The following is a 72,089-nucleotide window of genomic DNA, read 5'->3' on the forward strand; positions in this document are numbered from 1 at the left end:
AAAACACGATCGGGACAGTGCAACGGTCAAGCAGATGGCGGCGACGATCAGCACGAGGCGAGCGAGTGAAGCCCAGGACCCAGTACCCGAGCAGTGGCGATGTTGCTTGCCAACGTTTCTGCCACGAAACAAAATCTTCCGTCAAAATCATGGTTGCCATTGGGTAGGCTTCACACATCAAGCCAAGATTATCCAAAGTAAGCAGGCCATCATAGCTTAGTGCCAATTTGCAGTCAAATATAACAAAAAATAACATTTTAAATAGCGTTAGGTTTCAAAAGTTGAAGCATGATCTTGTATTAGCGTGAACGCAGAATAATGAGTAAGATATTTGCCCACCTTAATGGCCTCCAAGTCAAAACTGTGAAATGAATTTATAAATAACAATAGTTTCGGTGCCACAGTTTGTCTAGAATTTAGTGCGGTACTAGTTTTACAATATAAGTTCTACAGTAATTTTTGACGAAGTTTTTTTGAACAATAAGCCTTTAATTTTTTTTCTCTTGAAGCCGCACAGAGAAATTAGCACGGAGTCACAGTAATATCCGAGTTGAAGGACTCTGGTAGTACTACTTTAGCTTGAAGTCATGAAATTTGATCGAAAATCAACAATTCACTGCTATTTTTTGGCATATTTCTTTCACGTGCAGCGCTTCAGTGGTATAATCTGGTTGCAACAGTGTGCTGTGGTCGCGCGTTTCTTTCCATGCCCGAGTGACTACGCTTATGCAGGTGCGCCACGCATTGGGTGCCCTGATGCACCCTAACCCGCTGGCTCGGGGAAGGTGTGTGCACGCATACGGCCAACATGACCGAAACGTGTGCAAACAATAGTGGTTCTCAAAATGATAAAAAAGGTTGGCTAGTAAATGCACCAAGGTAGCATTCAAGCCAGCCAGCCAGCCAGCCAGCCAGCCAGCCAGCCAGACAGACAGACAGACAGACAGACAGACAGACAGACAGACAGACAGACAGACAGACAGACAGACAGACAGACAGACAGACAGACAGACAGACAGACAGACAGACAGACAGACAGACAGATTTTTGCGTCCTGGAAAGATGTGACGGATACAGCTTCATTTAAAGAAAGTTGAGGGGTTTGGAGCTTGCCGCTTGTCAGCGGCGACATCTTAAGAAGGTTCTAAAAAACCCACCAAGGGCAGCACCCGCGATGGTGTCGGGTGCCAAAGGTTTCGGGTCGTTTCACAGAAGCTCGAATTTCTGTAGCCAGATAGGGTCGTAATAACCAGTCTGGCACGAAGTGGCCATTATCGACAACCCTGGCCAGAGCGCACATGCTCACAGAGCGAGGAACTTGTTGAGTCAAAGATCGCAAGTGCACCAGTATTGCCATACTACCAGGCCACTCACGTGTTCGTTTTTAGAACGGTGTTCAGTAAAAAACACCCTTTGACACAACATGTCCGTAGAAACAAGAACACTGACAACACTAAGATCCCCGAAACCTGCCCCTGAAAAACTGACACACGTTAGACAGATGCTGCGAATCACACAATTACACAATTATAGAAATGACTATATTGAAGCTCATGTTATCAGAGTCGTCGACAGCAAAGCCAAAAAGAGAATGGTGGCTAGCGTCTTCACAAGATGAATGGCAAGCAGTGACAGCTTTGGGCCTCTAAACCTAGGGGCCGGAAGCAACCCCTACTGATTCCCAAGTAGCTTAAATTAATTTTTAGAAAGAAATAATGTCAGGTAAACCGTACGAATTCTTACAGCAATGACAATGAAGCACCTTCTGCATATATACATTGCTTGGACTCTAGGGCAGGATCCCGAGCTAGGCAAACGGGAAAGCGATGCTTCCACCTGTACGTGGGATCTTCCCATAACCGTGGGTCGGGCTCAGGAGGAAGGATCACGTTCTCAAAAGGTACAGCGACATTTGTGACAGCCCAGACAGAACTTACCAGCTTCACCTCACTGTTATTGAGGAAAAAGCTGGACATTTAGAAGAGAAACATTACTCTTCCAAAGCGCTAGTCTGAAGTGGTTTACATCGCGACCGTTACGTGTAGTGTCATGGTTTGCGGCTACTTAGAATGAGGTGTGCCGTAAGGCTGGTGTGTTCCGACCCTTCGGCACATGCAGGATTTGCTCCGACCGAAAGTTTATTCTCCCTTTCTCGACCCTTCTTCGGACGTGTGCCCTGCCGGCTCAACTAGTACATTCATGCATACGTATTTACTAAAGCACGAACGCATAGTAAAGGCACCCGAGTTGAATTCTTTATTCGGCACCCTTCAAAACTTCGATAGTTTCCACCCTGATGTCCTTCCAGAGGTCCATGAAGGAAGACTGCTTTTCTGCCTCCAAAATGCGATTCTCCATCTTACGGAGCAGGTGGAGCGTGAAGTAATTCTTCCAAGTTCCAACTTTACCAACTCTCACATAACAGTACTTGTTCTCGTCGCCTTCGTAGCCTTCCCCGCAGGTAATCTTCTTTCGCAAGAGTACCTCGTTCCATTGGGGGTTGTTTATGTCAGTCGCATCAAAAACAGCCACGTTGCGCATGTATTCAGGCTGCGATCTTTCCAGTAGCCTTTGAAATAACGCTTCGTCCTTCTCTAAAGCATGCCCGTAGTGCTCGCCCAGAAAGAATGCTAGCCTCAACGCCACTTCACGGGTGTTTCTTTTAAGTTCCTCGTAGGTGACGAAGAACACGTTCGGCTCTTCCCTCAGTGCGTAACCCACTGCTACGTGTTCAAAGTAATCCCCATAGCCGAAATTCCCGCTGACAAATGTGTCGACAAAATCTTCGAACGTACCATTTCGGTATTCATAAATGCTCATGTTGGTCACCATATGGTGGAAAGACACGCAGACGTCCCACGGATTGCGGGCGATGTAGACATACTTGCCTTCTGGAGTCATGGTACGCTTGTCCAACGCCAAGTGCGTAGCGAATGTCCTCAGAGGTAGAGACGAGCTGAAGTCAATAGAGTCCATGTACTCAAGGAAGCGCCATTCTTTGCCGAACTCTTCGCAAGTTGTCATTAATTGTCCTCCTCTGAGAATGAATTGTGTGATGTACATCAGCCAATGTGTTCCACTCTTCGGAAACGTAACTTGAACGACGTCTCCTTTCTTCGCTCTGAACTTGAGTTTTTCTTTCAGTCTGTTTGGATTCACGAAGACACATCTAGGAACACCGTCGATTATTTGGAAAGCAGGCCTTTTTCTCTCCATGCCATCAAGTGTTGCTGAAAGTAGCAGAACAGCGTTCGATCAAACATTGCTTAATAAATTACTTTTAGTTTTTAATTGTTTTTTTAATATCTTGCACTAGAATTCTCGTCACATAGACTAAACCGACATTAGTATAAAAGGCTGAGTTGCCCTAGGTTGTAAAGATATTTAAGTAGGTGCTTTTAGTAATTTAGTAAGCTTTGATTATTCACTAAACGCACTAAACAAGGCGCAATGGACCCAGTACTCGTGGTACAGAAATTGCAGTAATGTCTTGTAGGCGTGGCCTACCGATGTCACCCCCTAAAAGGGAGTGAGTGTCGTCTTTGGATCAAGTAAAGTTCTTTGCCTGCCTTCCTGTACTCTTGGATCACATCATCATTTTTTCGGCAAATTCAGACGACCTGTATTACAAAAATAATTTGATTACCACCCATTCATGGCTAATACTGTCATAATGATTCCATTACTACGAAGCCGACTACCAACAGTGCAAGTATATCGCATTATCAAAGACAGTGATCTTAGCATCTTTCATAGCCACTGAGTCCTACGCCCATTTTCGTGCTGAACACCCGTTCACTTTCATCTTATCATCATGGCTTTGCTATCCCCTGACGAGGCTAAACATATGCTAGATGATAGTAATCGCTCCTTGGTTCATTTCAACGCGCGTCGCCTGCGCAAAAATTTGGATAATATTTATAACTTTATATATTCACTCGCGCATTCTTTCTCCATCATTTGCATCTCTGAAACATGGCTCTGCACTTATGACGTCAATCTGTTCAGCTCGTCATCGTACGAAGCTGAGTACTGTCGCCGTTGTTCAGACAGCTATAGCGGTTCAGCAATATTTATCGCCCCAGATCTGTCCTACACCCGCCGACAAGATCTTTCCTTAGGCATCTCGCATTGCGAATCCGTGTGGATTGAATTAGATAATTCTTTTTTAAACGATAATAACAACGTTATTCTGGGGTGTATTTACCGTTCCCCTTCTTCGAATATGAGGAATTTCATTTCTCGCCTGGATACCATTCTGCATCAGTTATCATCTGAAGGCAAGCACGTTGTCCTAGTTGGAGACATCAACATCAACTTGCTTAACACAGACAATTGTGCATGCACAGAATATAATGACTGCTTCAGTGGATACGGTTTTGAGTCTCTCATTTCATCTCCTACTAGATGTCCTATTTCTGGTGCTGCTTCATTGCTTGATCATGCCATCTGTAATTTCTCGCCCTCTCCCTCTGCAGGAGTAATTGATGTGAACATCACTGATCATTATCCCATATTTCTTGCTTTCAGCGTCATGACGCCATTTGATCCACCCACGCGTGTTACTTCCATACTTGACCAGGAATTGTTTTTCAATGCCATTATTAAAACTGATTGGTCCAGTGTTACGTCCTTATGCAATGTAGACCAGGCATTCAACAAGTTTTCTTCCCTTTTTCTTAAAGCCGTAGAAGAATGTACTAAAACAGTCAAATGTAAAAAGAGGTACAAATATCCTAAGAACCCATGGTTATCTGAGCGACTGCTAAAAAGTATGCGTAAAAAGATAACCTGTACAGAAAAGTAAAAAAACAACCATTTAACACTGCTTTAGCTTCACGCTATAAAAGATACTCGAATGTTCTTTCGTGTCTCTTAAAAAATGCCAAGAAAAAAATTATGATGACCAAATATGTAGTGAAAACAACTCTAAAAGACAATGTCAGCTCTTAAACAATTTTCTGAATTGATCAATACATAGTTCACCTTTGAAGAAAGTCATATATAAAGGCGTTACACATGATAACCCTGAAAGTGTTGCTGATGCTTTTAGTAATTATTTTTTCGAAATTTTTAGTGAAAAACATAGCAGTTATTGTAATCTACAACGTTCTAATCATTCTTTTTTTCTTTTCCCCGTGAGCTCTGATGATGTTTCTACAGCAATCAAAAGTCTCAAAGAAACGGGCCCTGGTACAGATAAAATCTCAGCACGACACTTAAAACTTGCAGTAGACATTATTTCTGAACCACTTTCTATAATTATAAACCTTGCGTTCAAGCATGGCAGTTTCCCTACTTCTCTAAAAATAGCTAAAGTCCTTCCGATCTTTAAAAAGGGTGACAAGCAATCTATTTCTAACTATCGCCCCATCTGTATTCTGTCTTCCCTGAGCAAAGTCATCAAAAAACTGTTAATAACTCGGCTAAACAAATACCTTAATAAATTTAATATACTAAAGCCCTGTCGATTTGGCTTTTGCGCTAGAAGTTCTACTAACCTTGCTATTCTTTCCCTATCAGACTTCATCAAACACTCCATAGACACGTGATTTGTAGTAGGGTCAGTTTTTTTAGACTATACAAAGGCATTCGATACCATTAATCATGTCATATTATCCAAGAAACTCGAATCATACGGTATTACAGGTCCATCCCTCAAATTTTTAAACAGTTACCTCCTTAACAGAAAGCATACTGTTTACATATCGGGCTCATTTTCTTCTACTAAAACAATAAACCAAGGGGTTCCTCAAGGGTGATTACTGGGTCCGTTACTTTTTTTACTTTACAATAATGACCTTCCTGAGATTATACACATGGCTCACTGCGTTTTATATGCTGATGATACTACCATTTCCATTGCTGATAGATGTATTGACAACGTCACTTATAAATTAAATCCTGTACTTTGTAGCGTGTCAAAATGGTGCCAGGAAAATTTCTTAATTATTAATCTAAATAAATCTAAGTTTATGGTTTTTAGATCAGGTCATCGCAAGTTAACTTCCTCACCACAGCTCACAGCTGACTCTCATGTGATTAATATTAGCGACAGTGTATCTTTTCTTGGCGTTCACCTTGACGCTAACCTTAACTTCGCTCTCCATATTGCTCACATTAGAAAAACGGCAGCATTCGGCATTCGCGCATTACTCAAAGCTCGCTCATATTTTTCTCATAAAGCACTCCTTTCACTTTACTTCGCATTCATTCATTCTCATATCACTTATGGCATCGCATCATGGGGGAATACTTACCAGTGTCATGTTTCATCCGTACAACATCTACAAATTCGAGCTATTCACGTTATTTTTAACTGTTCTCGCGACAGTAGCACCGCTCCCCTTCTTCAATGCAATGAAATCTTAACTGTTAGCTATCTATCAAGGTTTAATCTAATTATGTTTCTGCAAAAAAACAAATAAGAAATCAACTTCCTGCTGATTTCATTGATCCTAAGATGTTAGTTAATACTGGCACAACCAGGTTTGCGGCTAATAATAACGTTTTACTTCCTAAGGTTCGTACTAACTATGGTATATCATCTCTCTTCTGTACGATCACCATATGGAATAATTTGCCCACTTTGCTAAAATGCAAAGTTTCTTTATTCTCATTTAAAAACTCATTTAAAGAGTACCTGTTAAATAGTTGATCTATCTTCTTTGTGTTGTTTTATGCTGTATTATTTGTTTTTTGATTCCATGCCGTTTTGTTTTCATTCTGCTTTATGTATTTTTGTTTCCACGATTCTAACAGCTACTTGTTTTTCTATTATTTTATTATTTGTAATCATCACCGAGGGTCCCGTTGCAGTATTGTACTTTGGGACCCTCGTCTGTATATTTTACTCCCTGTAACATCCTTTTATGACATAATAATAAACTGATTGAAACCGAAACGAACGTTTATGGGAGCGCGACCCCTCCCCCCCAAATTAATTTAGGCAGCAGTTGATGTAACACCGTATATAATGATATGTGTGGGTCAATTATGAATCTGTATCATGGGGTCCTTGGCTAAAGTTTGCCGCCTCACATTCTAACGCGAGCGTTGAAAAGTTTGTTTCGCAAAAAATCTGAATGTGGCGTGGGAATCGGCATTTTTGCTTGGGAGCTAAAACTGTTCACGTTTTTCTTGGCCTAAAAAAGGAGGACCGATGAAGATGCAAAGAAAATAAACAGAAAAGTCTGAGTCCGAGTGAAGATTGAACCCAGGCCGTCTGCAGGGCAGGCAGGCGTTTAACCACACTTGGTAGTTTGGACGTTTCCTCTGCATCGTCTTTCTGCAAGCCGTGTAACAAAGCGATGCAGAAATTTGTAAATCAATGTTTTTTTAACTTTGCTTGTGACTGTCAATTCTTTTGACTGATAGAATTCTTTTTTTAAAGGCACAATGTAGTGATTAAATAAAAAGAGCTTTCATACATAGTAATTATTCGTTAAAGGAGCTTGGAAGGGTAAAATAAATTTTCTGTTTTAGAATTAGTAAATCTAGCACAAAACGACACAGATTGCACAAGGAGACAATGACGAGTGTTGTATACAAAGATGAGCGTGTTCTTGTCAATCCTGTGTTCTTTTGCTCTGCGGTGTTGTTGCGATAATGGATCAATTCACAGAACTCAGCCTTTTTCCAGTCTCCTTGAAATGGGTTTGCTATTTTAAAAGAAAAGAAACACCTGTGTGGCTATCAGTTCAGCTTCGAGCGTTATGCCCTGCTCTCATATCCAACATGGATAATTCACGTCGAAGTCTTTTCCTGATCTGAGGTCCGCGTGGAACTTAAGGCTTTGTCACGCTACCATTCCAGGGTGGACTAAGGCGCACATGGCAGAAGCCTAGGTTTGAATACAATCCATTCTAGTGACTGGAAAAGAATGGTCACTTCGCAGAATTTTGTGACCAAGTGTAGTGATGTGGTGGTGCTCGAGTGGGGTGTTGCGCCATGGTGTTCGAGATGCGTTCGGGGGCAATGGCTGCAAGTAGTAGCGATGTTTCATAACTTGGCGCGCGGAGAGAAGACGACATAGTCGGCGCGAAATGTCACGCGGGAAGTCCCGCCCCGCTAAAAAAGAAAAAGAAAATTGGCGGGAAAGTTTGCGTGGTCAAGGTCTGTAGGAAGACCACTAGGCAGAGAGCACGGTGGAAAAGTTAAGAAGAAAAACCATTCGGAGGTTAAGTTGCCCTAAGTTATTCTATCACGTATTATTTCCATTTAATTTCTTAATGTTTTGTCAACAATTTTCGAAAAAATTTTCACATTTTCAACTACAGCTTCTTGGCTAATCCCCAGAGTGGGCATGCGTCATAAGGCTGAAAGAATAAAATCTCACCATATCCACGGAGTTATCGATAATGAGTGGGGCTAAGCGTCCATCTGTCCGTTCGCCTGTGTGTCGATCAGTCCGTCCGTCCGTCCGTCTGTTCGTACATCCATCCGCTCCTATCACACTAGAGCACGCATTGGACCGGTGGACGGATGAACGCTTCGCCGCACTCATCATCTCTACTCCGTGGATATCCAGTGAATTTGTTTAGAATCCATAAAATCTTTTTAACCATAGAAACCATAGGATCTCTCTAATTGTCAACTATACGAAAAGCACTAACGTCTTCCAGTGATAATGTTTCTAAGGATTTAAACACACAACGCCATCTAGTGAGTAATTCTTAAAAATACCCAGAAGTGGCTACTACAACATATGACTAGGAAGGAACGACACACTTCTTAAGGATGCTCACCCCTAAAACAAAACAAGTAGGTGAACTCAAGGACAGAACTGTACGGGTTCAAACTGAAGCGAAAATCACTGGTGTCGCGTCACTGCGATGTCTGATTTCCAACCCAAATGCGAGAAGTCCGACAAAGCCAGGTCGCTTCGGCGGCCCACGGTGTACTCGTAGGTACATGGCCTCAAGGGTTTCCGGCCTTAAGGGGTTCTGCCCGCCATGGGTGCACGACCTCAAGGGTACACGGCCTCAAGGGGTTCTGACCGCAATTTTTCGAGGTCACGTGCTTGGTGTCCGACTTTCGACTCAGGTCGCTGGCCATACTTGGAAAGTGTAACCACCTGTGTGGCGTTATCAGATGGGAACGTGCTGGTACGTCAGGTCAAATGAAGTTTGAGAGCAGCCACCGTCGTCGCGTGGGAAGAAGCCTACCGTGTCTTTTAAGCTCTGTCACAGAGTTATGTAGAGTACTGTAAACCTGCACGACAACATCCTCGTTATTTGTGACATGATGGTTTTCTGTTATGAGAAATTCGTCGTGGTGGGTGCCACTACCCATCTTTTGCTCCTGCGTCTTTCCTTGCTTAGGAAACTTCAGTTCAAAGCAAGCAAGAGTAGCCTTATTTTGGGTTTGTAAAAACCAAACTGCCACTAAAGCTCGAAATTTTAATATCCCTTATGACGTTTTGACGGTGAGGTTTTGAGAAATTGAGAAGGCCCATTACCAGTAATCGTCAATGAGAAAAAATAAAAGCACTTGTACTCACAAAAAATCAGTACACGATGGAAATTTAAATATCAGACTTGACATTTTGGAACGTAATAAGAGTGCGAAAATAGGATTCATACAAAATGTTCTTGTTCACCCATTTCTTGTAGTGCGTACCTCCTGTTGCAGATTTGCATAAATTTGAGTGGTTTTATAAAATGATAGACAGCTTCAGAATAACGGAGGTTATATAATATAGAGATTACAGAACCTAAAAAATTGTGGTGCTTGATGTAAAAAAAAAGTATAATTGTGCCTGAAAGGATCATCGTCGTGCATTGCTTTGGGGTCTTCTTGCAGCTTCTGTTGTCTTCCCCGTCCTCTATTTGTGTGCAGTAGTGAAGTCTTCGGCTCGCCGCCATCGCTTCGCAGAAGTTTCTCGAGCTAACCATTGCCTAAATGTCTTGTTAATAATTACACTCTTGATCGAGAGAGGTAAAATTTGTCTTCAAATCATTCTCAGGACTTGTTTTACCGGCTGACTTCGTGTTTAGAAAATCGTCAGAAATTGGGGAACCCTTAAACATCGCCTTCAAGAGTCAAACGCGATATCGATATCTTGTCCCTATAGCGCGTACTTCAACCACTTACTGCATACGTTTCATTGTATGACGTTACTCGAGAAGTTTATTCTTGGATTACTACAATATAGTTGTTTAAGTGGAAAATGGCTTGTTTCAGTGAGGCTTTCGCATACGGCTACATTTTGTGTAATGGGTAGCATGCTTTAAACACAATCTATTGTGCAGTTCAAGTGATTTTAAACGTGCTATGCACCCACTTCGTGATCTTGAGACGATACGCATAGTAAAGACTATTAGTAAAATGTGGCTGGCTTTAACCCATGAAGTCTTCATGATAGTCACCTCTACTGACACCCGATGGCAATTACGGTTGTACCACGTAATAATACTGCAATAATAAGGTTTTCTTGTGAAGCTTATATATAGGACACGTGTTTTTTTAAAAGTATGACAGGTATTTTTATGAATTTTCTGAGCAGAAGAAGTTATTATATTTGTATTTGTAAGCAGACGCGTGGCTGTGTGGCGGAACACCTGCTTGTCAGGCGAACATCCTGGTTTCGATCCCTATTTTAGTTCATTTGCATTTTTGTAAATTTTTAGTCATGGACTAAATGACGATTTTCCGCTCACAACCAATGAAGCACACACTGACGCTGACGCCGGAATTTTTTTCGAAACGAGCTCTTTAACGCTTACTTGCTGAAACAACTTCGTCCCTATACTGCTAACACATAACTTATGACCGGAGGATGCACACACTTAAAGCTTATTTGACGGGGAAGTACAAAAGGGTAATTCCACAGAAAAGTAATCATGAGATCCCACTTAGGGGAAGGCAAAGATCGCGCCAAACGTACAAACCACTAGAAATGACAGTGACGCGAATATGCAGTGCCCAGTATTTGAAGAAAATTCCCGATCAGCGAATATTTGTTCAATTTGAGTGCATAACAACATTTTCAGTTTTATTAACAGCATACATGGTTCTGATATGACTTTTTTGAGAACTAAATCAACAGAACAACGGCGTTCAATTAAGCGTAGAGAATCACTTCTAAGTTGTCCTGTGTTGCGGATGAGTGGGTGCGTCGGTTTCGCATATTTTGAAAAGTAAGACGCGGTCACGATAACGAAGCACCAATGGGGAGAGAAGTAAAAGAGCAGAAATGACACCACGTAACGAGTTATAGCTTGTTCTTGCAATTAACAAAAATTGGCAGCCAATTCAGTGAATGCTGATGATGGAGTGAAGTTAGCGCTAAGGTCCACAATATCGATGTTGAAGTCACCCATGAACTGAGACATGGACGGATAGATGGACGGGCGGACGTATAGATGTACGGATGGATGGACAGACAGATACACGGGAGGACAGACGTACGGATGCACGGACAGATGCATGGGTGGAGAGAAAGAAAATCGTTCGAGCATAAGGAGATTCGCTCCTAGAATATACAGATAAAATGTACCCACTATTGGTAACTGCAGCAGTGTAATAGACGGTACAATGAAGTTACCTATCGTGGTTATAACCCCGCCCGGCCACTTGCACGTAACTAGGAGGCTGGAAAGGATAAAAGGGCTGACGTTGATGCAGACATGCCGCAATTACCAGTCACAGGTGAATGTACTCACAAAAAATTGTCACAGGACTGGGCTAGACTGAAGCGCATATGGCAGATATTAATAAATCACGAGAGTAAGTTTGAGATTGTCGTTGAGGGGACACTAAAGAGCAATATTTAGTAAATGTTGATTTCTGAATAGTGCTCCGGAAACCTCGTTGTGCTACTTTTGTGCCGAGGAAGTGCTTATTTTGAAATGCTTTAGTGATCCGCACCGTGTTAGCGCACTTTAAATTACCCGCCTCAAGTGGAAACTCACGTCACAATTGCCATTCACAGTAGCTTTACTGCGCGGCCACCGACACTGGTAGCAGCAGGGCGAAAGTAGCGGGATCCACAGCACCAACAACGGCCATTGAACAATTTCTCGCTATGGTCTTCAAGATGGCAGGCCTGCTTCTTTCAACCGTGCCCTGCTAGATGACAACACCTGTCTAGTTTAACAAGGCGAAAATTGAACCTTGAGCTACTCACGCCATTTCCCATAGTAATGCCCGGCGGTTCCTTTTTTCATAAATGAAACAAAAACGAATAAGTAGCAATTTATTGGGTCTCTCAATCTAAGGAAGGCTTTTTATTTATTGCAGTTAGTTCGGTTACTTGTGATTGATTGTAGACGGTAACTATGAGGTCATCGGGATCATTTGCGAATGTTCTACTCATGGTGCATGCGTTCTCGAGCATTTATATTATTTTCTCTTTAGTAGGGTACTGTTGTGAATAATGCTGCCGTTTTAGACGTTGTCATACATTGAGCTTTCCCTCTGACTTATATTGCTAGTTCGACTAGTTTCCCCGTAATGCGAACCATCACTGTATACTGCCAATTATAACACATTTGACTCAAACACGGAGCGTAAAAAGAGTTAAAAAAGTTGACTGGCAGCCTGCGTTGATGAAAAAAGATAATTGTGTTGTAACATGTCACAGTGGTCAAGCGGTTTTGATGCTCGAGTGCTGACCCGAAGATCGCAGGATTAAATACCAGCCGGAGAGTATGCATTGTCGGTAGAGGCAAAAACACCTTTTAGGGGCGAAGCTTCTTAAGACGTGGGTCTGTCCATCCTCGGCGTATGTATGTAGCCACCTCTACTTTATTTTTTGCATTGTTTACTAGATGACGTGGCTACTTCAAGTTTAGTTCTTCGATTGTTTACTAGATGGCGGGGATCCGTTCGCTGTTGGCGCGCGTTCAGAGTTGCCCGATGGATAACGCCGCTGAGCGGCGGCAGCGCGTGCTCGCAGACAGAATCCAGATGTGCGAGACCTCGAGGCAGAAGCGCTCCGTGAAACTGGGCGACGCCGCCGCCTAGATCCTGCCGTACGAGAGCGGGAGGCCGAAGCGTGTCGTCTGGCTGCGCGACGACGCCGCCGAGATCCCAGCGTTCGAGAACGAGAGGCCCAAGCGTCACGGCAACGGCGCGAGGACCAAGCCGTACATATACACGCACAGTGTTTTTCACGTCTTTTTTGATGATGTAGTGGGCAAACTTTCACTGAATAGTCACGGTTTTACCGATGATTTCCCCTCAGGAGCTTCACCCACTCATCATCATTCACCCCGTGAATATGCTGTGAATTTTTTTTTTATTTAGGTTTAGGCACACGTTAAGTAACCTAAAGTAGGCGAAATTTACGGAACTCACCACTGCGGCGTCTCTCATAACCGTATCGGGGTTAGGCGTAATGTATCCCAACAAAAATAAGAGGCCGGAAGATAGCAGAGTGAATCATAAAGCAAGCATAGATAGGGAGCAGTCTGGCTGACATTATAACTCGAGAAAAAGCCTTCGACATACCTCATGACGCGCAGAGAGACTACCTGCGGTCATTTAAAGTGACAAGGCCGACAATGAATAATGTGAAACGCAGGAGACGATGACTGAGAGTTAGGTGTTGGGGGGGGGCAATAAATCAAGATGTTTTTATGAATTAAGTGCAATTATCTCGGGGAATAAATGTAGAATTCTGCAGTGCATTATGGTTCAACAGGCGCCTTTACTGCGAGATGATTCGGCTTTGCGCATTGTTGCTCAATGTCGACATAAGAGTATCGTGAGCGGCATACAGACAGAAATCGTTTGCGCTTCAGAAAAATGCGATTTCAAATATTTATATACTATCGAAACAAGACAGAACCATTATTTTAGTTTTCATCGAACGGGAAAAGAATCCTATGGAACGTCTGAAACAATCTGTTGAAAGCAAGTGAAATAAAAGGGATCGTGCAATGCCATCTGAAAGCGTATTTCTGTCGAAGACTCTGGTCCTTTGTTAAATCCAGCGCAAGACTTGATGAAGTGGCGACAACTTGTCAGCATAAACTGAAGCGTCTGCTTGAAAATTCTACAAATACATAATTGAGCACGTAACATTGTACACACTGCAAAGTGGCAGAGTTTGCGTGCCGGGCAAAATACGTAAACGTATTACTCGACTCGTAGGATCCACGTTTATTTGGAAGGCTCTTGCGGCTGCATACTCGTGTAGGCAAAAAAGTAAGAAAGCTACCAAAGGAAGCAATGAAGCAAACTACAGCGCATAAGTAATCACATCTTAATTTTTGCGCTAAGAAAGACGACCACACGAGGGAAGAAGGGACAGGTGCTACTAACCACAGCTTTATTGGAAAGGTTGTCAGGAAATATGTAGCGCCGTCACGTGCAGACGTACCAAGCGTATATCAAGACAACACCACTTGTAGGGCATGTGACATTACAAAAACTGCAGCTCTTGTGCATTCAAATAAACGTGTCGATAACATAATCACTACCTTTTTCTTCAGATAGCACACGCACCTCCACGACTTTACGGGATGATTAGTTTCAGCTACTACCCATACCTTTGACCTCAAGAGGTATCGGTTTGCATGCACATTTTGAGCAATGGAACGACATATTTTCTTTAGATTTTTCGCGCGTGTTCACTTACCCATCTATTAACCGGTATCAGAGTTTGATTAGGTTTTTTTTATTTCACATGTGTTTTGAAAAAAAAAGTTTAACAATTTTGAGTACTCAGTACTGAACTATGAGGGAGCCGTCCCGATTATATCGAGCAACAGCAAGTATGGTTCAAGATGAAAGATTGTTCACTAATTGATAAGCTGTGCTGCAATAATATGCGCTCGTCACGTCTGCCCATGACTATGCATCATACTTTGTTGCAATATTCGCAACTAGCCAGTTGTAATTAGAGGGCCTGTCACGCCTCCTCTCATGTTTTCGTCCTTCCCGACGCAACAATAAAAATGTTCTATACTTACTGATTCGCCCAACAAGATTTTATTGAATAAGCAGTCGTTATGTCTTGTTTTTCGAGACTGCCACGTACTAGTACACTCACTATTGTTGGTAGAAACAATCCAACCGCAATACCAAACTACGCTTTGAGGTGAAATGTCAGTATATTGAGAACAAATGCAGAACAGTCAGACACAAAAAACTTAAAAAAAGATAGATAGTTGATTTCAGCTAAGCTTCATCAATAGCATGAACAGAGCTGATATTACGCTGTCGTCTTTTGACAAAGGCTGCAAATTCTGCTCACCTATCGTTGATGTGCACGAACGGAATGCCCTTCGAAATGTCGACTGAATTTTTTACCATTTCACGGGAAGAGCTTCGTAGTCGCCATTTAGTACTTTTGCATTTACTGCGAACGATGTAGGTCGTGTGCGACCCAGCTGTGAGCTGTTGGTACGGTGGAGACTAGAAGAGAAGCATTCATTTTTTTTTAGCTTGAGTCTGACTGCGACTGCTGCCGCTAATAAGTGTTTCAGCTGGGACAGCTTGAACAACGGTGTATTGAAGTTTAAGTTCTCCGTCAGTTTAGAGGTACAATCAGCACGATCTTACGTTTTATGTGACCTTTTGCCGAGAAATCACGCCGTTGTGATTCAAAGGGCACAATATTCGAAAATTACAAAAAACCAAATAATTAGGACGCTGTCACTAACGATACAACTGTTCACCGGATAGCAAGTTTCATTTTCTGCTTGAACACGGTTGTAGACACATTACATGCTTTGACGTGTCACATGAAAAAATACACGCAATGATGTGGCCTAGCACAATGTTTGAGAAAGTCATCATTCCAGTAAAAGACACAATTACTTTAGGGAAAACACAGACGTTTTTTCGTAAAAGCTCTGTATGAAATATTTGAGATCCTTGTGGTCCATGTTGGGATGAAAAAATGCTTGGAACAGGAGGTGCTGTGGATATCACGTTTTGAAAAAAGGTTTTTTCTTGTTTAAGGAGGCTGTGCAGCAACGTTAAGGTCACTGAAGCGATTTGAAGAACACTGACTTTAAGGACACTGAAATGGCAAAGTGATTTTATCATATTAGTAGTTTAGCCTTTCATATAGCCGAAAAACCTCACTTTTGGAGCACAAATGCGTTAGTTAGGCGACACACACACACACACACACACACACACACACACACACACACACACACACACACACACAGAGTTGACATTCCCGCAACAAATGCCAGTATGTTATAGATTTTGATGGCATCTGCTAGAGTTCCCGCAGCTCCCATATAGTGACTTCAAATTAAAGATGATTGAGCTCTGACAAAACCACAGAGATATCATGCCCAGTTTCAGCAAATTTTGTTGAGCCGTTACGGCGAGAATGCGACAAAATATGAACGCCAGATCTATGACCCCCCGTGGGCAGATTTCGTGGTGAAATTAAGCAATAAAAGGCAGAGCTTAACTTTCTCCTTTATCACCAAACTTGTAATGGTGAAATCAACATCGTTGGTGTTCTCAAAATGCTAGTCATTAATTTAAATTAACCTATTGTTTCACTTTTGTCTCCCTTTGTAGCTGGGCAAGGCTCAAGACAGTTGTTGTGTTTCGAGGCAGCGTTGGTGCCTCGAAGAAGGCACAACCAATAGACTGTCAAAAGCTCCGGCTACACTTTGTGTTAAAAACTTTTACGTCCTTTCAAGCGTTCATCTTGTGACTTGTTAGGACTCCTAATGGGGCCACGTCAAGCCCATTTAAATTATTCGCTTTTTCAAAATGCTGGCGTTTCTCCGTAGTACATGCTCATGGCGCTGCATATGCGGACAGTGAGGGACGCTTAGAATCAGTGATCGAAACACCGACTGTCCATGAACTACGAGACTTTTCAACTGGCGACCGCATAACTGCAGCTTGTCTACGAAGCGCATGCCTCATGAAAGTGCATTTACAATGGGCCAGGTGAGTGGATTTAGAACGCTTAAGTTCACCACACACACACACACACACACACACACACACACACACACACACACACACACACACACACACACACACACACACACACACACACACACACACACACACACACACACACACACACACACACACACACATATATATATATATATATATGTGTGTGGGCCAGGCAGCAGCACTACCGGCGGGATGCTCAGTAATCCCTTCTGCTTCGTTCTTCAGGTTTTGGCTATGCTTCAAGAAATTCGGCTATCACAGCGCGGCTGCCTCCCTGGAATCAAGCAAGCCGAACTGCTACGCAGTTATGGACCGGAGCCATCGCCGCTTGCCGACTACGGTATCAGCAGCATCAAAAGTCTTCACACCGCAAGATGGCCATTGCGACCATCTTCGGTGACGTCACATCACATGTCCATCTTGGAAGCTACAAAAGGGCGTGAACCGGCGAGCCACCCCAGTGGGCCAGGCAGCAGCACTACCGGCGGGATGCTCAGTAATCCCTTCTGCTTCGTTCTTCAGGTTTTGGCTGTGCTTCAAGAAATTCGGCTATGACAGCGCGGCTGCCTCCCTGGAATCAAGCAAGCCGAACTGCTACGCAGTTATGGACCGGAGCCATCGCCGCTTGCCGACTACGGTATCAGCAGCATCAAAAGTCTTCACACCGCAAGATGGCCATTGCGACCATCTTCGGTGACGTCACATCACATGTCCATCTTGGAAGCTACAAAAGGGCGTGAACCGGCGAGCCACCCCAGTGGGCCAGGCAGCAGCACTACCGGCGGGATGCTCAGTAATCCCTTCTGCTTCGTTCTTCAGGTTGGTGATAACCGGCCATCGCATTGTTTTCGTAGTGACAACCCTTATTTGTTGCTGCTGCCTTGCCCACACTTTGTACTAAATGTTGTTACTTATATTTTCACCCTAGCAAACAGTTTATTACTTTGTGGCGACATTGAAAGAAACCCCGGTCCCTCCCAAAGTGATACGTTGCGTGAGTTACTGGCTGGACAACAAAAAATAATGGAAACCATGGCATCTATGCAATCTTCTCATGAGAAGATAGAAAAGAAATTGTCATCAGTAAGCGACAGAATAGAGGCAATGGAGAAACAGCTGTCTAGTCTTGCCACCTTGGACGATAAGATTAAAGACTTAGAAGACCAAATGTCCCACCTTGATAGAAACTTCGTTGCGCTTAGGGTCATTGTGATTATCGGAAAATATCTTGTGAAATTTACGTAACTGTGGGTAGGTGTATGTGTTATGCTCCAGTTACTTGCCCGTTTCCCGTTGAGTTCGCGATGAGATAAGGATTCAGGGAGCTTTTACTGTTTTAGCACCTCGAGTATGCCTCTTGATGTTCGGTGGTGGATAGGCGTCCGTTCGAGAGGGATGTATAGCGCGGCTAGGCCGCTCGTGCCTCGAGGCAGGAGATTCGTTGCGTTCAATTCGATGTGTGCCAGAGTCCGGTTTCTGCATGGTTTTGTGTGCCAGACACTGGGCAGTTTCGAGTATGGTGTCCTGCATTAGGGGTAAAATATGGGTTTTACAGTGAACAAAGTTGAGTTATAGAGACTACTATAATGCGGATCATGCTTCGCGTCACATAAGATGGTGCAAGTGCTCCTGCGCTTTTTGTGGTCCACTCCATGGTCTCCATTAAAAACCCTAATCCCAATTGCATATAAGTTTGTTACTTTCTTTTCGGGAAGGGGTGGGAGAGGATGTAAAGATGTAGCAAATATGTGAGCCGTTAGATTACGATACTGCTGTCACCTTCGGGCAATGGTGAAGGTGCGAAACTCACAGCAATGGCAAAGCGCCTACTGGGTACATACATTGCTTGGACTCCACGACAGGTGGTCAAATGGACAAGCGATGGTCTCGCCTGTACGTTGGCCCTTCCCACGGCCATAGGTTGGCTTTAGGAGGAGTGATCGTGTTCTAAATATATGCAGTGACATTTGTGACAGACCTAATCCACTTCACCTCAGTATTAATGAGGGAAAGGTTTGAGATTGTGTCAGCCTTACACTTCTAAAATGCTAGTCAAAAGTGACTTACACTGCAAGCGTCACGTGCAGTGCCATGGTTTGCACCTACTTGCAATAACGAGTGCCGCAAGGCTGATGTGTCCTGAGTTTTCGGCCTATACCAGGTTTGCTCAGAACAAATGTTTATTTTCCCTTTATTGACCCTTCATTGGACATGTGCGCTGCCCGCTTAGCTTGTACATTCATGCATGTGTATGTATTAAAGCACAAACGCATAGTAAAGGTACCAGAGTAGGATTATTTATTCAGCAACCTTCAAAACTTCAATCGTTTCCTCCCTGATGTCCTTCCAGAGGTCCATGAAGGAAGACTGCTTTTCTGCCTCCAAAATGCGATTCTCCATCTTACGGAGCAGGTGGGGCGTGAAGTAATTTTTCCAAGTTCCAACTTTTCCAACTCTCACGTAACAGTACTTGTTCTCGTCGCCTTCATGGCCTTCCCCGCAGGTAATCTTCTTTCGCAAGAGTACCTCGTTCCATTGGGGGTTCTTTATGTCAGTCGCATCGAAAACAGCCACGTTGCGCATGTATTCCGGCTGCGATCTTTCCAGTAGCTTTTGGAATAATGCTTCGTCCTTCTCTAAAGCATGCCCGTAGTGCTCACCCAGAAAATACGCTAGCCTCAACGCCACTTCGCGGGTGTTTCTTTTGAGTTCCTCGTAAGTGACAAAGAACACATTTGGTTCTTCCCTCAGAGCGTAACCCGCTGCTACGTGTTCAAACTAGTCCCCGTAGCCGAAATTGCCAGTGACAAATGTGTCGACAAAATCTTCGAACGTACCGTTGAGGTATTCGTAAGTGGTTATGTTGGTCACCATATGGTAGAAAGACACGCAGACGTCCCACGGGTTGCGGGCGATGTAGACATACTTGCCTTCCGGAGTCATGGTGCATTTGTTCAACGCCAAGTGCGTAGCGAACGTCCTCAGAGGCAGAGACGAGCTGAAGTCGTTGGTGTCCATGTACTCAAGGAAGCGCCATTCTTTGTCAAACTGTTCGCAAGTTGTCATTAACTGTCCTTTTCTGAGAATGAATTGTGTGATGAACATCATCCAATGTGTTCCACTCTTCGGAAAGGTAACTTGCACGACGTCTCCTTTCTTCGCTCTGAACTTGAGTTTTTCTTTCAGCCTGTCCGGATTCAGGAAAATGCACCTCTGAACTCCGTCAATTATTTGGCAAGCAGGTCTTTTTCTCTCCATGTCATCAGATGCTGCTGAAAGTATAAGAACAGCATTTAATTAAGCCCCTGTCAATACTTTTTGTTTTTAATTACACACGTTATTATCTTGCCATTGACATTGATACAAACTGACATTGATACAAAAGACTAAGTTTCCTTATATTGTTAAACATTGTTAAATATGTACTTCTAGTAATTTTGTAACGTTTGAGGATCGACGCGAAAGTACCGAATGGCTCATTGGGTGAAGATACTGCGTCTGTAGCAGTGAAACGGTGCTTAATTTTATAATGTGTGACACCATGTCCCGTGTGCGCGTCGACGAGTCAGAGTGGCGGAAAGGGCACACTTGTTGCAGCTCTGGCCACTTGGGCGTCGCGCGACGGGAGAAGACATTGCCCATTCACATAACGTCTCTCTCATGCTCCAATTTCACGTTGGTAAAATACGAAGAACGTTAATGTTAAAAGGCACAGTAATTTGGTTAAGGATAAAAAAATGTGAGGTGGTACTGGCACCCGCTATGTTAGGCTAGTTCAACGCTTTGATACAAATTACTACAACCACGTGAACGCATCATTCCTACGTTTGTACTATTTGCTTTCGTGTGTTGATAGTTCCTGTTGTAAAAGCCGAAAACACATTTTACCTCTGAGATGCAATAAATATCGGCGGACACGTAGAAGGGTGTCCTGAAGTAAAAACAGTGGGATATATAGCAAAGTCATTGAATTCCATGTGGGAGAAAATATTCGAAATGCCTTTACATGTTACCATTTTAAAAATTACAGCAATCAAGTACTTTGAATACAGTTTAACCAACCAATAATTAAAGTGCACAAGGAGGAAATTCTTGTGGATACGAAGAAATAGGGCGTCCACGGTGAATATCCATTGGGCCCAATCCATTTTCCCTCACTCGACAGGCAAGAAAATGCCTCCAGCTATAATAAAAAGAAAAAACGTGTAGTCGACCACAACAATCTTTTTTTCAATCAATGCGCTATAGTTCGGAAACCAGGAGTTTGAAAATCGCAGCACCATTCGTTCGACTGGTCGGGCACATACGTCTCTGTCAACAAATATCGGGGTGACCTTTGCTGTTTACATTCCGCGGAGGATCATCATAGAAACAAGATTTATTATTATATTTTTCACTGAGAACAGGTTTCCCTTGCGCATGCATGGCGGTGTTTTTATTTTTAAATTATTCACGAATGCACCATTGAATTCTAGCGGAGCATCGTTTAGTTAACTTCCGTTTTATGTCTAATTTCTCTTGTGTGCTTGTGTTAGATCCGTCCTATCCAGTGGTTCGCTGTCCAGTGCTAAAATTACCCATGACCAACTGCAGTGGGGCATTTTTTCTTGTGCTCTTCAAGGCCAACTTGTACTGTAGTACGGTATTTCATTGAAGGAACAGCTTCCTGTCTGGTACGTTGACATATTAAGCATCAATTAAAACAACAATAACATATACAGAAAGAAAACTTGAAGTGGGAATTTATTTGGACTGAACACCCCTTATCAGTGTGACAGTATTACTACGCGTCTCATACTGTTTTCTAATTTGAAATGTTGCCCCGCCGCGGCGGTCTAGTGGCTAAGGTACTCGGCTGCTGACCCGCAGGTCGCGGGATCGAATCCCGGCTGCGGCGGCTGCATTTCCGACGGAGGCGGAACTGTTGTAGGCCCGTGTACTCAGATTTGGGTGCACGTTAAAGAACCCCAGGCAGTCGAAGTTTCCGGAGCCCTCCACTACGGCGTGTCTTATAATAATATAGTGGTTTTGGGACGTTAAAGCCCACACATCAATCAAATCAATCAATTGATTTGAAGTGTTAGAATGGCGGCTCACCTGTTGTGATTAGTAAGCACGAGTCGACTGCACAAATGTAGGCTGCGGTCTTGCACGGGTGTTGTGGCTTTTGAATGTAAAATTTTCTGTCAGTCACGTCCTCCGTTTGGAGGGAAACCCGTCAGTGATGGCACACCCGCAATGGAGCAATAACTGCTTTTTGCCCTTAGTCCTCAGAGTGCCGGGATTCGAAAGAGCCATTGCCCTTCTGTACCAGCACACTAGAGATAGCGATGGCGTTTCATTGTTTTGACGCAAATGACCAGACGGCTCTTTTGTTCTATCCTCTTGTCAGGACGTGGATATCGCGACGACGTGGCAGCTACATGTACATAGGGTTTTATGCCGAGCACACACCCTCAAGAACACTGACCCAAGAGAAAAGAATCAGCACGTTTCAGGACTTGCTCCTCGTCCGTGTTTACTGTGATAGGAGCACACTCGAAGAAGATAATAAATGTCAAGTTTTTGCTTGTAGGGCGCACAAAACTGTGCACAGTTTGTATATATTATGAATTGCCGCATCCGAAACGAGCTGTTTTCTGCCTTTCATCCTCTTGTGACGTTTTGTTTTGTTTTATCACAGAGTGTGTACCAAATAGCTACCATGAAGTCATACATATCCATTTGCTCGAGGAAGCGCCATCGTTTGACGAACTCTTGGTATGGTGCCACCTGCTGTTCATTCCAGAGAACAAATTGCGTCATGAAGAATAGCCAACGCGTTCTACTCTTCAGAAATGTTGACAGCACGAGGTCACATTTTCTCGCACTGAAGACGAGTCTTTCTCTCAACCAGTCGGAGTTCAGCGTGATGCATCTCAGAATTTCGTCTATTATTAAAGGGAGCCTGCAACGCTTTTCCAAGTAGTCATGGACTGAATTCACTGAAGGTGTTTAGCGCCTTACTATATCGCCACAAAAAATTTTTAGAAATAAACCACCAGGCTTGCGCGGAACGAGCAGCACAGTCACATCAAAAGCTGGAATATCGGCCTTTCAGAGCTTTTTCTAAACACTTTTTGGGGAACTTCTACAAGCAGTATTGCTGGCTACCCGCTACGCTATAAATAATCATAACTTTTATGTGGTAGGCCAGCATTTATTATGTTATGCTTCGGAGTTTGTAGCATAAGACTTGTATCCGCTTCACACTTGCAAGAAATTTGTGCAATTTTTTTTATGCAGTGACTAACCTAGATGAAAAATTATGCCTGTAGTGGGTATGTGCCAAAGTTCATAGGCGATTGAAAACAATCTTTTATAATCGGTTCGAGCACTGGTCGACCAACGCGTTACACAATTCGCATTTTGTGACGCCTGGTTGTTCGTTTGCTGTTCTAAAACGCTTGATTACTCATAATATTGCGATTGCTTTCCCGACATCAAGCAGGCTTAAAGCTAGCTAGCAATTGAGTTTCAAGCATTGGCATGTCTCTGCAATAGAATATTGGGCTGGCACGCCAGGGACCTGGGTTCGAATCCCGGTGCGTCCTTGGTGTTTTAGGGGCGAAGTTCCTTAGGTTGTGTGTCTTGGCTCTCGTAATAGTATGCTGTAGTAGGTGCCACTTCTAGTTAATTTTAGCGATTGCTCACTAGATGGCGTTGTGTGTATATGCCCTCGGATATAATATCACTAGATGGCACGTTAGTGGTTTTCGTATAGTTGACGGATGGACAGGCGGACGGATGGAAGATTCCGTATAGCTGACGGACACACGAATAGTTACGGACACCGGCGGTTGCGAACAACTACGACGCCGCACGTGACCCTTGTTGTGATCTTATAACAGCTTTCGCTGAAGTGCATCACGTGCGAGCAGAGTTTTAAAAATGTGACAAACGCTGCAATTGCATTTTCTCTTCTCTCATCCCGACCAAAGCACTAAAAGTTGAGCAGAAAGAGATGTCACAGAAAAAAGAAAAAAAAAACGTCACGCTCGCTTTATGTCCTCGAGCGTTTTTCCTCTACATATTTTCTTCAAATGTGCAACTTTTATTGTGGTCGGGTGCGCACTTGTGGACGAGTCGCAGATTCCCACAGCGGCCTCAGTAACGACCGAGTGTGGTATGCTTAAATCAGCAAATAGCTGGTACTTAGCCTCGGGTATAGTAATTTTTGAGCATTTAGCGTCATTACTCGAGGGAAGAAAAAAAATCACAGCATATCCACGGAGTGAATGATGATTGGTGGGACGAAGCGTTTGTCAGTTCCTCCATGCTTTCGTCTGCTCATTCGCTTTTGCTTCCACCCGTCCGTGCATCCGTCTCTGTGTCTGTCCACCCGTGTGACTGTCGGTGCATCTGTCCTTCCGTGCGTCCATCCATGCACCCGTCGTACGTTCATTCTTCCGTCTGTCCGTCCGGCCGTCCGTGCATCTGTTCGTGCGTCCGCCCCTATGTCTGTCTGTGCGTCAGTCAGTCCGTCCGTCTATCTAGTGAACACTTCAAGTACAGCCATCTCACATCTTTTCGTCATGCATTTATGATATACAAGTGCCACCATCCAGCGGACATTCTAAGAACCGCTCTTTCGAGTATGTGCCAATGGTGGCTACGTAAACCATCGAAGGATGGACAGACACGCACTCTAAGGAGTTTCGCTTCTAGAAGCCATTTTGCTGGTGAAGCTCCTTACGGTCGAGCCATCTCACCGTCCATCGGTGATGACGATGACGCCGATGACTATAGGAACAAGCGCGTTCCGGATCCGATTCTCTTTCTGCCTTAATCACACTGCACATGCAATAGTCTAATTTTTATGTAAGTGCCACCACAAGACATTAAAAAAGCGTAAAGTGTGAATCCAAGACTTTTGTGAAGACCAGAAATCTCAGAGGCCATACTTAAAGAGGCACTGAAACACTTTTTTGAGTTACCATAGAATAAAGTCACTGGAAAAGTGTAATACCTCACAAATTGATCGCCACGAAAATTTCAAGAGTCCGTTTAGTAATAGCGAAGTTACAAAGATTTGTCACATGCTGCAATAACATTCTCTATTCTCTCGTCCCGAGGGGGCCAGGCAAGGCTGACGTGCCTCGCATGGGCTCCGTATTCTACGAAGTTTTTGTCGAAACAAGACTGCTTTTTTGGTGCCAAGAGTGGTCTCTCTTGAACTTCAGCAAGTTGCCGACGCTGCTGGTGAGTGCCTCAAACCTCTTTGTTTTTGAGGAGCTTTGCAAACATCAACTCTTGCTGAGCGGGGGAACGCCGCCTCGTTAGCCCTAACGCCACCGGCACCGGCGTCGGGCTCGCGCTTCGACGCGCGTGCACAAGTTTTTCGGCAACGCAATGGCATACATGGTGAGTGGCACGTATTTACCTGCCATAGAATTCAACCCAGAAGAATGGAGTGTAGTCCTGAATGCCCGACAACGCTCACCTCGACAACAGTCAAAAGAAACTGAAGGAACGCAGTCAAGTAAAGCGGCGCCAGCTGCCGAAACGCCAGCACGCGAAACGGAATCACCGCCCAGCGTTTCCTCAAAGCTCGACAGCACAGCTGTGGCGCGTCCTCGCTTAAAACGACTGCCACGGTTGCCAGTCGATGACTTCAAGATTGTCTTTCGTCCGAGTGCGGGCGTAGATCTGGCCCAATACAACGACGTAGAGTTACGAGCGGCTGTAGTCACCAAAAGCGGACTGCACTCTGTGGTTGCCGAAGAAGATCTTGTGTGCACCAATCTGGCCAAAAATATTTTCACCGTGTCCACATCTTGCGCCGACCGAGTTGCCAACTATGCAAAAATACGAGAACTCTCGCTACGTGGTAAAAAACTGGGATTTCACGCGTACATAGCTCCCCCGGACGGGGCACGGGCAGGGATCATCTACCGCGCTTGGAATGGTGAATCACCTCAGGACTTGCTTCAAGAATTACGTCGGGCGAATCCCCTTCTACCAATAGTCCAAGCAAGAGACATGGGGCGTACCTCACGCTCAGTGCTCATTCACTTCATGGCTGAGGAGCTTCCTCCGTCAGTCAAAATGTTTGGCATCCTCTACGCCGTTTTCAACTTTCGACCGAAGGTGGAAGCGTGCCTAAACTGCAGACAAGTCGGTCACCGACGAGATGTATGTCCTTTGCCAAATCGCCTCACGTGCTCAAGCTGCGGACAGAAACACCCGGAGGACTATCCCTGCACCCCGCAGTGCGTCATCTGTGGGGACGCTCACAAGACGGGTGACAGGGCATGCAAGCAACGCTTTCAGCGTGGCTTCAGCCGTCTCTCTCGGCCACGACAAAGGCCGCAACAAGAGCACCAGCAGGAGCAGCCCGAGTTCCAGCTCGAGAAGGAGTCTTTTCCAAGCATCGACGATAGAAATCGTAGCAGCAGAAGCAAGAGTCCTGGACGAAGCCGTAGCAGCAGAAGCAGGAGTCCTGGACGAAACCGTGGCAGCAAAGGCAAAAGCCCTGGACGAAGTGCATCACAAAGCCGCGACTTCAGCACCAAACCCGAAAAGGTGAGCTGGGCAAAGCAAGCCTCCTGCTCCTGTTGTATGCTCTCTGACGCTAAAGACAATTCTAAAACTCAGGAGACTATCGAACGTCTAATGCGAGAGAATCAAGAGTTAAAGCAACAGTTGGCTCTGGTGCGGGAACGTTTAAGTACACTTACAGCTGCCCCACCCGCGTCTTCTCCACCCCTATCTATCTCCCCCTCTGTCATAGAGCCTGATATGACAGCAAAATCAGGGACCGATATTATAGATTCCTCTCCACAGCCAGCAAAAAAGAAAAGGACAGAGCAACCCGAGTCATCGGAGGACGATTTTAAAAGCACCAGTCAAAAAATTCGGAAGGAACACCGCGAACTCAAACAAAAGGTTGATTTAGGCTTTACGCAAATTGCTGAACGCTTCAATAAGATAGAGAGTATTCTAGACGTGTTAGTTGCTCGGCTCGAATCTCTCCCACAATCTCAATCCTCTCCAGCGCCTTCGCAGCCATAACCCCCTCCTGCACCCTTGCCTCATCTTCACCCTCTTCACTCTGCATATGGCAATGGAATTGTCGTGGATTAAGAAACAAGAGAGACAACCTCTCACTTTATATACAGCGGTCTACACGGGCCCCTGATGTCATCTCCGTACAGGAGCCTTTAAAAGCTTGCAAATTCCTCGGCTATCAGGCTGTACATTCGCATCCTAGCTCCCCATGGGCTACCACATATATACAGATAAATATCTCGTTTATAGCGCATGATCTTTCCGATCTTTACAGTGACTGCCTTCTTCTTGAACTTCTCCCACGTCGTACAGGACAAGGCACATATTTTATTTTGAATATTTATTCTCATCCTAGAGATGGCCTCACTGCTGTTTTTGAAGCAATTGATAGGGCCATTCAAATAGCAAACTCTGCTCCCATAGTTGTAACGGGTGACTTTATAGCCCCGCACGTAGATTGGGGTTACAGGAGAAACACTCGAAAGGGCACCAGCCTTCTTCAATACATTCAGCGAAACAGGTGCACTCTAGTCACTGACTGCATGCTACCAACACGAATTGGCAACAGTGTGAGCAGAGATACCACCCCTGACCTTACTTTCACTAAAAATGTGCGACAAGCTAACTGGACACACAGTGGGGTCAACCTCGGCAGTGATCATTACATCCTAACAATTACACTGCCCCATGCCAATTTTCGTCCACAGTTTCATTTAAAACATATTGTTGACTGGGATAAATTTCGCGAAATCCGAGACCGAAACCCGAAAAAGAAATTCAAGACTACAAAGACTGGGCATCTCAGCTTAAACAGGATGTAGCTCTTAGCGAAAAAGTAGCCCCCGCAGCACATATCCGTGATCCAGTAGACAGCAGGCTACTCCACCTATGGGAGGCCTATCAGAGCTTGGAGAAACGATGGCTCAAGCAAAAATATAATCGTAAACTAAAACGCAAAATGTCACAAACACTCCAGCTTGTAACTGAACACGCGGCCGAACTTTCATCGCAGCAATGGAACCAGATATGTAACCGGCTCGACGGTACTCTACATATGAAGAACTCTTGGTCCCTGCTTCGCCATATGTTAGATCCATGCTCCTCGCGATGTGAAAGTAATAAGCGAATTACGAAACTCTTGTTTGAAGTAGAAAAACAAGGGCAAGACGTTGAAACTGCTCTTAAAACAACGTATTTCCCTGACCCAAGGCGAGAATCGTTACCTACCTACAATGGAGCTCCCAATGCAGACTTGGATGCACCAATTGCAGAGGCGGAAGTTTGGGCTGCCCTAAGCAAACTTCGCACCACATCTGCTCCAGGACTAGATGGAATTACTAATAAAACACTCCGAAATTTAGACTCCAAGTCAGTGGCAGCTCTTACCGATTACATGAATCAACAATGGGAGCAGGGCACGCTGCCCCAGGAATGGAAGTCAGCTAAGGTGACTTTCATACCCAAACATAATAAGCCGTTAGACCTTAATAATTTGAGACCGATCTCTCTTACCTCATGTACTGGTAAACTGATGGAGCATGTAATTCTCAATCGTCTTAATCGCTACATGGAACAAAGAAAACTGTTTCCCTCCACCATGTACGGCTTCCGAGCGGGACTTTCCACTCAGGATGTCATGCTGCAGCTTAAGGAGGACGTGCTAAATCCTACTTTTGCACACATCACCAGAGCCATCCTTGCATTGGACCTGACTAAGGCTTTTGATAACGTTTCTCACTCCTCGATTTTACAATCTCTTAGTGAAGTAAACGTAGGCTCTCGCACGCACAGGTATGTCTCTGCCTTTCTCAGCAATAGGTCCGTCTGCCTACAGTTGGGCACTTTCAAAACTGATCCCTTCATGCTAGGTAGCAAGGGAATGCCCCAGGGATTGGTTTTGTCCCCGTTCCTTTTTAACGTTACTCTCATACCGCTAGCGCGGGAACTTGCCAAACTTTCTTCTATCAATCACTCCTTGTACGCGGATGACATCACCATCTGGGTCAATACTGGCAACCATGGCGAAATCGAATCGAAGCTTCAGTTGGCCGCTGACATTGTTGTTAAACACGCCAACAATATTGGGCTCACCTGCTCGGCGGCTAAATCGGAACTCCTAGTAATTGACTTTAAAAAGCAAGATACATGTCACATTCAAGTCATGCTTGATGACACCCCTATTCGCAGGGTCAATAAAATGAATATTTTAGGCCTTAATATTTCCGAAAATGGCTCGAACGCTGACACAATAAAGTTAATCCGCTCCTCAGTTCAAAATACAGCTTCCCTTATTAAGCGCATATCCAATCGTCATCGCGGCATGAGGGAAGCAGACACACGCCGCCTCATACAGGCCTTTTGCCTATGCAGAATTACCTATTATATCCCCTACCTCTATCTCTCATTTACGGAGACCGAGCAACTTAACAGACTCATTCGTAATGCTTATAAAACTGCGCTCCATCTCCCTAAATCAACAGCCACGGATAAACTACTTCAACTTGGGGTGCACAACACTCTGGGAGAGCTTGTAGAGGCGCATCTTTTCAGCAAATATTAAAGACTATCACTCTCAGAAACAGGACAGGTACTCCTGCACCGACTTGGAATCAACGTTCCTGGTCACACCACGGCCGCGCACGCAGTTCCCGTCACGGTTAGCAGCAACCTATTAATTCCGCCACTCCCCAAAAATACTCACCCAGAACATAATCGGGCGCGACGGGAAGCCAGAGCCAAGTCCCTTCAGAAGCGCTTCCCTCCTAATTCTCCCGCGGTCTATGTAGACGCGGCCGAATATGTAGATCATCGAGCTTTCGCGGTAGCCGTCGTAGATGGATTTCAAGAACTGGTCGCTAGTGCGTCCCTACAAAATTCGACAGAATCCCTGGAAGCAGAGGAGGCGGCAATTGCTTTAGCCATTGTTCACTCCTCCGCTGAGTATATTTTTTCTGATTTAAAAACTGCAATTCGTAATTTCGCCACTTTCCGAATTCATTCTCCGGCTGCTAAAATTCTTGAATCATCTCTTCCGCCTGATCGCCTCATCACCCTCCTCTGGGTCCCTGCGCACTGTGGACACCCAGGCAACACGGCCGCTCACACCCAAGCCCGAGCACTCGCCAACCGGGCTGTCACACCTGTCCCTTTTATTAGGGAGGCAATCGCCGGGCTAATTCCAAGAGCCGAAGTATCGGCCCCCCGAACCGCACCACGAAAGCGTGGACAATTTTGAAGTGGTCCTTTTTGGCGCGCCAGCGGACGCCGGCTGTGGCCCAAAGAACAAGTCAGAGCCGAGAGTTGATAAACAAACAAATTATATTCTCAATAATGGCAGATCGAAAACATAACACAGAAATGCACACTCCACAATAGTTGCATACAATATGTCACCAATCAAACCAATCAATCAACGTACTACACAACACAATCGGCCACACTCAAAACAACGGACACAGACAACGATACGCACTATAATGCAGTCGCATGCATTGAACAACCAAGACACTTAAGGACTAAAGAGATAGAAAACCTATTCAGTCCAAAGTCCTTGGAACAAAAGTCCGAATGATACTCTTCCGAGAATCACTCACTCAAAGTCCAGCGTTGTTGTCGTTCCGCAGCTCTTGAAGTTTCTCTTCCAGGAAACCTCGCCGGAGTTTCTCTTCCAGGAAAACTCCCGTCTTCAATAGGCCACTCTCCAAGCTTCAAACTTCTTCGCCGGAAATCCGTCGGCTTCACACACGCAGCTGTTGCCCGCGTCTTCGCTCGATAGCGGTAAACCCACGCTCTTGCCTGTAGCTCGAGCCGTCCCTACGGACCAAAACTTTCGCCGACTACACGGCGGAATCCTTACGCGCTCCGGCGCTAACTTTCCGTCTCCTCCTGTTCTGTCACTACGGGCAGAACCTTCGCCGACTCCACGGCGAAATTCCTACGCGCTCTGGCGTTAACTTCCGTCACCTCCTGTTCTGTCACTACGGGCAGAACCTTCGCCGACTCCACGGCGGAATTCCTACGCGCTCCGGCGTTAACTTCCGTCACCTCCTGTTCTGTCACTACGGGCAGAACCTTCGCCGACTCCACGGCGGAATTCCTACGCGCTCCGGCGTTAACTTCCGTCACCTCCTGCTTCTCGTCTCGGCTGCTCGATTAAATACGTTCCGCGCCGCCTTCGAGAACGTTCTCCTCATTTCGTCGGCGCGACGCGCAGCGAAGGCTGGGAAGAGGGCGAGACGGTTGGAATGCCCTCTCCGGCGGGTGAGTCAACTCGGTATGACCACGCCTCCTTTGTTCTAGAAAGGTCGAGCGTTTGCCCGGCCGCCGCTGTGGGGTGAGGAGGTTCGTCTGTGAAGCCGTGCTTCTGCGGGGAGAGCGCGCGCCCGGGAGTCTTGGATGTTTGCTTTCTTTTTTTTTTTTCTTTTTACCTCGCGGCGTTTCCACCGCCCGTTGTCGCAAGGATTTGGCGGCGCGCTCTTTTTTAGCGCTCGTTTTGTGACACTGCCCCCCACTTTAAGAATATTATCTCATAATATTCAAACCACACAAACGAGCGCGAACAGTCACCACACACTCTCACAGGCTGTAACACCATCAGTCGCTCATAACACTTCACATTCACAATAGATCACGCAATACAATCTTACATGGTAGTTCAATTCCACAACGCATGAAATATAGCCACAGGTACATGCCTACAACACTTCATCACACATTCCAAACAATACAAACGTACAAAGTTCTGTCTATACAACAATTATACAACACTTTACATCACATCATCGCACAGAACACTGACTCGCTCGACATCCACTTGAGACACAGGATAACAAGAACATTAACACAACATATGGCACTCAACACTGCCAAACACATTCTGATTCGACCTCAGCACTTATCCTGAATACTTCGAACAGCGCTTGCGCCCCTTTTTGCGGTGCTCGCTCGATCTCTTCTTGTGCTTCCACGTTCTTTTTCGGCGAGCCCTTTCCAACGACGATATCTGAGGCGTCGTCTCAGCCATCGTTGTCTCTTCCGACACCGTTAATGCTTCATTACATTCGACGGGTCCTGTCTGTTTAATGCCTCTACATTTTGCCCGGCTGGCCAACTCCGTCTCCTTTACACTGTCAGTCGGTTGAGGTCGTGCCGACGTACGTCCAGTTGCTCGGCCCGTGAACTTATTCGACCCGATCGTCTTCTCCTTCGCTGTCTCTTGCGCCGCAGCTTCACCTTGGGCTCTAGTGAGATCCGTTACGGGATGCTCCTCCCCTGTATCTCGCGGCCGCTGTGTTGGCGAGCACTCTATCTTCGGGTCTTCTCCCAAACATTCTGGATCACTTGGCCCTCGCGCCCCGTCGATGTTTCCGATGACAAGGTCATACAGGGGGGTCGTCATACATAAAGCAGTAACCTTCCCGCTGAAGTACGGGGTTTCAACCTCAATTTCTGCTTCGGGAAGCATCCGAACTGTACGGTCAATTAAGCAAACCGGTTTCGTTTTGCCTGTTAACTCCTTTTCCCGTACCAAATCTCTCCGCACGATAACGGTGGAACTGCCGGTATCTCTTAACACCGTAACCTTTTTGCCCGCAACTTTTCCAGGCAGCGCTGGCATTCCCTTCGTGACACCGGTTGGCTGTTTTGACATTACAGCACCCACAATAGGAATTTTCTCCCCATTTTTCAATTCTACGAATCCATCGGTAACGGCATTATTATCAGATTTCGGTGCCGCTTGCACACAGGATACCTGGTGAGTTTGACTCACTCCGTTCCGACACGCATCTGCTTTGTGCCCAGTCTGACCACATTTGAAACATTTTACTGCCGTAGGGCTCGTAAAGATTGTTCGACAGTTTTTCGCGCGATGACCCACTCGGTTGCATAGAAAACATCGCGGAATGCTCTCTGGTGCACGCTTCTTTTCTTCGGAAGCCAATTTCTTCGAGTCATCGGGACAATCCTTCTTGACCTTGGCCAAATTAGTGCCACCTTGCGCTTCCAAGAATTGATCAGCCAATTCAAGCATGTCTTCAAGTGAGTTAGCCTTCCTCTCTTTCAAATACAGCGACAGGCTTGGGTGGCAACTAGTAAGAAACTGTTCTCTAATTAGGAGCTCTCTAAGCTCATCGTACTCCTGCGCTGTCCCTGAAAGTTCAATCCATCTGTCGAAATAATGGCAAAGTCGCGCGGCATACTGCGTAGCCGTCTCACCATCAGCTGGCTTTCCTGTCCGAAATCTGTCCCGGAATCCTTCCACAGTGAATCTAAATCGCTTCAACAAAGCCGCTTTCACCTTTGCGTAGTTGGCTGCATCGGTCGGCGTCAGCCTGCCGTACACACTGAGCGCTTCGCCACTCAAGCAAGTACTCAAAGCAGTTGCCCATTGCTGTTCCGGCCAATTCTGGCTCTTCGCAATCGTCTCAAATCGGTGAAGGTACGCGTCAAGGTCGTCCTTCCTTTCATCAAACGCTACGAGCAGCTTGCTTGGGTTCAAGCGGAAGCCGTGATCTTCCCGTTCGCTGCTTTCAACTCTAGCTTGGACGGGTGTTTCGCTTCGCTGTTGAAAACGGAGCCGCTCGAGTTCCATCTCGTGCTGCCGCTGCCGCTCCCTTTCAGCCATCTCCGCTTCTCTTTCTTCCTTCAGCTGCCGCTCCCTCGCTTCTCTTTCTTCTCTCGCCCTTTCGGCTGCCAACCTCTCTCTCTCCAGCTCCAACTTCAATTGCTGCTCTCTTTCTTCTTTCTGCTGTCGCTCCCTCGCTTCTCTTTCTTCCTTCAGCTGTCTCTCCTTTGCTTCTCTTTCTTCTCTCGCCCTTTCAGCGGCCAGCCTTTCTCTCTCCAACTCAGCTGCCTTTTCTTCCTTGGCCCTCTCTGCCGCCAACCTCTCTCTCTCCACCTCAGCTTCTTTTTCCGCCTTGGCTCTTTCGACCGCCAACCTCTCTTTTTCCAGCTCGGCTGCTTTTTCTTCTTTGGCTCTCTCTTTTTCTTCTTTTTCCTTCTGGGTGACCCACTTCCGTAGTTCGGCGCCAGAAAGACCCATCTTTTCACCAAGAGCAACTAACTTTTCGAGATCCATCGTGTCTCGCAACTAAAACCTTGCCGCGTGCAAAAAGTATCTGCCTAAATCAGTCTATCGGAGCACTACCCTGCACTCGTTAACGAGAACTATGAACAACACACAAAATCGTTCCGATAGCACTATCAACAACTCGAGGCTCTTTCTCACTACTTTGGACACACTGTGCACCAAAAGGTCCTGTCTCGCGGACGCCAGATTAATTGTCACACCTGTCCCTTTTATTAGGGAGGCAATCGCCGGGCTAATTCCAAGAGCCGAAGTATCGGCCCCCCGAACCGCACCACGAAAGCGTGGACAATTTTGAAGTGGTCCTTTTTGGCGCGCCAGCGGACGCCGGCTGTGGCCCAAAGAACAAGTCAGAGCCGAGAGTTGATAAACAAACAAATTATATTCTCAATAATGGCAGATCGAAAACATAACACAGAAATGCACACTCCACAATAGTTGCATACAATATGTCACCAATCAAACCAATCAATCAACGTACTACACAACACAATCGGCCACACTCAAAACAACGGACACAGACAACGATACGCACTATAATGCAGTCGCATGCATTGAACAACCAAGACACTTAAGGACTAAAGAGATAGAAAACCTATTCAGTCCAAAGTCCTTGGAACAAAAGTCCGAATGATACTCTTCCGAGAATCACTCACTCAAAGTCCAGCGTTGTTGTCGTTCCGCAGCTCTTGAAGTTTCTCTTCCAGGAAACCTCGCCGGAGTTTCTCTTCCAGGAAAACTCCCGTCTTCAATAGGCCACTCTCCAAGCTTCAAACTTCTTCGCCGGAAATCCGTCGGCTTCACACACGCAGCTGTTGCCCGCGTCTTCGCTCGATAGCGGTAAACCCACGCTCTTGCCTGTAGCTCGAGCCGTCCCTACGGACCAAAACTTTCGCCGACTACACGGCGGAATCCTTACGCGCTCCGGCGCTAACTTTCCGTCTCCTCCTGTTCTGTCACTACGGGCAGAACCTTCGCCGACTCCACGGCGAAATTCCTACGCGCTCTGGCGTTAACTTCCGTCACCTCCTGTTCTGTCACTACGGGCAGAACCTTCGCCGACTCCACGGCGGAATTCCTACGCGCTCCGGCGTTAACTTCCGTCACCTCCTGTTCTGTCACTACGGGCAGAACCTTCGCCGACTCCACGGCGGAATTCCTACGCGCTCCGGCGTTAACTTCCGTCACCTCCTGCTTCTCGTCTCGGCTGCTCGATTAAATACGTTCCGCGCCGCCTTCGAGAACGTTCTCCTCATTTCGTCGGCGCGACGCGCAGCGAAGGCTGGGAAGAGGGCGAGACGGTTGGAATGCCCTCTCCGGCGGGTGAGTCAACTCGGTATGACCACGCCTCCTTTGTTCTAGAAAGGTCGAGCGTTTGCCCGGCCGCCGCTGTGGGGTGAGGAGGTTCGTCTGTGAAGCCGTGCTTCTGCGGGGAGAGCGCGCGCCCGGGAGTCTTGGATGTTTGCTTTCTTTTTTTTTTCTTTTTACCTCGCGGCGTTTCCACCGCCCGTTGTCGCAAGGATTTGGCGGCGCGCTCTTTTTTAGCGCTCGTTTTGTGACACGGGCTCACAGCGACCTGCCTTCGCTTCGAAGTGCCAGGGATCGACTCCTCAGCTATCACAATATCACGCTATTTTACCGAAATTCCCGCCTAACGTATCCCCCGCCACATAAATCTCTCTCCAGAAGTGACCAGGCTTTGTGGCGCAGACTTCAAACGGCCACAGTAACGACTGCTTTTCTTCTCTCTCTTTTTACACATGGTGAAACCTCGCCTCATTGCAACTTATGTCCTAGCACCAGAGCCGACTTTCAGCACATATTTATGAATTGTCCAAACAAACCCAAACCTCCGTGGCAAGGGTCACAACACCAGGAGCGATGGGAGGCTGCTCTGCGCAGCTCGCAACCGGGTTTACAGCTCCGGACAGTGAGCTGGGCCAGACGGGTCGCCGAAGCACAGCAGTGTTCGGCCACCTAGAGCGGCCCGAGGGCTCGTCGTCATCCTGATTCCACTTCCCCAACCACAACCCCCCCTCAAATGATTCCTTCGTGAATCAATAAAGTTGATTACCTACCTACCTACTTCTCTCGTCCCGATGAAAGTGCTGGAAGCTGAGTAGGGAGGAATGTAAGGGGCAAAAAAAAAACGTCACTCGCGCCTCGTGGCCTTGAGCATTTTTTCTTTTTGTTTGAATACGTGGCTTTTTCAGTGCGAGTGCGCGCGCACTGGTGGACAAGTGACAGCCTCCCGCGGTGACCTCTAAAACAACCGAGCGCGCCATCTTCAAATCAGCCAAGGGCTGAAAAATGGATTTACTGGGCTTAATTTTGTGATTTGTCGAGAGAATTAAGAGAAAGCAAATTTTAGCTGACTGATAACTTATTGTGAATTCCAGGCTGCGTGCTGTGCTATAATGTTTGGCTTGCGTGTTGTCGGGAGCCTCTACTACCGACCGTCAGCATTTTATAACCACGCTCAAAAAGTGTTGCATGGCCCCTATACGTTTTGGTGGAATGGCGCGCGGTAGCACGGAAAATAATTGCGCGCACTGTAAGTTTTTTCCCATTTTATGTCATACTTCAAGGTCCTTTTTGTTGCAATACATATCTAGTGAAGCCCATTTTAAGAGATAGAAGGAATAGAGGAAAGGTCGGGAGGACAACTAGACTGCGTCCAGCTTGCTACCCTACACGGGAGAGTGGGATAAGGGAGTAAAAGAGAGAGAGGTGTAGATGGACGTTTCACACTACACACACAGTGCAGGCTTTCACGGGAAGTCGCTGAATGATGCAGCAAAGTTGTAGAAGGCTCGTGTGGCTTTCTGGGCTGGTGTACTTGAAGACCACAGACCCAAGGTCTTCTGAGTAAAAGTATTATCATCCAGTTTTCTCAATGCACACTAGAAAGCCCGGCGATCTTGTTCAAAATTCATTTCAAAAAAGAACGACGATATAGCTAGAAGAAGTTGCACCAAAAAATGAAAACTCAGCATACACAACAGCGATTCCAACGCGCAACTTTCGAGTGGGAAGCGGGCATTTCACCACTGTACTACTTTGGCAGAGCCACTTGCAACTCTTAAAACGACGACAGATCGCAGACTAGCGACCACAGCGCCGCTAGTGGATTCACCCTGTTTGGCCTCTACTTTATGTACGTCGGTGCTGCGGTTGTTTCGAGCCCTTCCCTTTCTAGTTCACTCTATTTATGCTAGCCAAACCAAGCTTCGTCTTGAATCGGCGGAAGGCGGCTATTCTTCTGTAGGCGCAAGAAACCGCAGCGTCAGGCGCCGAACAGTAAAATTGAGCAGCTAGCAAGGCGTCTGTTACGTCAGAATTTGAAGTACTAACGCTGTGCGGATCGCTAAAACGTTGTGGCCATGATGTTGCCACAAGCGTGGCTAGTCTTTTGGCAGGCCTTGCGAGCACTTGCTCTGCTTGAGTGATTCTTTCCATGTAGTTCGGCTCACGGTACGTCGCTTAATCAGGTCTCTCATAGAAAACGTGTGAGTATGTTAGTGACTTACTTTCGCATCACTCACACACCTGCCAGAAATAAAATGTCTTCACAGCATCCAGGGGCAACCCTCAAAGACCAGAGATAGGGCTAAATATCCACGACTTCATTACATATATAGCGCAGTGGAGAGAGAGCGCCGTGGCTTGTGTCTCAACAGACTGCCTGTTGGGACACAATGCTGATGAGGTGAATTCTATAGAGAGCGGAAATGGTATCGAATTGTTTGTCTGGGTAGTCGGTTCATAGGTGCTTTGATTGTCGGTTGTCTTTAAAGTGCTTTGTTGGCTTTCATTGCCGCTTTTACCAGCACGTGAAGGTATCCACTGAAAGGTTATGTCACACCTTTTCTGGTAGCATATTTTAGTGAAGCTAGCGACTGGTGGCAGAACTTGTTTGTTGGAGTCGTTTGAGAAAGTTGTTGCATTGCCGACTTACACTCTGGCAGATTTACGCATAGTTAGACGGGTCCATTCCTAGCAATTTCTTTTCATAACAACATTTTCTATGCCAAAAGCAAGCAATACGAGGTTTTTGAACCGCTATTTCAACAATCGACGCCATCCTACTAATTGCCTTTTGTGTTCCTTTAATGAGAATCAGTGTATTAGTAGGGAGGGAGAGAGAAAGGCTAAGAAAAGGTAGGTGAGATTATCCAGATTATGCCCAGTTCACCACCATACACGGGATAAAGGGTAGCAAGCCACAACATTTGGGCCTGAAGGTTGCAGGTTCAGTGCCTGCTGGCGGGCAGTTGTCTTTTAGTCCAGTTTGTTTTCTTCCCACATATGTCTTAAATAGCGCGATAAACTTTAAATACTATATATGTATTATAAGCCCCATAAATGCCTTTGCTTTATTATATCGTGGTTCTTAGTGAAGTTTTGTCAAATAAAAAAAGCAAGCCACCTAAATTCTGTTTCTTTGTTCCCGTGACGGCTCGTTTCGTCTCTGCTTCAGTCACGCCCGTCGGCTGCCCTCGCAAGCTATCACTTCCGCTTAGCATATACAACGTGCGGGGTGGTCTTATCGATTTGGGCTACGTGCAGGACGCGATGGCAATAGAGACGGATGCTTATAAAATTGTTATCTACAAAATATTACGAAAGTAGTGTCTGGATAGTCCAATAATGCAAAATAAGAAATCAAATCAGAACTGCTATAGTGTCCTTTATGTGTGAAACTCCTTATGACCTAGCCTTGCCTTGCATTGTGATCACACAATGGAGCCATTGCTATAATAAAACATATGAGACATAAAAAAAAGGTTTTACGATAGGCTTTAACGCAGTCAGTGATTTCTGTTCCCAGCAAAAACAACCTTTCGACCAGAGTATTGATGAGATGATCTGCTGAAAATTAGCCTATATGATGAGGCTTCTTAAGGAAACCTGTAACACATGGAGTGCACACATCGAACACTATATGTTTCAAGAAATTACCCTTGTTAGAATGGTATCTTGCCCCCGGTAAGATGGCGAGTTCTTTGATTCGCTCTCGAGGCATATCCTCGACTACAGCTATTTTTTAAATCTTCCTTAAATTCTCTAAGACGACTGAAAGGCGAAACAAGTCTACACTTCCTTATACACTTTATGTCACTTAGTTAACATTACACGGGGCAACGGTTGGGTAACGTATACAGTTACTCACGCATTTGGTACCCAGACCTTTGCGTACTGGTGATGATTCACTCCCACGAAATGTGTGTAATTTTTTTGTCTGTGAAGTCTCAGTCGGCGTCAAGCATCAAATATTTGACGTTTACTGGGAGTGTATATCTGTTGGAATATTATTTGAAACGTATGGTAAATCTAGCGAAAAATTTACTAAATTACAATCATCAGAGGATGATCCAGCTCTTGTGTTTCTTTTATATATAAACGCATCGTACAACAACCTATTCAAAACAAACACTTCCTAAAGCAAATTTTTGGAGAACATACGCCCGGCGCCGTAACATATAGAGCTATTGCACTGCTTAAATCAATCACGTTTCTTTCAAATGGTAGCATAGTAGCACATCAGGAAATTGAGAACCCAATCGACTAACCACAGCTTAGTAATCGGTATATGGCTTGCTCTACTCGATTCACTTAATTGCTTTGCCTTACTGTGGCCTTCCAGTGTGTGTACTGTGCTCACACACGACTCAAAAAGACAGGAGTGGCACCAACCAATGACTGAAGCGTGACACACACACACACACACACACACACACACACACACACACACACACACACACACACACACACACACACACACACACACACACACACGTACACACACACACACACACACACACACACACACACACACACACACACACACACACACACACACACACACACACACACACACACACACACACACACACACACACACACACACACACACACACACACACACACACACACACACACACACACACACACACACACACACACACACACACACAAAGGAATGGAGGTAAGAGCCCCAAGTAAAAATATATTAAGGCACAAGCCGCAATTATATTAAGAGCCAATGTAAAACATTTTAACAGGATAACGTTAAAAAACTCGTTTCGCAGAAACTCCAAAGTCGGCTTCGATGTCCGCGTTGTTGGTTGTGAGCAAAAATTATCACGATATGCCTGATCGAAAAATAGAGAACGATGCAATTAAAATGAATAAACGGTCAAAATTCCTGGTGCAGAGTGGGGCCCGAACCAGGGTTGTTGGGGTTTGAGCGGGGATTGAACCCTGGTCATTTTCATGGCAAGCTGTTGTTATACCATCCGGCCACGCCTCTACTTGTCAAAACAGTGAAAAGTACTTCCGCTGCTTGGAAATGCAGTGAAAGTACCTTTAATGCTTCACAAACACACGCTTTCTGTATATATACGCTTCACAAAGCAACATGAAATATTGCGGTAATAATGCGTGGTAAAACGTCCATTGCCAATGGACGTTACAATATGTGATTATCATAATGGCTCTGTGGTTGGAAGCCAATACCCCATTACAAAAGGCACACACGCGGCTGCTTTTATTCCCTTGAGGCCACGTAGTGGGCGCATAGCAAATTCAAACATGTTTCATGCACGAAGTGAAGTACGCACTAAGAACAGGATGTCACTGTCGCCTTCAACTCCTAAAGGCGAAGCTTTAGGGTGCCCTAATTTTTTCAATGAAGTGGTCTTAATAATAGTTCACCTGCTGATAATTTGCCAGCACAAGTTAAAAGGGTAAAAATGTTCCTCGGCACTCGTCTGTATACCCGCACCGCTGTGAAGGTACAGGGGTGTCATGTCCTCCCTCTGCAATATTTCCAGCGGGTGATGTCAGCCATGGGCAGGAACGCCGGAACGTGACAATAAGAACACACTTGTGCTAAAATAACATCATTTTCGTGCTTCTACTTTGACCACTCGGTGTCGCCAGGAGAATTCAGTGTACGACTTCGACCAGCGTCATCCCGAAAGCACTAGAACTTGATGTTTGCTATCAGTGATGCATGGCAGCCGGCATCGTTTTTTCCTTTGTCTTGACGTGCGTTTCAAAGGCTGTTGTCACAACGCGGTAGGCATGCGTATAGCATTGCCATCTGAAACACGTACTCCAGAAATGCAAACCAAGAGATAGAATATTCGGAATAGTTCAGTGATACCTCTGCATAATAACTCGTTTGCTGCACACCACTTATGTCATGAGCAAAGCTGTACCGAAAAAAAAACAGCGTTTTCTTTTTCTCGGCATACAGCGTTCTGGGTCACGGTATATATTGCAGTTGCATCCTCCGTAAGAAGATCCAACAATAATGATATTATCCGAGTTGATTGATTTGTGGGGTTTAACGTCCCAAAACCACCATATGATTATGAGAAACGCCGTAGTGGAGGGCTCCGGAAATTTCGACCACCTGGGGTTCTTTAACGTGCACCCAAATCTGAGCACACGGGTCTACGGCATTTCCGCCTCCATCAGATATTATCCGAGTTATTAAACGACAAAACCAGGATGCAATTATAAGGTACGCCGTAGTGGACAGTTCCGGACAATTTGAGCATTTAACGAGCACTGACATAACACAGTAGACAGGTCGATAGCGCCTCACTTCCATCGAAATCCAATCGCTGTGTCCGGAATCGAACCTGCGGCCTTCGGTTCAGCAGCCGAGAACCATAACACAGCTACGCAGCTGAGAACCATAACACAGCTACACCACCTCAGTGGATAAACAGCCAAAGATGGCACAAATCTCAGCGGTCGTTGTGCCCCAATTTCTCTAAAAACTGGGAATCGCTGGCGTGCTCGGTAATTGATTTATGAATCAACGAGAAATTATATTTTTGAGTGATTCGTTCATCTAGGAGGAAATAAAGAAAGCCTAGACATCTCGCCAAGCCCCATTAGACTCGAGATTCGTGAATGTGGGTAATTCTACACATCAAACGTTTATGTGGCGAGGTACATACAAACTCATCAGAGTCCCAAAGTGTGCGCTCGGTGGGCCTCAAGCTCGTGGTCTGCAAGGGCAACTTTTAACACGAGAGTGTTAAAAAATTGCCCGCAGCTTCCCTCGGGGGAACACTGAGGAGGATGCGGAGCATATAATTGGTTAACGGGGTGTTAAAGTGCGACTTACTTGGGTCGATGGCTAAATTGGTTAACGTGGTTGTGAAATGGGGTGTTGAATTGCGACTTACTTGGGTCGATGGCTAAATTGGTTAACGTGGTTGTAGGAGGGGGTGTTAAATGAGTGAACACGTACACACGTATGCGAAAGGGCGGCGCTGGTCGAAGGGATGTCGATCATTGTGTTTGTGGATTCGTTGGAATTCATTTCACCGCGACCTTGGACGTCGATGCGCCGTACAAACCAACCGACGAGCGGCAACTGAGCGAGCGAGCACCGACCTTGAGTATATATACAGCGCGACGGCGCATGCACTGTCAGCTGTTGAATGTTCTCGAAGCGCGACGGCGCATGCGCGTCCACTGGAGAATCAGGAGAATTGTAGAATGTTCTCGAAGGGGAGAAGCGCGCGCGGCACAGATGGTGGGTGACGGTGCATGCGCGCGTCAGCTGTCGAATGTTCGAGAAGGGGGAGAAGCGCAACAGCGCATGCGCGTGCGTCAGCTGCCGATGTTCTCGAAGCGCGACGGCGCATGCGCGCGCGTCAGCTGCCGATGTTCTCGAAGCGTGACGGCGCATGCGCGCTACATTATACAGCTAGCGAATGTTCGTGAAGAGGAGAAGCGCACGCGGTGTGTAGAGGAGGAAGGGTGCACAGATGGTGGAGGAGTGAAGCGCGCGCGGTGTGTAGAGGAGGAAGGGATGCACAGATGGTGGAAGAAGGAGGAGGAAGCTTGCGGACGGCGCCGCACTACAAGCCTCGAGTATTAGATGCTCCGCATCTAAAAGCTCGTGTCGCAGAAAACGTGCCGCCGGCGTCGGCCTCGTTGGTTGTGAGCGAAAAATTATCCATGCGTCTGTGACCGAAAAATCAAGTTACCAAGATAGCTGCGGGAGGCCGCTACTAGTCCACGCGTGCGCGCGCGATCACACTGAAAAAGCCGCGGATTCAAACAAAAAAAAGTGCTCAATGTCACGAGGCGCGGTAGTTCTTTTGCCCTGCCACCCCTCCCTGCTTATCTTCCAGTGCTTTCGTCGGGAAGAGAGAAGAGATAATGCAATTGCAGCATGGGACAAACATATGTAACTCTACCCGCACTCGACGGATTCTTAAAATTTTTGCGGCGTTGAATTCATAAGGCAGTACGCCCTTCTAGTGAATTCATTCCATGGTTACTTGAAAAAGTGTGTCAGGGCCTCTTTAACGCATTTTGTTCGACAGGTGTCACGACGAAAACGAGCCCATTCGGTGATAATAGCGCGTGTTGGTCCAATCTACTGTCTGCGTGTTTGTGTGCGTGCGTGTGTATGTAACAAAACATATGAATAAGTATGCACTTAGCGGTTAAAGCGTGCACTAGGGGCTGGATTTCACTATCGCGTTCAACTCTTGAATGCGAAGCTTAAGTGTCCCCCAATTTTTTTCTTTGAATAAAAAGCTTCCGCATTTAGTGAGTACTCTTCCGCCCCAAAGCAAGGCTATACGTCAGATGCAGGTGTTCAAAAACGTGTGTGAGTTTATGCGTGCTTTGAGTGAGATCGCACAGATGCTATTTCTCGAATATTATATGCTATGATTTTGTTTACCGCCTATTGAGGGAAATACAACAGACACCCTAAAATAAATGCGAATCTGATACATCTCGAAGGGGTCAAACTGATAACGCAAGTCTGTTACTGTTCAGAATACAGAGTAACGTTCTACCGCGTAGTATCAATTCCTCGTCTGCCCATAAAATCCGCCAAACATGGCATCGCCTATCATATGACCTGTGACCACATAATGAAGCATGATTGTCTATTGTACTGTCTACGTGATGGCTCTGCGTATCGGGAATCGTTTGTGCCTTCTTTTTTCATTTTTTCATTGAAGAAAACTCGGCATGCCTATATTAATTAGTACACACTACATCGATGAAGTTGCCTTGAAGAAACATCATACGAAGGCTTCCTTTACAATTGAAATTTGGGCCTTAAGTCATACACGGCAGTGTGTCAACGAATCTTTACCCTGATTTCAAGATTAAATAATTAGTTACACCATGTTCCTTTAACACTTTTTTGTGGTCATGGAACTCCCGCGTCACTCAACGGAAGAGCTTCATACGCCGCCCACACTTTCCCCGCCGCGGCGCTGGCGTAGATAGAGGTGGGAGGGAGCCGGCTCAGCCGGCTGCTTCCCAGTCAACGCAGAAGAACGTGACAGGCAGAAACTTCTGGATTTTCATTCGACTCAAAGAACGCTTGCTTGTGTGAAAAACATTTCGCCGCCAGTGACATTGCACGTGCGGATGTGTGCACAGTGAACGGAATGATCGTTTCGCTGCCCCGAGAACGACAGAGACTGGTGGAAGACGCCATACCAATGTTTTTCGAAGGCTTGCCTTCTTACCTCTCTAAACCAAAACAGCGTGCACATGCAACGAAGCGCCCACCTCGCAAATGCCGTTAGAGCTTTCTTCGGATTGTGATGCGACACTCTCGAATGCAGACGTATTCAGTGCAGGCGACGAAGAAATCGATGGTAAGTCGGGCACAAAGCTTGCAAGTATCCTATCCGCTCACTACGCTAACCAAATTGATTCTTACCTAATAAATTTTGCCCTTTCTCACTCTTTGCAGATGTTGCGAAAACTGAGAATCGCAATGGCTACGCTGACGCGGAGTGTCAAACAGAGGTCACAGTTTGTTCATCATCGGAGCTGCAGGCAGTGAAGGCTGAACTTCGCAGCATGAAGCAAAAGCTTCAATTATGCCAGAAGAAATTTTTTTCAATGATTTTTGTTGTGTTGTTCAATTGATGTCCCAACATTCAACCACAGTTCATGAAATGCAGATTTGAATAAACTTTGTGCCTGTGCTCATGACAGTTTGGAATTACTGACGAGTGCCGATAATTTAAGCAAAAAAAAAAACGAGAAAAACATGCCGACATGTTTGCCTACATTTGCTTGCTAGGCGTAAGATAGTTGCTAAAATCAAAACGTTACCCACTGGTGCACAGAATTATTTTCATCAGGCAGAAATATCTCGCACATAAAAAGCTAAAGTTAGATTGAATGACAGACAGACAAAGAACTTTATTCGGGTCCTGAGGAACTGCGTTGCAACGGCCCCGTTTAGGGGGAATCAGTAGCAGTCGCGGGCCGCTCCCACGTAGGGACCGAAAGACCGTGGCCCTCCGCCCTCTCGCAGGCCCTCTGGACAGCCCGAAGTTGAACCAAGAGGTCGCCGCTGTTAAGGGCTTCCTCCCAGTCCTCTTCTTTGTTGACCTCTGCGTCACATAACGCAAGACATTGCCAGAGCATATGAGGTAATTAGCAATACGCCTCTCCGCAGTCCGGGCAATGCGGCTCGATGTTGGGCGAAAAATGACTGAACCTGCCTCGCGAAGGGAAAGACCCCGTTTGGAGCATCCTGTAGGCCGATGATTGCGGTCGCGTAAGTTTAGGATGAGGAAGTGGAAAAGCCCTCCGAGATAGATTATAATAAGTCATGATCTCGTGGAAAGTGAGTAGCGAGTCCCTGTATCTTCCGGCGTCCCCGCCTGCGAATCCGCCGGCACCGCCATGGTGAGCGATACCTCGCGCACGGTCACGGGCAAACTCATTGGCGTTAGGGACATCAGGATGTACGTTGGCCCCCATGTGGGCCGGGAACCATGTTATGGTGTGAAACCCGGCAGCCCCCTCACAGCTGAGGATGGCCGCTGCCTCACGCGAGATCGAGCCCGAGGCGAAAGCCCTAGCTGCAGAACGCGAATCTGTTAAGACATTAGGACGCGATGGGTCCTTCATGGCTATGGCGATGGCGATTTGCTCAGCCACCATTGCCGAAACCTTTCTAACCGAGGCAGAGCATAGGAGTGTGCCACTATGAACGACCGAGACCACTGCGAAGCGATCCGAACGCCCGTACTGGGCTGCATCGACAAAGGTCGCGAGATGCGGTCTGTTTGCAACTGATTTGAATAAGGAACGGGCCCGAGCTATGCGGCGCCCTACATTGTATTGTGGGTGGACATTTCTTGGAAGTGGAGCTATCGAAAACGTGCCTCTGATCGAGGGTGGTAGTGTTACATTACGCTGGTTAGTCGCCGTAGGACCGCAGCCTATGGATTCCAGGATGCGCCTACCAGCCCTCGAGGACGATAGTCGCACGACCTGAGCCATCTGCTGGGCCTCGATCACCTCCGAGAGGGAGTTATGCATGCCCAATTGTAAGAGCTTCTCGGTGCTAGTGTGGATAGGCAAGCCTAGAACTCGCTTTATGCTTTTGCGCATTAGTGTATCAATTCTTGCCTCTTCTCTTTTGGACCAGCGCAACGCCGAAGCGACATAATTAATGTGGCTCATGAGAAATGCATGGTAGAGCCGAAGGAGATTGCTCTCGCTCAGCCCACCCCTGCGGTTCGAGACCCTGAGTATGAGCCTAAGCATGTTCTCCGTCTTGGAGGTGATGCGGGCTATAGTTCGTGAGTTGCCCCCCTTGGACTCTAGCAGGAGTCCGAGGACCCTGATGGAGTCCACCCTGGGCATTTTCTGCCCATCCCGTGTGTATAAAGCTATGGGAATCTGTTCTAAAGGAGTGAGGTCCCTCAGTCCTTGTCGGGTGGGTCTGTATACTAGTAACTCAGACTTTGCCGATGACAGGCTAAGGCCCGAACCGACTAGAAAGTTCTCCGTGATGTCTAATGCCTCTTGAAGCGCCTGCTCTACACCGGCGTCGGACCCTCCCATGCACCACACGGTGATATCGTCCGCATAGTTATAACATGGTTAACCCCACGCACCGTAGCGAGTCGCTCCGAAAGGCCCTTCATGGCAATATTGAAGAGTAGAGGAGAGATAACTGCCCCTTGTGGGGTGCCTCTCGCTCCCAAGGTAAATTCCATGGATTGGATTTGACCGATCCTAATGGTAGCCCTGCGATCCCCGAGAAAAGACCTAACGTATGCGTGGAACCGTTGTCCTAGACCCATAACCGAAATTGACTCAAGCATAAACTTGTGCGAGATATTATCAAAAGCTTTGGCTAGGTCTAGAGCTAGTATGCCTCTAGAATCCCTGGTGTTGTTGTCAATGATTTGTCTTTTGATAAGGAGCATCACGTCCTGTGTGGATAGTGCAGGTCTGAATCCTACCATACTGTGTGGAAATAGCTCTCTGCTTTCTATGCTCTCGGATACCCGATGGTGAATCGCATGTTCGGCCACCTTGCCTACGCAGGACGTAAGCGAGATGGGTCGCATGTTCTCCAAAGCCAGAGGTTTGCCTGGCTTTGGGATGAGCGCTACCGAAGCTGTCTTCCTGGATTCGGGGACGTGCCCCGTCTCCCAGATCTTGTTGACTTCCTCGGTAAGCTTCTCGATGGATTTGCCGTCCAAGTTACGTAAGAGCTTATTTGAGATTCCATCCGGGCCCGGTGCAGAGCGTCCGTTGAACTCGTGGAGGACCTTACAGATTTCTGGTTCAGTGAAAGGTGCGTCCAGCTCCGCCACCATTCCACCCCTGTAATGCGGATAGTCCGCATCGCCGGAAGGGCCCAGCGGAAGATAGCTGTCCGCTAACCTCTTCAGGAGGGCCTTTTCGGACACTCCCTTCGCTTTTTGGTTGTGAACGATTCTGTCGATTCTTCGACTGTGACTCATCAAGTAATTGTTTGAAGAGGTTCCATTTGGCCCCCACTCTCATCTGTCCGTCAACCGAAGAACATACTTCATTCCACTGCTGTTTGGAGAGTTCAATAGAGTAGGCTTCGATCTCGCGATTGAGTTGCGCAATTTTCTTTCGAAGTCGGCGATTGAGCCTTTGCGTCCTCCACCGGGACAGGATGGAATTCTTAGCCTCTAAGTGATGCGCGAGGCGTGTATCCATCCGATCAACCCTCAGGTTCGTTTTGACAACCTTGGTCGCAGCATTAGCATCCTCCTTGAGCCTTGCAAAGAGGCTGTCTAAGCTGTCGTATTCATCCTGGTCCTCCTTCCGCAATTTACGAAAGGCATCCCAGTCCGTTACTTTAAATTCCCTGGGGGGAGCTGCATTGACTGCTAGGGTAATTGCCACTATGAAGTGGTCGCTACCTAGATTCTCTTGCAAATTTTGCCACCCTGTTCTGGCGACGTTCTTGACGAACGCCAAGTCTGAAGTTGTGTCTCGGACCACCGATGTGCCAATTCTCGTCGGGTATTGCGGGTCCATAATCAATTCAATAGAACAGCTAGATACGGCCTTTAGGAGATTGTTGCCTTTGGGGGACTGCCTGGCGTATCCCCAAGCGTCGTGCGGAGCATTAAAGTCTCCCGCTACCACAATGGGGGCCCCCCTGGCCAGAGCCACCGCTTTTGCCATGATCGAAGCGAACCCCCTGCCGCTTGTCCGATGGCGAGCTGTACACATTCAGGAGGAATACGCTGTTCTTTAGCCAGCTGTTGGGGATTATTTCGAGGATAATGACCTCAGCCTTGCTGTTGCCAAGCTGTAGTTTGTGTTCATGAAAGGAGCACTTTTTTGTGACCAAGGTGTCCAAACCGCGCTTCCCTTGCTCGCGCACCGAGACGACTCGATAGCCTGAGAAAGTTAGCGCATCACCGAGAGTTTCCTGTAACACAATTACGTGCGGTTTGACCGCCTGAGAAGCAATAAAGTGCAGCAGTAGAGCCCTGCGCCTTTTGAAACTGACACAGTTTCACTACCACACAACCAGTTCATTAGTGTTGTCCGCCATAATTACTGTTCTGAAACAGCCAATCTCCTGTCGGGTTGACTGTTACCGCGCCTGCAGGCGACTGTGCCCTGTTCGGGCCTTTCGGAGGCGCGCTACCCGTAGCTAGCGCTGCCTGTGTACCTTCAAGAGACGACACCCTTTTCAGTAGGGTAGTCATGCTATCAGCCAGTTGTTTAATCGATTGCTGCATGCTTTCCAGAGCCTTGCTGTTGGATTCTGTCTCCATAGCATCCCACTCCCCTTGGGGGGGGGTGAGGCCCTACGTTTTCCCGAGCGCGCCTGCACGTCCCCTGGTGGGGGAATCTGTTGTCTCTCACCCTGCGAGGAGTAATGTTTGCGGAACAACTCAAGGTCAGCCCTCAGCTGTTGAATCTCTGCCTTAAGGCAAGCATTCTCTTGGATCAACTTAGCTACCCTGGGGTCTTCCCTATGCTCTGGCAATGGTACCTGCGTTACCTCTGGTGGCGGCGCCGCTGGCTTCGGCTTGGCTTGATCCGCCCAGGTATGTACTTCCTGGATTCGTGCCCGCGAGTAAGAGCGCCCTTTGGTGCGAGCGCGGCCCCTGGAGCGGTCGCGCCGGTGGCCAGCTGGCATGACGGAACGCCCCTGCCTGGGAGCACTTGCCACGCTGGAATACCTTGACCGGTCCTCTTCGGCCAGCTGTTGCTGAAACTTTTTGACGCGCTTTCGGCGCCGTCGTCTTCTCCGTCGCACGACGTATGAAACTTGAAAGCGTTCTTTGCACGTTCTGTCCGCCGTCGGATGTGGGCCTCCGCAAAGGGCACATTTCGGCGAGCACTGGTGATCGTCGGGTGGAGACACGAGCCCACAGCCCCTGCACACCCTCTTGTTGGGGTTGGGGGCAAACATCGGCCCTGTGACCAAGTCCTCCAGACGCGTAGCACACGTCGGTTTGGCGCTTGTAGAGCGTGCAGCGCAGCATGCTGACGCCGCATATGACATAGTTTGGTACCTTCATGCCGTCGAAAAGCACTACCACAGTGATGGTGTTCTTGATCCTTTTGGCTTCTAGGGCCTTCGGATTTCGCTGGTTGACGATCATCGTTTGGAGCTGGGCCTCGCTGATGTCAGTGTCCACTCCTCGTATGACTCCTTTACAGGTGTTGTCGGGGGCCGCGACATATGCCGCCATATGGTACATTCCTTCGCTTATCGGAATCTGTTGGATCGCGGCGTAGGCGTTTGCGTTCTTCTGCTCCGGTGTGGAAACTACGAGAATGTTCTGGGCGATGTTTGGGCAAACGATGTCCCCTTCCGTCTCTGCCGGGGCAAGAGCAGCCGCCATGGCAATAGCCTGTGCGAGCCTAACTTGGCTTACTTTTCTGACGTCAAGTCCGTCCCTCGGCTGACGATAATTCGTATGTGGTCCCTCGGCAGCCGGGGGAGCCTCGATGCAGCTGCGAGGCGCTTCATTGCACCTTGCGGGGCTGCCGTGCGGCGGCCTCCCTTCGAGCCCACATGTGATGCGTTGGCCGCTGAAACTGGCGTTTCTACACAAGATTGAATGAGATATCTAAATGCATAAGGAAAATTTCTGGAAATATTCAAACAGAGCAATGCATACTGTCAAGTATGACTGATTCGTTTAAACTGAACAACAGAGTTGAAGGAGGATCCTGGTTGATTTCTACGTGCGCCTAGGAGGAACAGGGTGGCTAATTAGAACGCGGACTTAGAAGTGGTGGTCGTTGGGAGAGTACACGGGAATAGATAAAAAAACAAAAGCCGCGTATATTAAAACTGGGCTGTGTTATCAAATCTGCATGCATAAAATGAAAAGCTTTTGTTTCTAAATAGTACGTAGTGCCTATATCTATAGCAGGTCACAGCAGTTTCATGACATATTTTTAATCTTTAAAATCGAGAGCGCAAATTATTACACCAAAAAAAAAACAACACAACTTGAGAATTCCTTTCCATCTTGTGATGTCTCATCCTGACCTTTTAATTTTTTTGATATACCACGAATGATATCCCTTAAAAGGTACTTGAATGATATTAATGCCAAGTGACCCTGATATACAGATTTGTTTATTAGCACGGGGACTTCTATTGGCTGCTTCGCGATGTTCTATGCAACAAAGTGACAATTATTCCGAAAACGAACATTACGTGGAACCAGAGCACGGCTGCCCCATAATATCTAGCGCAACTATGTTAACCTTGCAGTGATCTAGAACCAGTCATAGTGTTCGGTTTAAGCACGAAAGTGAGAATTGAGAAATCGAGGAACGCAACGGATGTGCGTCACTAGACAAAAACAATGCCAGCAATAAAAAACTTAGGCAGTTTTACAAGCGAATTATGGACCCTTTTGACGATACTAATAGCGGCTGTGAATTGTTAGCGAGAGCACGGAAAACGCAAATATCTGAAGGAGCGTATATGATAAGAAACGCTTCCGCGAACGCGCTACAGCCCTGCCAAGCGTGGCCGATCGACGCCCTCCTGGTTACAATGGTGCCTATTGTGGCTTGCACGGGTCATGTGCGTCGAAAAACGTTTATTGAACGATAGCGCTCCCATATATACATTCTATGCCGAGGGGCGTTGCCGCCAATCTAGCGCGCGTGTGCATGACTGTCACATCTCCCTTCTTAAACAAACAAAAAGACTAAAGTTCCGGCATGGGGTATCTTTGCGGTGGCCGGCGATTGCGTTCGCTTCTGCGTAGTTGAGGCTCGGCGGGGCCCACGTCAGCTTGATGTTCAGCAGATGCCAGTCAGAACTCCGTTCTGACTGGCATCTACCGACAGCCTGATTGGTTTCCCCTTCTCGTAGTAGCTTAGTACAGGGGCTGTCGCAAGCGCTTCCTTCAGAGCCTTGAAGCTTGCATCTTGGCGGTCCTCCCAAAGCCACGCGACATTCTTCTTTAGTAATTCTCGAAGTGGTGCTGTTAGGTCCGACATATTCGGAATAAAGCGAGAGACAAAATTTACCATGCCCAGGAACGTCTGCAGCTCTTTCTGGTTGCTTGGCGTCTGGACTTGCAAGATGTCTTCTAGCCGTTGTGGATCCAGGCTCAGGCCGTCGCGCGTCAAAACGTGTCCCAAGTACCGGACGGACTCCTGTAAAAAACGGCATTTCTTTCTGTTCAATTTCAGTTTGTACTCTCGGCAACGTCGTAGGACGTGTTCAAGGTTTGCATCATGCTGCTCTCTTGATCGGCCCCACACTAGAATGTCGTCCATGACAACCGCTACGCCTTCGAGGCCTTCTAGCACGCGGTGCATGGCCCGCTGAAATATTTCCGGCGCCGACGAGATTCCAAAGGGCATGCGCAAAAATCTATAACGGCCGTATGGAGTGCACATAGTGCAAATCTTAGAGCTTTCTTTATCCAGCTTGATTTGCCAGAAACCGGAGGCTGCGTCCAAAGTTGTAAAGTACTGGGCCCCACTTATCGAAGGTGCTATGTCTTCCAATGTTGGCATTGGATAGTGCTCGCGAAGCAGAGCTTTGTTTAGGTCGGAAGGATCAAGACAAATGCGTACCTTCTCTCCTTTTGTAACAACGACCATGTTGCTGGCCCACTCTGTCGGCTCGGTCACTTTCACGATGACTCCAGCAGTCTCCATGCGGTCGAGCTCAGCTTTCACCTTGCTTTGCAATGCTATTGGAATCCGCCGTGCTGGTTTCACTACTCCCTGGGACCCGGGCTTGAGCTTTAGATGGTAGACAATACCCTCCAGTTGACCCAGACCTTCAAACACGTCTTCGTAAGGCTTGGCAGTGCCGTAAAGCTCTATTTGGTCGACAGAGCAGACACGTTGGAGCAAGCCAAGCTCTTCGGCAACTGTACCGCTCAAGGTCACGGCGATTTCGTCATCCACGACGAAAAACTCTGTCAGAATCTTGCTTTCTCTCGTTGCCACTTCAAGACGAACTTGTTTCGTCGCTTTTTTCTGGAAGCCAAAAAATGTGTTTAAAACAACGTTGCAATCAAGTGGCTGCTTGTTTGTTATTTTCTGCAGCTGGCTGCGTGCTATAACCGAGCATGTTGCGCCTGTGTCTAACTTGCAAAAAATAGGCTTTCCTTCTATCTCAACGGTAGCCGTCCAGCGGTCGTCTTTCCCACGGGCATGCGATAGCGTTTCTAACCAGAAATCGCCTTCTTCTGCATCGACAGATGCTACTGTGTGCTCTTTCGAATGAAATCTTTTTTGCATCTTCTTGCAGGCTATCGCAAAGTGATTTCTGCCACCGCATTTCCTGCACGTGCGTCCCTTTGCTGGGCACACACGGTCGGTCTGATGAACCTTTGCGCACTTTGTACAACGCTGACCTTTCGCTTCAGATAGCGCGTTCATCTCGGCTGCGTAATCGCTTTTCGGGCGCGCCTGTATCTCTTCACACTGTTCTTTGCCATGTTCACGAGAGCGACACATTTCTACGGTCTTCGTGAAAGAAGCATTTTCGGAGATTAGCTTTTCTTGCAGCTTTTTATCTCTAATTCCGAGAATAATACGGCTTCTCAGCATACGCTCTTCAAGCTGCCCAAACTCGCAGCTTTTTGCTAGCACTCTGAGGTCTGTCAGCCAGTCATTGAAACTTTCACCGTCCTTTTGGTCGCACTTTCCAAAGCGGAACTCATGGTAGGCTAAGTTTAGAGCTGGTTTGTAAAATGCCTCAAACTTCATTTTCAGTACTTCTACGTCCGACTTCTCTTCGTCAGTTGCAAAATCAAGAGTGCTGTACGTCTTGCGTGCGTCCTCTCCAATAATCATAAGAAAGGTGGCTGCCTGTACCTCTTTCGGTTGCTGGTTCAGGTATGTTGCCGTTGCGAAGAGCTCGAACTCTTGCCGCCATGTCTTCCAGCTTCGCCATACGTCTCCTGTGGTGTCCAGGGCTTTCGGCGGTGGCAATAGCGTGGTGACTGGTCCGCTGGCCTGCTGGCGCTGTTCCCCGTTCTGCATGCTTGTAGCTGGTTGGGACCTTCGAGCCGCCCCTGTTGGCTTGCTACTCGTCCGCTGTTCGTTCGCCGGCTGCGTGCATCGGCTGCGGTCCGACCACTTCTGACACCATGTGGCTTGCACGGGTCATGTGCGTCGAAAAACGTTTATTGAACGATAGCGCTCCCATATATACATTCTATGCCGAGGGGCGTTGCCGCCAATCTAGCGCGCGTGTGCATGACTGTCACACCTATGGTAGCCACTTTTGTCCCCATACGAATTTTGCGTGGGAGTTTCATGACCAGAAAAAAATATCAAGAGACTGTGGTTATACTTATCATGAAAATTTGTTTTATTACAGGTCCGCAGAAAATACATGACGTTTCTTTGCATTTTTCATATAGATTAATGAGAAAGTTGTGTGGGTTGATGTGTGATTAAGTCAGTGATCAAGTGCCTTCCTTAAAAGTAACACAAGCAGATATGTTTATCTATATACGCTGATGAATCATACAGTTTCCCAGCATTTTCTCTTAAATCTTTTCTTAAATCTTTTTTTCTTAAACCTTTCCCAACAGGTATACGGACAGAGACTGCCAAATTGTATGGCCCCGGACATTACATGACATTACCCTTTATGTTTATTTAGGTACACATAAAATATATTTGCCACAAATAGCAGCTCCTAATATCGGGATATTGCAGCAACGCATCAGAGATGCCATTGGGTCAATCCAACCAGACATAATGTGGTATGTGTGGCAAGAGTCTGAACGCCGTCTTTATATTTGGTGTGGTACCAGGGATGGACATGTTACAGTCATTGAAATATTCAAGTTTATTTGATGTATAAACTTTTTATGTAAGGTGAAAAACTTAATGCGTAGACGCACAAGCCGTGCAACGCAGGTTTTACTTGCTTATGTATATAAATTTAAATTGTTTGGTTATGAAAGTCACCATTTTCGATACCCCGCATATTCGTTGTGGTAGGGATATTTAGGCACTCTTTATTGCTTGCCGATTATTCTTTTTCCGAGGGCAGAGTTGACTACCTGCAAATGTCTTGGCGGTAGGCACCATTTACTGAAAGACCACTGCAGAACAGAGACAGAGATAGAGGGAGATAACAGGGAGGTTACTAGATTAATGCGAATACATGGTTCGCGACCGTGCACTGGGGTGTTCAATATGAATTGGAAAGAGGACTGAAAGAAAGATAGGGAATACCGTACTATGTACAGTACTCTATGGGACGATACATTATTGTACACGCCGTGTTGCTGGAGCCTACGCTTCAACGAGCGGGCTTGTCCTCTTCACAGCGGCAAGTGCTTTCCTCAGCAAATTTGGTGTTCACAAATTAAGTCTGTGTCTGAGTTAGCCTGAATAAGTCGGCGCAACCATTGAAGCGGTACGAGAGTTTATTCGGCATCCTGCATCGCTTGGCAAGCTTCATCTCGTATGTCCTTCCAGAGGTCCATGAAAGATGACTCCTTCTCCGCCTTCAGAATTCGTTTCTCCATCTCAAGGAGCAGATCCGGCGTGAAGTACTCCTTCTAGCCTCCCACTTTGCCCTTTCTCACGTACGCGTATTCTCATCTCGATCGTGGCCACTGCTACAGGTAACTTTCATGCCCGAAAGTACTTCGCTCCACTGGTTGTCACCTCTGCCACTCAAGTCAATCACCAGCACATCGCGCATGTATTCGGGCTGGGATCTACTTAACACTCGTTGGAGCAGCGCTTCGTCCGGTTGGAAAGCACGGCCGTACTGATCTCCGAGGAAGTATGCCAGCCTACGTACCACTTCGGTGGTGTTCTTCTTGAGTTCCTCATAAGTGACGAAGAACACGCTCGATTATTTCCTGAGAGCGTAACGCACTGCTACGTGTTCGAAGTAGTCACCAAAGCCGGTGTTGCCGCTCATGAAAGCGTGGGCGAAGTCTTCGAACTTTCCATCTTGAAATTCGAAAGCACTCATGCTGGTCATCATGTGGTATAACGACACGCAGACGTCCCACGAATTGTGCGCGATGTAGACGTACTTCCGTTCTTCGGTCATCGTGCGCTTGTCCAACACCAAGTGCGTAGCGAATGTTCTCAAAGGCAGAGATGGGCTGAAGTGCTCGATGTCAACGAAATCGAGGAAGCGCCATTCTTTGGCAAACTCATCATGCGTGGGGATCAGTGGTGCCTCTTTGAGAATCAGGTGTGTGATGTACATCAGCCAATGTGTTCCACTCTTTGGAAACGTAACTTGCACGAGGTCGCCCTTCTTCGCTCTGAACTTGAGTCTTTCCCGTAGCCTGTCTGGATTTTGGAAAACGCATCTCGGAACACCGTCTATTACTTGGTAGGCTGGCTTTTTCCTCTGCATGACCGCTAGGTGTTCGGAAAAACTAAAGTTTTATCAGCGCCCCACTTAATACAAATATATTTTGCTTCAATTTACGCTGCATTTTTTTCTGCTTTATACCTTCTCGTCCCATCTGTGGCGAAAAGCACTGAATCGTAGATATTGATGAATACTTTTAAAAGGGTGCATAAATAATCATCTATGGATTATTTATTGATGTGGAAACACAAATTGGCTCACCGAGAGATAATACAGTGACTCTATATATCGAACAGCACATAAATTTTGTTGGTTGCTTGAAAGCGTCCCGTTGGTGCCTCGAGGAGAGAGAGTTGCGGGAAGTACACACCTCCTGCTGTGGTGGCCTAAAGCATGTTGCATGAATGGATGGGGCACCACCGCTTAACCACAAAAACCTGGCTCTCGTAAACCTGTGTTATCCATGTGTTGCTTATGAGTGCAGTCTCGCTTCCATTTTGACTTTGTATTGGTAATATGCATCAAATAATATATAAAAACAGAAGAAGGCGCACCTTGTCATACTTGCACAAGGCTGCAGCCAACTGTGGAGTTTGTGCTCTACCTAGTTTTTTTTTCTGCAGTGTTTGCTAGTGACGCCAAGCCTTTGCAAGAGATGCTAACTTTTTAGAGCAGAGCTGTTAGGATCGGGGTCTGGCGTGTGTCATAGACAGAAAACCATCGCCATCACGCGTTTTATCATCGCCCATGCACTCGGTACAAATTGTTAACAAGAGACACTGCAAAGTGCGGCCACAAACTTTGTTATTCTTTAGTATACCAATGTGATGGATGTTGCCAGATTTTTGTGAGGAAACACGCTAAACAAGTTTTTTTGCCACAGAGTTGCCTGGGCCCATGTTTGACTATCAACAAAGAGCGACAGAGAGGTAGGAAAGCGAAAATGACAAAATAAGATAAAGAGAACAAACGCAACTACGTACAGTATAGTATAATGTAGTGTAGTATAGCAAGAGGCAGGTAAGAGGGCTAAAGGCCAGCCAAGCCAAGACGGCCTAGTTGCCCGCCAGCTCTGCTGTGACCCAACCTTGTGCCAGCTGCTCGATTTTGTTTTTGCAGACCACAAAGAAGGGCACAAACAAAATTGCACGCTAGACGAATGCGTGGAGTCCTATCTAGCGTGGTCCTGGAAGTCCAGCTTCGACTGATCTGAGGCGCTGAAAGGATGGCTCGTGCTAGTGGGGCCTTGGAATAGGGGCACCTCCCTACTGGAAATGACATTATATTCAGCCCTATATTCTCTGAGGGCCATGGAATTCTAGCCTGTTCGCTTACGGCAGCACATAATAAAGTTTTCCTAGGAGTACTAAGTATGGGTACGCTTTTCTATTCTCCGGTTTCTGTTGGTTCCTCACTGTCGGCACATGTCACGTGGTTTTGGCGGGCACATGTCACGTGACGCACTGTTTTTTCAAGTGATTTTATCCAGGTGACTAGCTGTTACATGATTTTTGGCTGATATTGGTTCTTTTTATTCATGTGAGTATATAGACGTTACATTATGTTGCATTAATTAGTAACATGAATGACTGTTGCGTGATCTAAGGTGATCTTAAGTGAAGTGACTTGATTTAGACGGTTCATGGCGGGAATATGTCACAACTTAGCTTCTGCGTGATCCTAGTGACACGACTATTTCTTAGGCGATGTTAAGTGATATTACTCCAGAGAATGATTGTTGCTTCATATTACGACTTGGAACGCCATAAATTTTGAACGACGACGACATGGGCACTGACTTCTCTAGGATCGCTTCCTGTCAAATGGCTGCCGCCGCTGCGTTGGAATGCAAGAACAAGCTGAAATGGCAGAATTCAAGACAAGCCGCGTCCACTCTGTTCGTAGTGCTCGCGACCCTTCGTAACCGTTGGTGAATCTGCATCTCCAATAAGTGTTCGAAAAGACGTCCGAAACGGCGCGCAGCAGCAGCCGAGAAACCCTCACCCATTTGTTTCCATCACTGCGATGCTATTGCGTCATGTCCGAAAAAAAGGCAAGGGAAGTGGGGCGAGTGTGCACAACCAAGCTCTTCAGCGTGCTTGATGACGAAAATCACGTTTATTTTGTCTCTTTAAGATGCACTACTTGCTCTCGTCTGTCTCTTTTTCCGCCGCACTGGCGCACCACGGAACATGCAAATATACCGGAAAATGTTGAAAGTCAACCACGTTTTTTTCAGAATGCCAACATGGTAGCAAGTGGAAAATACTACCAAAGGCTAAAATGAGCAATGACAGAGAGAACCGACACATTCTACGCTGTTTTTCTTGTATTATATTGGCCTTTATTTGAGGTTCAGAACATTTTAGGGAGCCAGACTGTCATAGGCTGACAGGGTAGGTTGCTGTAACGCAGGGAATTCCACATGCAGCATAACCAGCTGTATAATCTCGCATTAAAGATGAGTCTTCTTCCGCTGGTTCTTGGAACACCTGGACAATTTTAATGCAAGGAAAGCTACACTTTTACCGCCAACAGTGGCATATTAGGCGCAGTCTCATGCCAGAGAGAAGTGTTGTTTTTGGTCTCCGAGAGCTTCGATAATTATACACACTGCGGAGATTACTACTATGGCTAGGAGGCATTACAACAGAAACCATGTGTACAATTCGAAAGAGGAGGAAGGAAGCGATAAATAGAAGGAGAGCAAGAAGGGAAGACAATAGAAAGAAAAGATGAATGAATAAAAAACAGCGAACAAAACGCTGGAAATTAGAAGGGCGAAGAGTGGGGGAAGAAAGACAGAATGGAACAGAAACAAAGAAAGCTTTAGCGACATTCGAGTCAGTCTGAGTACGCCAGCTCGCTGCTGCTGTTCAAAAGAGAATATATCAAAACTGAATGCCACATTTGAAACTAACAGCGCCAGTAGTGCTTGTAGAGTATAAAGTAACTGCTTACGTTCTTCTTATTTGCCAGGAGGAGTTCAGTGGACAAACGCGGGTGTCGGTTGTGAAGAGGCGTCGCACAGTAGCACAGGAAAAGTGACGCCGTGTTCCTCGACCTTGATATTCCAACAAGCGATGCCAGTCTCATGTGCGCAGGGTAGTTACTGATGGCAGAAGTGCACTAGCGCTCAAACCTACCTTTTGTCACTCATCCCCATAGGTACGGCCAACGAAACGATCAGCTCTGACGTTTTTGCTCTATCGTGGGCCCCTGGAAGTGGGAGTTCATTTTCTGCAGGTAAGCTACCTGATCGTTCTTTTGTTCTGACCTTTTATCAGCACCTGGATACCGGGATGACGCGGTACATACGCGCGCCGTTCACATTTCAAGCCGTCCAGACCATCGACCTGAGAGATCAGTCAAACTGAGCGCTTACCCCGCATCCATATTGGCCGTGATAGGAGCGCACTCACAGCACTTACTCCTTTTTGTTCAATAAATTTTTGATTACAGTGCACACAACAAGAAGCGTGGCGGTATGCATCGACAATTGCTGCCTTCTTCCGATATCTGTGCAGACATTATCTCAATAACAGAAGTTGTCTACACCCCACAACAAGGGCAGAGCGAAGAAAGTTGCCCGATTGTTGTTCAGTAAGTCATGCAGCTGCTTTGATTTTTAAAATATTGTAAAGCAATGCCTGGAGAACACCTATAACCATCATGCGACAACGCCCCCGTTTTCTAAAATGTTAAAATTACTATAGGTTTAACGATTGATATATTTGTACTGATGATGTTCGTGAATGTATTCATTATAGTCAGAAATTCTAAAAAAGTATGTTTATTCGATAGTTTTTTCGTTGAAGAATGGTTTGCATACAGTGCGTGTGTGATGCCACAGTGGATTTTTTGCGTATCTCTTACGCTTTGTACGCCTAGAGATGCTATCCGCTTTTGGAGACAGTGTGGAAGGTTATTACTCATTGAGTGTTAGAATGACCAGCTTTGTTTTCAGCCTATCAAGAAGAGTCAGCGTACGTGCCGTAATTTATTGGTGGTAATCTCGTGATAAGTTTTCGTGGTCACCGCTATGATTCTACCAGAAGGATTTGGTTTGTATTAGTTCAGAATTATTAATTCATCTTCGAGTAATCGGCAATAAGCTCAAAACAAAATACTTAGCGTTCTTTGCAATACGATACGGGTTATCTAATCATTTTACAGCCAAAGCTGTTATGAGATCACAACTCGGGTCACGCACAGTTTTCTGCCACCGCCACCACCACCACCACCACCAGTGTGTGTAACCACATCGCGCGAAATTAGAAAAAAAGTCTAGCACCAATGACACACTGGGGCTCAAACCTTGGTTCGCTGGGTGCCAGCCTAGTACTCTATGACTGACCTACACTGGTACTTGTGACTTGTTGGCAAACTTTCCTTAGGCAGGGTTGATTTCAGGAAAGCAATAACGTTATTACGAACTATAAAGCGCTTTAAAACTTCGAAAGAGCAACCAGTCGTCGCACAATGCGAATAGCGTAACGAGTGGCCGTCCGATGCTCCAAACCATCACAAAAGCTTGTTCTTGTTCTCCTAATAACTATGGCGCATACCCACTTCAGCCATGATTTCTCATTGCCGTCAGCCACTGCATGAACAATTGGCAGAAAATTCCTGGCAAGTGTTTAGCGGATAACACGCTTCTCAGAAGAATGACGAAAAATAGCATAGCGAATGCCGGCCTACAACCCAAACAATTTCTTATCAATGCTCTAGTGGGTATCAAGCAAGCGTGCTTGCAGTAGTTACCCAATGAGTGTTTTGAAAAAAAGCTCTGTAAGGCTGCTCTTCTAGCTTTCGCTGTGACTGTGCTGTACCTTCCGCGCAGGCCTGGCGTTTTTAACGAGTCGCTTTCACTTGATGACTATCTTGACCCAGAACACGCTGTCCGCGCGCAGTGTAACTACCATCTGTCTGTATTTCATCTAACCGAGACCACAGTGACCACCACAAATACCAGTTTTAAATCGCTCCCTCCCCCACACACGTGGTGTCACTGAGGAGTATAACACACACAAACTCCACACAAAGCCTCAACGTTTCAGTAGAGCCATCCTGTGAACTGCATGTGAACTCCAAACGCCTCTTATTCCCAAAACGTACCGAGGCGCTGCTGCACCGACGGCCTGTAAATTCACATTACTGCACCTCTTTCTGCCAGAAATCAGTGAAGGTCGATAGACGGCAAATAAACGAGAATAACCTGCATTTTCTCAATACTTTACCCTTTACTCAACTGCCGCCGCAGTTAAAGGCCATTATAGGCGTGAAATGATTTTAGTACCTGCTGTCAGCGGCATTCAAGTGAACAGGTCCACCATTGGAGCACTCACACAGGGAAACGTATTTAGTACAGGTAAAAATTGTACCGATGACCATAACCGTACGAGGTCACAACTGTTGCACATTGGGCTTCCAACAGCAAACTCTCGGGGCCTAAGATGCCAAAGGCTACTCGATGGCATGACCCATCTTCGTTTTCTTTCAAGTTGATGTATTCATTGACCACCCGTCTTGCTTCGCATGCTTCAGGGCCAATGCACCATATTAAATTGGAATGAGTCACATTTCTTGCATGTGAGATCTAACATTAGCATTCCATCAAAGCTTCACCGAGGGGTCGCTATAGTTTGGGTGTATTGTAGCTGATTGCCACGTTTTTTAAATTAAATGTATTTAGGAAGAGGTTGGTGCCAATGCGTGGTGCCGACTACTCCTTTTTTTTGCCCAACAATCGACATGCCTTATTAGTTAACAAGCACTAAGCTGTTGTGTTTACTCATACGTATGCCTTCCGGATGGCCAACAACGCCACCTGAGAGCACTGCGGCGACAAAGAAACAATTTGACATGTTCTGTGTGACTGCCCGGAATACACTACGCAGAAGCAATCTTTTTGTCGGGCTTTCGACAAGTTAGGTGGCCAGCGTCTATCGGAAGAAAGACTATTATGCAACCATCCAAAAGTAACATCGCAGAAAACTCCATGGAAGCGCTCGTAGGCTCCCTGTGAGCTACTGGCGTATTAAAAAAAACTGTGAGTGGGACGCTTTCATGTGTGTGTATGTGTGTGGCTGCGATTTTTCTCGCATTTCTTCTTTATGTATATCTTGCAACTTCAAACTGCAGTGGTCCTCATGCTGCCTCGTCGAAAGACTGTCCTCGAATCCAAAAGGAGCGCGCGATTCTCAGACAAATGGCCCGAGACAACTCAACACACAGGGAGGCAGCCGAAGTAGTCCGGCGTCGGCGTCGACATCGGCATCATCGAAAGTCTTCAAAGAAGGCACATTCCCGAGACGCTCCTTCCCACTCTTTAGCGGTTCTATCCAGTAGCGCCGCGAAAGGGCCCACCACTTCTACGAAAGAAACAGAGAAGCCTCCTTCTCTGGAGGAATGGCTTACGCTCCCGACGCGCTCTTCTGCCAAGGAACCTCTGCAGGTTCTGGCCACACAAGAGCCGTCTCCAACCATGGAAGATTTGCCTAAAACTGATCGTCAAGTGATCTCGGTGCTGCGTTCCCTTATAGAAGCCATCCGAATGATATTAGTCGACATGAAGACACCATCTGCTCGAAGCGCACTTGGACTATTGGACGCCCTAAGCCCAGTGCTTGAATCTCTCAACTAGGAAGATGGCTACTCACACCTCAAAATTTCTTAAAGAAGTCAAGGCTGCATCCGTCATCCAATGGAACGCCAGAGGACTAAAATCACGCCTTTCAGATTTTCGTCAGTTTGAGTTTACCAACGTGTTTCCAATCATCGTCATTTGTGAACCCAATTTGTCGAAACCAATAAGACTATCGGGGTACGAAGCTGTCATGTCTTCAACGTACGGTGCGTGCAGCAAAATCATCGTCTTTGTTCATCGTGAACTGACGTATGTTGTGCAACCAATTGCACCTCACGATGACAATCAGTATGTCTGCATCACTGTGAAAAAGAACCAACTCATGTTTACTCTCATAGGCGTTTATATATCGCCGTCAAGTAATCTCGATTCCATGAGATTAGCGGATATTTTGAGAGTGTGTCCTGCACAATGGGTCCTCATAGGTGATTTCAATGCGCACAATCACGCACGGGGAAGTACGCGGACAAATGCAAGAGGACGCAGGTTAGCAAACATCGCCTACAACTATGGCCTTACTCTCCTGAACGACGGCAGCCCCACTTTTCTTCGAGGTGTGACATACGGCAGCTGTCTCGACCTTGCTTTTGTCTCCAACTCCCTCGCGAGATACGTCAAGTGGTTTCCAGATGTTGAGACACGAGGAAGTGATCACATTCCAATCTACCTTAACATCAAAGGCTTGTCTAGGTATGGTCCACGGACGACCATTCGAGCAGTCTAATGGACCAACTTCAAATCTGACATGGAAGATGCTTGCAGCGATGGCCTACGATCTGGGTTAGAGGAAACAATTAAGAGCACAATGCAAAACGCCACTCGCACGGTGACGATATCTTCCACACGAAACAACTTTGATATAGAGTTGGAGCGACTCCGAGCACTGCGACGCCGGGCGGAGTGTCGGTATCGGCGTACAAAATCAATTCACGATCTTAGGGCAGCCAGGAGGATGCAAAAGAAGATTCGGCGTCGCATGGATAGATTAGCGTCGGAACGTTGGACAACGTTTTGCCAGTCACTAGACCCTCGCAAGCCACTCTCACACATTTGGAAAACGGTGCAAGGTCTGCGTCACCCTACGGAACAGCGCTTTCCATTCCAAGCGCTCGCGCTATTTCAGAGGAGGCAAGAGATCGATGTCGCAGAAGATTTCTGTGCGCAGATCGCCAACCAAGCCACTCGTCCAGATTCTCCAGTGAGAGGTGACGTCCCCCGTTTCCGTGACTACCACATGGACCTCCTTTTTACAATGGAGGAGCTCGAGGCGGCACTAGCTCTCTGCAGGCATTCAACTTCTCCGGGCCCAGATGGTATTCCGTACCGAGCCTTGTGCAACCTTGGGGAAGGCGCAAGGAGAGAACTGTTGAGCCTCTACAACATCTCGTGGCAGGATGGCTATGTTCCTGATGACTGGAAAGTAAGCCGCTTGTTACCCATCTTGAAGCAGGGAAAATCCCCACTGGAACTAACCTCATACCGCCCAATAGCACTGGCCAGCTGCGTAGGGAAGATAATGGAACGGATGATACTAGGCCACCTGGAGTGGTATCTTGAATACCACAAGATTTATCCGAATTCAATGGCTGGTTTCCGACGCGACCGCTCTTCTATTGACAATGTCGTCGATCTAGTTTCGTAGGTTCAGCACGAAAGATCCCGTAAGCGACTATCTGCAGCTTTGTTTCTAGATGTGAAAGGCGCTTATGATAATGTACTACATGAAGCCATTTTGGGTGCTCTTGCGGTGGTTGGCCTTGGTGGTCGAGTCTTTCGGTGGATTTCGAGTTACCTGGCTGCAAGATCATTCTTTGTGTTAACAGAAGATGGCCCAACTACGCGACGCTATACTTCCAGGGGTGTTCCTCAAGGCGGAGTTCTTAGCCCGACGCTATTCAATCTTGCACTAATTGGCCTGGCTGAATACTTGCCAAGCACCATTAAAATCTCAATATACGCAGACGACATCTGTGTCTGGGCATCGGCAGTCACACGTCCTCAGATACGTTCCCGGCTTCAAAAAGCAGCAACTATGATTGCCAACTACTTGTTCAAACAAGGTCTCAGCATATCACCAGAAAAATGCGTGCTGGTGGCTTTCACTCGTAAAGCAATGACCCCTTATGTCATCTCAATCTGCGGGCGACCGATTTCTTACGCCAAAACCCACCGGTTTCTGGGCATCATTATTGATAGGGACCTCTGTTGGAGTCCGCATGTGACCTATATGAAGAAACGCCTGACCGCTATTTCTCAACTGTTCAAGTTCCTGGCAGGAAAGACGTGGGGGATGTCAGTAGACGCAATAATGGAGCTCTACAGGGCCCTGTTTCTCGGTTTTCTCAGATATAGCTTGCCCGTGCTTAGCAATACCTGCAAGACCAATGTTCGTATTTTACAGGCAGTACAAGCCCAAGCGCTGAGAGTGTGCCTCGGTCTGCCCAGATGTACGTCAACAGAAGCAACAATTGCAATTGCTGGTGACTATCCGATACAAACTCACATTGTTGTTGAAGTCCTGAGAACACGCATCCGACACTTCGCACGTGCCCCCGGCCATCACCTTGCACTGTTGCCTTCAGAGAGGCGCCGAGCGTCGTTCGCCAAAATTATCGTGAAATACAACGATAAACTTCCCTCGGGCTTCACTCATGCATCTAAACCATCCATACCACCTTGGTGTCTTATTCGACCCACAGTGCATCTTAGTGTACCAGGGATCCGGAGGAAATCTGAGTTTTCGTCACCCGTGCTGAAACAACTGTCTCTTCTTCTTTTGCACGAGAAATATTCAGACAGCATACATGTATACACCGATGGTTCCACGAACCACCAGTGTTCGTCAGGGGCAGTAGTTATCCCAGCAAGAGGTGTTACCATCAGCCTTAGGACTGACCACTCCACGGCATCTACAGCAGCGGAACTAGCTGCTTTGCGCGCTGCACTTTGTGTGATCAATCGGGAACCACCGCAACAATGGTCGATTTTCAGCGACTTAAGGGCTGCCCTACAATCTGTGCTCTCAGCGCTGCGTCGCGGCCCGTACGAACAGCTTGTTTTCGAAATTCGATGCCTTCTCCACACTTTACTCGAGAAAGGGCATCATGTGACGCTTCAATGGCTGCCAAGTCATTGCGGCATCATAGGGAACGAACATGCCGATACTGCCGCGCGGACAGCCCTTGAAGGAACACGAGAAGAAGTCATACCACTTTCGAGGACTGATGTTGCCAGTAATCTTCGACGACTTGCGCGTGAAATCACGTTTTCACTATGGTACCCACCAAGCATCGATACGAATCGTCAACACCACCTGTCCTCTTTGATGGCTCTCCGCATGCCCACTGGACTCGATCGAAGAGAAGCCATTCTACTTCATCGCTTATGGCTAGGAGTGGCATTTACAAAATCTTACTCCTTTGTCATAGGAATGGCCGACAACGCTCTCTGCGATGCCTGTCATTGCGAAGAGACGCTACACCACATCCTGTGTGACTGTCCATTGTATGAAATCCAGAGACAGTCACTGGCGTCTGCTTTTGCGCGCATCGACAACAGCCAAATGTCTGTGGACACTATTCTGTCAAGTGCCCGAGAGAAGACACTGCAACAGAAGGCGACGAAAGCTCTGTTGAAATTCCTACGCGACACCGACTTGAACAAGCGACTGTAACAGCAATGTCACACACCGCGAAAGACAAGACTGGACTATGACTGAGTGTGTGCGCATGTGCTGCCGAAAGTGCTGTTTCTATCTTCCCTCTCTGCTCTCTTTCATCTCCCCCATCCCTCTCCCATGCGCAGGGTAGCAAACCGGCTGCCTATAGGCTGGTTAACCTCCTTGCCTCTCTTTCCCCTCTATTTTCCTTCCTTATCCTTCCTACTTTTCAACTTTATTTCAGACAACGACTAATAATGTGTACGTTTGTCCTGTCTAGGAGGTGTGACAAAGAGGCACGAGTGCCTGACTGAGTGCCACATTTCTTTCTAGACACACATAACTCAAACATCAGTGACAGGGAGATAATCAAAAATACATACAAACGATTACATATACTATACATCATTAGCCAAATATATACAGGATTCTACAGATATATACATTGTTCTATATACACCTAAAGCAGACAGATTTTCTAAGTTTATGTACAGTATAGACTGCAGCAAGGTAAAAAAAATTCCGCCATATCCACGAAGTGAATAATGATGAGTGGGCGAAGCTCCGGAGGTAAACCTGGTAAACCATGAATCCTCTGTACATTTTGCCCACTCGATTTTATTACATCGCACCCCCTAGCGTACGTCGCCGCACTAAATCGAACGATTGCCTTCAACCAATGACACGCGCCATATGGGACATCATTCCTATTTTATAAGATCTCGCGTCTTTCATCAACTACAAGTACCGCTTTCTAGTTTATAACATCTTGCATTATAACATCTTGCATCTTTTCATCATCAGCTACAAGTACCACCATCTAGTAAACACTACAAGAACTAAACGAGAGGTGGCTACATACAGGAGACAGTACCGCCATCTAGTGAACACTGCAAGAACTAAACTAGAGGTGGCTAGATACAGGGGACGGTACCGCCATCTAGTGAACACTGCAAGAACTAAACTAGAGGTGGCTACATACAGGCTACAGGGGACGCACAGCCCACGCCCTAAGGAGCTTCGCCCCTAAAAACAGAATTATTCTTGTATTCAATTGAAGTTAACTTTTTTGAAGCATTTGATGTGCATCATTTCCGGTACCAAGTTCATTACGGTAGAATGATGATTTAAGAAATCTGCTATAGCGTACGATTGTTTTTGCATGTCATAGTTTGTTCGTATGAAACCTTTATCATGTAAATTTTTTTTTAGTTTCGTATCTCTTTCTTTCTATCTTCATTTTTGCAACCTCAGTGCAGGTATACTATACCTTCTGGTTAACCTCTATGCATGGATTCCTTTTCTCTTGATTGTCTCCCTTACTTGCATCAAACGCGGTTTTGCACTGTGTGCAGGATCAGAGGCATGGCAGGCTTTCTGCGCCCCACCTGGTATTGTAGTGAATACGTGATTCACCCGTCTTTGACCAAATGACGATGCCATGTGGTGACGGGACATATTCTCGATCTATGACGTCATTATGGCGTCATCACGCGAACATTATTTTTGTGTGCATTTTTATAAACACGCCAACAAAAATTCTCGCGTTTCATAGACCATCTGAGGCTCTCGCCTTGATAAACGAAGAGCTTTCGGAGGCTGAGCTGTCAAGACCAGACCCCAATAATTAGGTAGGTCGGTAGAAAGGACTCGCTAGATAGCCGTGGTCCACGTCTACCTGAAATTGAGAGTGCCCAAAGCCTGGTGTGTAATGGGACATATCCCTGTCTTTTCTCAGAATAAAAGTTCATTCTCTCTTTCTCTCTCTCGTGACCACTTTTCAGATACTCGGTATGTCGGCTCAGCTTGTCTAGCAATACATACGTGTGTAGTAAAACATGAATGCACAGCAATGTTGCCATACCAGCCTTCTTTATTCGGAATCCTTCAGAACTTCGATAGTTTCGGCCCTGATGTCCTTCCAAAGGTTCATGACAGAAGAGCGTTGTTCCGCTTCCTGAATACGATTCTCCATCTTGCGGAGCAGTTCGGAGGTGAAGTAATTATTCCAAGTTCCGACTTTTCCAACTCTCAAGTAACAGTACTTGCTCTCGTCGCCTTCGTGGCCTTCCCTGCAGGTAACGTTCTTATTCGAAAGCACCGCGTCCCATTGAGGGTTGCTTCTGCCAGTCATATCAATAACCAGTACGCTGCGCAGGTATTCGGGCTGTGTTCTCTCCAGCAGTTTTTTGAATAACGTTTCGTTTTGCTCCAGAGCACGGCCGTACTGCTCTCCCAAGAAATACGCCAGCCTCAACGCCACCTCACGGGTGTGAGTTTTGAGTTCTTCGTACGTAATGAAGAACACATTTGGTTCTTCCCTCAGAGCGTAACCCGCTGCTACGTGTTCAAAGTAGTCTCCGTAGCCGAAATTGCCGCTCACAAAGGTGTCGACAAAATCTTCGAATGTTCCGTCTTGATATTCATAAATGCTCATGTTGGTTACCATATGATAGAAAGAGACGCAGACGTCCCACGGATTCCGTGCGATGTAGACATACTTGCCTTCTGGAGTCATGGTACGCTTGTCCAACGGCAAGTGTGTAGCGAATGTTCTCAGAGGTAGAGGTGAAGGGAAGTCAGTGGCGTCCATGTATTCGACTGAACACCATCCTTTGACGAATTCCTCATACGTTGTGATGGGCTGTCCATTCCTGAGAATGAGCTGCGTTATGTACATCAGCCAATTCGTCCCACTTTTTGGAAAAGTTGATTGCACGACATCTCCTGCCTTCGCTTTGAACTTGAGACCTTCTCTCAGCAAACCCGGGTTCAGAAAAATACACCTCGGAACTCCATCAATTATTTGGTAGGCTGGCCTTTTCCTTTCCATGGCACTAGGCGTTTCTGAAAGCAGTAAAATAAAGTTTCATGAATGTCAGCTCAATAGACCTTCATCAAAAATTTATTTTCTGCTCTTCCATATCACTGTTTTTGTTTTATTCAAACAGTCACTTGTGTTAGACGTCAATTCATTGTAGATTGCACTGCTATAATTTCGAACAGATTGATAATTGATGTGAAAATGACGCTTTCTCGAATGCGTGGACATCGGTCACTTCATCAGACATAGAGTGAGGAGACATGATGAAGCGCCAACACGGCGCAGTGTCTGTGTTCATCTCGTCTGTTTTAGGACCGAAGCTCTTGTTAAGGTCGAGGCTTTCCATTGACATTGTTGTGCGCCGTAGTCGAGCACATGCAAGGTACCCACTATACATCTTCACGATGACGATGATGGTGATGATCACAGAACAGTTCTGTGATGATATGACACGGACCTTGAAGATACTCGAGAGCCTGCTGACCTTGGACACGAATTGACAAAGGCGTCCTCGAATGCAGATCCACGCGCACACTCACACGTTCTGTGGGAGCGGAAGAGCAAAGTGCAGGTTCAGAGGACCGTGCACAGACTTCGTCTTTGCCAACATCAGGCTACATCCAATACCACAAAGCAGTAAGAATGAAAGCAAAATACAACTTAGCCCAACATATCAATCCTGATCATAAACGTGGTGTATAACTGTACACCACTTTGTCACTCGTTTGCATGCATAAGCGGTCAATGCTTCGGCGGATTTATGGCAACTCCCAACAATAGCACTGCTTCACCCGCTCCTTATATTTAACTTCGTGAATATGCCATAATTTTTGTGCAATGTTTTATTTTTCATAAAATAAACATGTGGCTGGTGTGGCTGGGCCACAACTCATCATATCTAGCACGCTGATAAGAAAAAAAATACCGCTGCAACCTTTTAAAGCCTAACGTGTTTCTAACAAAGAAAATATTCCAGTTTTATTGGAAACTTCAAGTATTTGTAGATGAGCGAAAAATCATCTGCCTCGAAGGCCGCTAACTGCATGGCCTTTGCCATACGTAACCTATTAGTGACGTATAGAATAAGCAAAGTTATACTAGCATGCCCTTAAGTCAGGCTAGTTGCACTGTATGCTACGATTAGAGCAACCACGTGCAATCATTATATATAAGGTTGTGGTAGTTCATGTGTGTGTTCTTTTGTTATGAAAGCCGCAACCATATTTTCCCTGCAAGATGCAGTATCTGTTGAGCCTATCAAAAGATGCCCCGAAGTGAACGCCGCAAAGTGTGACATAAAAGCTATAAGCATGGATGCCGATAAAATTAGGCCAAAACCAGGCGTTCTGAATGCCGTAAAATAGGACCATTTCGCGCTTTACAGCAGTAGTGCTAATCCGAAAACTACCACGGTACTGTGTATTGAATTGATATGGAGTGCTGTAGCAGTGTGGTTTTCTGGGTCAGTTGCTACATGATGGCAAAGTGAAGGCTTCCAGCATGTTAACAGATGAGCACAAACACAGATTTGCAGAGGACACAAGCTGGACGTTCAAGAGAGATTTACTGAAAGAAGCGCATGCGTCTACATCGCAGTCACCATCTAACTGGCCCGGAAGAGAACTCACCCTCGCAACACCCACCGCGGTGGTACTCTGACCTGCAGGTCACAGGAGCGAATATTGGCCGTGGCAGCCACAATTCCAATGGGGCGAAAATGTATGAGGTCAATGTGCTTAGACTTCCGTGCACGTTGAACAACCCCAGGCGGTAGAAATTTCTGGAGCCCCCCACTACGGCATCTCTCATAATCATATCGTGGTTTTCGGACGTTAAACACGAGCCCTATATTATGACGTATCCTTGCATTATAATATGTGCGCATGCAGAACAGAATTGGGTAGCGTTTTGTTATGGCAAAAGAGCCAGGCTAGCAAGGGAAATATGAGCCATGCGTATCAGTTAGTTGGTTGCTGAATTGAGTGCCAGAAAACCTTTGGTACATCTCATAAATATAAACAAGTAGACAATTCTAAAACCATAGGTTCACTAATTATTGCAAATGTTAGGCCTGATTTGAGGTGAGGAGGAGAAGGAAGGGAAGAAATGAAAAGCAGGGAGGTCAACCAGACGCACATCCGGTTTGCTACCCTGCACTGGGGGAAGGGGTGAGGGGATTAAAGGAGAAGAGAGAGAGAAGTGAATGGAAACGTGTGTGTAGATGTGACCTTGTCCATTGCACGCTTATAAGCGGTCGCGTAGTCCAGTCATCTTTAGAAAACTTAGCAATGCTCGCATCGCTTTGCTGGCCCGCGACGCGTGGAGCCATGAACCAAGGATCTTCTCTTCGGAAAAAGGTCTACCGTCTAGTGTCTCTGACGTTTCGCGTAGATAGTTGCGTTCGCTCGCAAAACGTTCACATGAACACAGTAGATGTTCCATTGTCTCGTCCGTGTCACATGATTCACATCGGCAGCTATACGCCGTTCTTATGCGAAAGGAGTACGCCTTCCTAAAAGCTACTCCTAACCACAGGCGGCACAATAAAGTTGCATCCTGGTGGGAAAGGTCTGATAGAACTTGAATGATGAAGAAAAGGGAGCGGAGTGGGTTAACTCGTATGCTTTCATAACCACTGCTGCTGATTCTTTGCATATACGTAGCGGTGTTCACGCCATTTTAGTATACTGCAGTTCTAAATTTAGCATGTTGCCTTGGCGCCTATCTACCTGTTCTCGTGTAAGAACGTGCTCCAACACTTATTTCACTTTACAAGTAAAGCCAGGGATTACCAACTACAGCGTCGCG

At 46.5% G+C, this 72,089-nt stretch overlaps 3 protein-coding genes and 3 long non-coding RNA genes across 6 annotated transcripts in view; all 6 read right to left on the bottom strand.

Moving 5' to 3' along the window:
• Nucleotides 1-2,233: 2,233 nt before the first annotated feature.
• Nucleotides 2,234-3,024, bottom strand: LOC142803033 (sulfotransferase ssu-1-like). The gene has a single exon (XM_075888133.1). The coding sequence runs from the start codon at nt 3,022-3,024 to the stop codon at nt 2,257-2,259; it is 768 nt and encodes a 255-aa protein (XP_075744248.1). The 3' UTR covers nt 2,234-2,256.
• A 16,144-nt stretch (nt 3,025-19,168) lies between these two features.
• On the bottom strand, nt 19,169-22,006 carry LOC119174381 (sulfotransferase ssu-1). Its single transcript, XM_075888532.1, has 2 exons — nt 21,991-22,006; nt 19,169-20,165 (listed from the first exon to the last, which is right to left on the bottom strand). Exon 2 carries the CDS (start codon nt 20,149-20,151, stop codon nt 19,672-19,674), a length of 480 nt encoding a protein of 159 aa, XP_075744647.1. The 5' UTR covers nt 20,152-20,165; nt 21,991-22,006; the 3' UTR covers nt 19,169-19,671.
• Nucleotides 22,007-30,243: 8,237 nt separating this feature from the next.
• LOC142803411 (uncharacterized) lies at nt 30,244-31,059 on the bottom strand. Its single transcript, XR_012894101.1, has 2 exons — nt 30,934-31,059; nt 30,244-30,769 (listed from the first exon to the last, which is right to left on the bottom strand). It is a non-coding gene; the product is annotated as an uncharacterized LOC142803411 (long non-coding RNA).
• Nucleotides 31,060-34,393: 3,334 nt separating this feature from the next.
• Nucleotides 34,394-35,209, bottom strand: LOC142803412 (uncharacterized). Its single transcript, XR_012894102.1, has 2 exons — nt 35,084-35,209; nt 34,394-34,919 (listed from the first exon to the last, which is right to left on the bottom strand). It is a non-coding gene; the product is annotated as an uncharacterized LOC142803412 (long non-coding RNA).
• A 20,464-nt stretch (nt 35,210-55,673) lies between these two features.
• On the bottom strand, nt 55,674-56,192 carry LOC142803034 (sulfotransferase 1C3-like). The gene has a single exon (XM_075888134.1). The coding sequence runs from the start codon at nt 56,190-56,192 to the stop codon at nt 55,674-55,676; it is 519 nt and encodes a 172-aa protein (XP_075744249.1).
• Nucleotides 56,193-68,308: 12,116 nt separating this feature from the next.
• The window catches only part of LOC142803413 (uncharacterized), a 6,410-nt gene continuing 2,629 nt past the window's right edge, over nt 68,309-72,089 (bottom strand). Inside the window, exon 2 of the long non-coding RNA XR_012894103.1 lies at nt 68,309-69,304. This is a non-coding gene — a long non-coding RNA (uncharacterized LOC142803413). The remainder of the gene's footprint in view (nt 69,305-72,089) is intronic.

This window comes from Rhipicephalus microplus, chromosome 3 (genome assembly GCF_043290135.1).
Source record: "Rhipicephalus microplus isolate Deutch F79 chromosome 3, USDA_Rmic, whole genome shotgun sequence".
Lineage (NCBI taxonomy): Eukaryota > Metazoa > Arthropoda > Arachnida > Ixodida > Ixodidae > Rhipicephalus > Rhipicephalus microplus.

Bases quoted from the DNA above. Each gene is read 5' to 3' on its own strand.
- LOC142803033 (XM_075888133.1), bottom strand. From the start codon at position 3,024: ATGACAACTTGCGAAGAGTTCGGCAAAGAATGGCGCTTCCTTGAGTAC.
- LOC119174381 (XM_075888532.1), bottom strand. From the start codon at position 20,151: ATGGAGAGAAAAAGACCTGCTTGCCAAATAATTGACGGAGTTCAGAGG.
- LOC142803034 (XM_075888134.1), bottom strand. From the start codon at position 56,192: ATGCAGAGGAAAAAGCCAGCCTACCAAGTAATAGACGGTGTTCCGAGA.